At 34.8% G+C, this 72,089-nt stretch overlaps 6 protein-coding genes and 1 long non-coding RNA gene across 7 annotated transcripts; 5 read left to right on the forward strand and 2 right to left on the reverse strand.

Annotated features, from left to right (window-relative positions):
• Window positions 1-14,621: 14,621 nt before the first annotated feature.
• On the forward strand, window positions 14,622-16,851 carry LOC115714378 (small nuclear ribonucleoprotein SmD1a). Its single transcript, XM_030643061.2, has 5 exons — window positions 14,622-14,894; window positions 14,987-15,020; window positions 15,112-15,188; window positions 16,202-16,393; window positions 16,528-16,851. The coding sequence occupies exons 2-5, from the start codon at window positions 15,007-15,009 to the stop codon at window positions 16,587-16,589; spliced, it is 345 nt and encodes a 114-aa protein (XP_030498921.1). The 5' UTR covers window positions 14,622-14,894; window positions 14,987-15,006; the 3' UTR covers window positions 16,590-16,851.
• Window positions 16,852-20,623: 3,772 nt separating this feature from the next.
• LOC133037060 (secreted RxLR effector protein 161-like) lies at window positions 20,624-23,735 on the forward strand. The gene is made up of 4 exons (XM_061113869.1): window positions 20,624-20,658; window positions 21,031-21,157; window positions 22,067-22,576; window positions 23,730-23,735. Exons 1-4 carry the CDS (start codon window positions 20,624-20,626, stop codon window positions 23,733-23,735), a joined length of 678 nt encoding a protein of 225 aa, XP_060969852.1.
• Window positions 23,736-25,748: 2,013 nt separating this feature from the next.
• On the forward strand, window positions 25,749-28,792 carry LOC115715083 (UDP-N-acetylglucosamine transporter ROCK1). Its single transcript, XM_030643881.2, has 7 exons — window positions 25,749-26,089; window positions 26,659-26,707; window positions 26,800-27,026; window positions 27,373-27,571; window positions 27,653-27,796; window positions 27,939-28,013; window positions 28,387-28,792. Exons 1-7 carry the CDS (start codon window positions 25,962-25,964, stop codon window positions 28,546-28,548), a joined length of 984 nt encoding a protein of 327 aa, XP_030499741.2. The 5' UTR covers window positions 25,749-25,961; the 3' UTR covers window positions 28,549-28,792.
• Window positions 28,793-31,107: 2,315 nt separating this feature from the next.
• On the forward strand, window positions 31,108-32,017 carry LOC115714597 (uncharacterized). Its single transcript, XM_030643340.2, has one exon. It carries the CDS (start codon window positions 31,288-31,290, stop codon window positions 31,843-31,845), a length of 558 nt encoding a protein of 185 aa, XP_030499200.2. The 5' UTR covers window positions 31,108-31,287; the 3' UTR covers window positions 31,846-32,017.
• A 774-nt stretch (window positions 32,018-32,791) lies between these two features.
• On the reverse strand, window positions 32,792-37,119 carry LOC115715161 (BTB/POZ domain-containing protein DOT3). The gene is made up of 6 exons (XM_030643982.2): window positions 36,559-37,119; window positions 36,389-36,458; window positions 34,946-35,850; window positions 34,545-34,812; window positions 34,304-34,432; window positions 32,792-33,368 (listed from the first exon to the last, which is right to left on the reverse strand). The coding sequence occupies exons 1-6, from the start codon at window positions 36,699-36,701 to the stop codon at window positions 32,988-32,990; spliced, it is 1,896 nt and encodes a 631-aa protein (XP_030499842.2). The 5' UTR covers window positions 36,702-37,119; the 3' UTR covers window positions 32,792-32,987.
• On the forward strand, window positions 35,846-36,802 carry LOC133037292 (uncharacterized). The gene is made up of 2 exons (XR_009687416.1): window positions 35,846-36,511; window positions 36,550-36,802. It is a non-coding gene; the product is annotated as an uncharacterized LOC133037292 (long non-coding RNA).
• A 24,106-nt stretch (window positions 37,120-61,225) lies between the features above and the next one.
• LOC133037293 (uncharacterized) lies at window positions 61,226-63,488 on the reverse strand. The gene is made up of 4 exons (XM_061114279.1): window positions 63,204-63,488; window positions 62,126-63,127; window positions 61,513-62,030; window positions 61,226-61,424 (listed from the first exon to the last, which is right to left on the reverse strand). The coding sequence occupies exons 1-4, from the start codon at window positions 63,465-63,467 to the stop codon at window positions 61,286-61,288; spliced, it is 1,923 nt and encodes a 640-aa protein (XP_060970262.1). The 5' UTR covers window positions 63,468-63,488; the 3' UTR covers window positions 61,226-61,285.
• Window positions 63,489-72,089: the final 8,601 nt, after the last annotated feature.

Here is a 72,089-nt window from a genome sequence, read left to right on the forward strand (position 1 = left end):
ATTGCTAACAATTCTTAACCCAAATGTTTCCTCTTATTTTTTACTCAGAGTTTTCTTACAAATACAATTTTTAATTTCTTCGTGGGTTTTACTAGGTTTGGTTCCTTTTCTCCAACTGTTTAAAAATTCTTAAAATTACCCTAAAAAAATTTGTCAAGGTATTTTCAATAATATAGAAATTTGTTCCTAAACAACTTATAGAAAATCCATCAGTCATAACTCTCTCACTATTTTAAAGAGGTAGATGATGGTTGATATTGTAGAGAATAGGAAATCCAAACATGTGTTAAGTCTAAAAATAAAGTTGTGCGATGAAGGGGTGTATAAATCGATTCAATCTAATGGTAACCGACCGTCAAACATTGGATATTCAATTGTGATCGGATCGGATTTGATGTTATTTTTTAATATTCAATTGGATCAGATCGAATGTTGGATGGGGTGTCCAAAAATCTAATACATCCAACATCTAATCGAATTAATTAGTATTTTCATTTAGTTTGGATAAGTAATTAGATTTTATATTGTTATACGTAAAATATATATGTATATATAAAAATTAACATTAAATTTTTACTCTTCCAATCCAATTCAATACATACTAGACCTAAAAATAATAGGTCTAAAATATTCAATAAACTTAAATTAAACCGATATATCTATTCTATATAAAGTGTACCTATATAACAGAATTCTTGGTTTATGAGAAATTCATGGGTGACTTTTTATTTATATTAAAAATAAAATAGTTTATTATTAAAAATAAAATAATTTATGAGAAATTCATGAGTCACTTTTTATTTATATATAATAAAATAAATCTCATTAAATCTAAAAAAAATAGGGTTCCAGATTTTCTTTAATTACCGTATTTCTAACCCTATTTTATTATTTATGCCTCTTTTATAAACCCTATTTGATTAAAGTTAAAATTATAAAATTAATTCAAATTATTGTTCATATATTGATTAATCCCATTAATCAATATATGAACAATAATTTGAATTAATCTTATATTCTTAACTTTTTAATTCAATTAATAATTATTTGTCACGTAATTATTAAGTCTTTTCTCTTTAATTTTCTTTTTGTTGATGATGCTAATTTATTCATATTTTGATTTCTACAATTTTTGTGTGACCATTAAGGTAGTGTTCTACTAGGGATCTAACGAGTTTCGTCCCTTCGCTAATCGCGCCTAAGAGTTCAAATTCCAGTATTGTATAAATCTTCAATTTGTTCTATTTCTTCTATTAACTGAAATTTTGCTACTTTTTTTTTTAATTTACAACTTTATTCTTTATATCTTATTAGGGACATTCATGGAAATTTGGGTTTCTTTGAAATATACAATTAATGAGCATTACTTTTTGATCATAGTGTGTTTTTCATGGCTGAAAACCTCAATAATCTCTATCATTTGATATCAAATAAAATAAAATTATCATGATGTATACATTATGGTCATTTAATGAGTAATTAGTGTGTTGAAATTGTCAAGCTGATATTTAGAATTGTTTATAATTGAATTGTTTCTTTTTCAAAATTAATATTAAGTATATTTATATGTTTATAGGTTTATCTATTTTCTCTAAGATCAATCATGCTCATATAGCAAAAAAATCATACTCATATAGACATGGTATTTTCATTTTGTAATTTAGATCTTCTTAGTCATTATTTAGTTCACTTAAATTTTTTCCGATTATGGTAACTGAAGTTTTGTTTCTTGTAGGTACTCTATTACAAAGATCTGTATTACATGTATTATTTATTTTTGACTATGAGGAGGTGGATTTCTTTATTGGGAAACATATAGCGTGACAAATTATTGTTTATATATTGAATAATTATTTTTGATTAATGAGATTCATATAAATAACTGTGTATATTAAATTCTGTATTCAAATAATTATTTTTTATTTTTACGTAATTATTTATTGTTCATATATCTAGAACCCTATTTGATTAAAGTTAAGATTATAAGATTAATTAATTTGTGATTTCATCCTATACACATAATAATAATCTCACCTAATAACTAATAATATTTTTTCTTTAATTTTTAATTGTACCACTTTCAAATAACATAGAAAAAAACTAGCATAAAATTTAATATACGTGCCTCGCACGTAGTTTTTTGCTAGTATATATATTGTAACACTCTAACTAACATAGGCGTATTACGTGATTTTTAAACATGCTGTGCAGCTCGTTGCTAATCAACGAGGTTTATGGAAAACGTGATTAATTAAAATTTTTGCTTTTTAATTAAACTTGTAAAATATTTATACAAAAGACTCGGGATCCCGATTACAAAATCATTTACAAAAGTTAACTGTTTATACAAAATAATTATCGCCTAGCGACTAGTTACAAAAATAGCCTTGCTGTCCCGAGGATCGTACGCTCCAGGCCTAACCGCCCCGACATGTACAATCTTCATAGGCTCGTTCACGGTCCATCAGCTCTAGCCTTGCCTTTACCTACACATAAACATAGCACTGTGAGTCGACAAACTCAGTAAGAAAAGCATAATAATACTCATACATAAATCCCGGTCATGATCAGACGCCCATACCCCTGATCATAACCCTAACTGCCGTGTCCAACACGATACTGAGTCCCCCTAACTGCCGTGTCCAACACGGCATTGAGTTCTGAACGTTCATAGGGACGGTACTATTGACAAGTAACAGCCTGATCGGTCGAACCGGTCATACTCCGGCTGCTGGTCATACTCCAGCCTGTACCAACGTGTTACAGTATCAGCCTGATCGATCGAACCGGTCATACTCCGGCTGCTGGTCATACTCCAGCCTGTACCGACGTGATACGTCAAATAGTACGGAACCACCAACCTAAGTGTCAGCCTGATCGGTCGAACCGGTCATACTCCGGCTGCTGGTCATACTCCAGCCTGTACCGACGTGACACAGTTGGATGGTTCGAAGCCAACATACATAACTAATGTAATCTAACAGGCTTCCTACATGCACGCTAAACATGTAATCTACATATGCATACTGTTATACTAATCTTACCTGGATTCCGAATTCAGGTGTGCCGGTCAACCTGACTGGAACTATCTGCGCGGCGGATTACAGGCTCCTAAACCATAAAAATCACAACACTATAAGTGATACGCTAAATCACTTCCTGGGGACTTAAACTAGGAACTAAAAGTTTCCTTATCGATAAAAAGCATGGCAATACCTCAAAAAACATAAAAATGAGGAAAACTAGGGTTTCAGAAAATTCCCCAACCGGTAGACCGGTTCTGCAACCGGAATTCCAGTTCTGAGAATTCCTGGACCCTCATCCGGAATTCCGGTTGCACAACCAGAATTCCGGTTCCTCGCAGGAATTTTTCAAAAATTCACTACTCAAACAAATCCAACCTAAATCACCTCAAACCTTCCAGACCTACTCCATATAACCCAAATAACATTTCTAAAGCATTGAATTCACCCAGAATACACAGAAATGAAAAACACCATTAAAGCCCAAGCTTTGAGTTTCAAAACTCAAACTTGGTTAGAATCAACTAACATGCAATCAAACTAGATTAAACCTACATAATCATGCATAATTAAACCCCTGAAAATGAAAGTAACTAACTACAACAAGCAATTAACAGATTTAACACATTTCTTTAAAAATTCATGTTCTTGAGCTAAAAACTTCAAAGCTTGAATCCAAGCAACCATCATGCATTCACTAACTCTAAACTACTTAAAATAACAAGATTAATCCTTTGACAACAACAATAAAACACAGCAGCAAGTATCACAACAATTCACATGCAACAATCATCTTTTAAACATTTTCTTCATAAAATACAAAAGGAAGAGGTTAGGAACCTTACCAAAGCTTGAGGAATACTTAGATTGAAAGGGAAAGGGCTTGAAAATCAAAGGAAAATTCCAGATTCTTGCTGCTTCAAAGAGGCCGAACAAGAGAGAGAGGTTGAGAGGAAAAAGCTTGTTTTTCTTTTAAATTTTCTAACTTTCTAATTTTTGACACTTTGAAAAATAAAAGAAAGGAAATCAATATATTCATTTCAGCCAACAATTAATATCAAATAACACTTAATTCAATTAAATAAAGCCCACTAAAGGACAAAATATCATTGGGGCAAAAAGACCATTTTGCCCCTCCACACTAAAATAACATAAATAACACTAAAGGGGTATTTTTGGGAAATTCTAAATTCCCGGCCATTCCTGACATTCCCAATGTCTAATAAACCGTCCCAAACTACTAACATACTAAGTTGTGATTTTTACTGAGCCAAACACCGAGTTCCAAAATACCGGGCACCGGAAATGCAAAATTATGAAAACTACTACATGACATAAAAATGCATCTCTGAATTCAATAATAACAGTATAAATAATTATTTAAATAGCTATAAATAATTTCATAATTAAACGTGATTAACTGCTAATTTCCAAATTAAACTAAGCGGTCTTTACAACTATTCCCCCCTTAAAAGGATTTCGTCCCCGAAATCTAACCTGAATAACTCCGGATATTGAGCTCTCATATCTGACTCTAGCTCCCAGGTGGCTTCCTCCACCTTGCTGTTTCTCCAGAGAACCTTGACCAATGCTATGGTCTTATTCCGAAGGACTTTATCCTTTCTATCCAGGATCTGCACTGGCTGTTCTTCGTATGTCATATCTGGCTGCAGTTCTAGGCTCTCATAACTGAGAATATGAGAGGGATTTGAAACGTATTTTCTCAACATCGAGACATGGAATACGTTGTGAACCGCTGATAAAGCTGGAGGCAACGCTAACCGGTATGCCACTTGACCTATCTTCTCGACAATCTCAAAAGGTCCTGTAAATCTAGGGCATAACTTGCCTCTTTTCCCGAAACGTTTGATCCCCTTCATCGGAGATACTCGTAAAAACACATGGTCCCCTACTTGGAACTCAACATCTCTGCGTTTCAGATCTGCGTAACTCTTCTGTCTACTCTGTGAGGCAAGCATTCTAGCTTTTAATTATGAAAACACCTTGTTCCAAAATACTGAGCCAAACACCGAGTTCCAAAATACCGGGCACCAGAAATGCAAAATTATGAAAACTACTACATGACATAAAAATGCATCTCTGAATTCAATAATAACAGTATAAATAATTATTTAAATAGCTATAAATAATTTCATAATTAAACGTGATTAACTGCTAATTTCCAAATTAAACTAAGCGGTCTTTACAACTATTCCCCCCTTAAAAGGATTTCGTCCCCGAAATCTAACCTGAATAACTCCGGATATTGAGCTCTCATATCTGACTCTAGCTCCCAGGTGGCTTCCTCCACCTTGCTGTTTCTCCAGAGAACCTTGACCAATGCTATGGTCTTATTCCGAAGGACTTTATCCTTTCTATCCAGGATCTGCACTGGCTGTTCTTCCTATGTCATATCTGGCTGCAATTCTAGGCTCTCATAACTGAGAATATGAGAGGGATTTGAAACGTATTTTCTCAACATCGAGACATGGAATACGTTGTGAACCGCTGATAAAGCTGGAGGCAACGCTAACCGGTATGCCACTTGACCTATCTTCTCGACAATCTCAAAAGGTCCTGTAAATCTAGGGCATAACTTGCCTCTTTTCCCGAAACGTTTGATCCCCTTCATCGGAGATACTCGTAAAAACACATGGTCCCCTACTTGGAACTCAACATCTCTGCGTTTCAGATCTGCGTAACTCTTCTGTCTACTCTGTGAGGCAAGCATTCTAGCTTTTATCTTCTCTATTGCCTCATTGGTCCGCTGCACTGACTCTAGACCTAGGTATTTTCTCTCCCCTGTCTCATCCCAGTGGATGGGAGATCTACATTTCCTATTGTATAACAGTTCATAGGGAGCCATTCCTATCGTACTCTGATAACTGTTGTTGTAAGAAAATTCTATCAACGGTAGATATTTATTCCATGAGCCTTCAAAATCCATAACACAGGCTCGCAACATGTCCTCCAATATCTGAATTGTCCTTTCGGACTGACCATCTGTCTAAGGATGGAATGCTGTACTGAATTTCAGCTTTGTACCCATTGCTCGTTGCAAACTCTGCCAAAATTTGGAGGTGAACTTCGGATCCCTGTCCGAAACTATAGACTTCGGTACCCCGTGAAGTCTTACTATCTCTCTGACATACAACTCTGCCAACTGATCCACTGTAAATGTTGTTCTAACCGGCAGAAAATGAGCAGATTTCGTAAATCGATCCACCACTACCCAGATGGAATCAAATAAACCCGTGGTCCTAGGTAACCCGACCACAAAATCCATCGTGATATCTTCCCACTTCTATTCTGGTAGGGTTAGAGGCTGCAACAACCCTGCTGGTCTCTGATGTTCAGCCTTAATCTGCTGACAAGTGAGGCATCTCGATACGAATTCTACCAAATTCTTCTTCATACCGCTCCACCAGAAGTACGGTTTAAGATCTTGGTACATCTTAGTGGTGCCGGGATGCAGAGAATACGGGGTAGAATGAGCCTCCTCAAAGATCTCATTCCTGAGTTCCACACTATTCGGAACACAAACCCTAGCTTTATACAGAAGCATCCCGTTATCTGACACTGAACAGTCCCTAGCTTGACCAGCCAAAACCTCATCTCTGATCTTCACTAACTCTGGATCAGTCATCTGAGCGACTTTAATTCTTTCCAACAGTTCCGATTGCAGCGTTAAGTTGTGAAGCTGACCTACCACAAACTCAATGCTGGATCTAACCATATCCTCTGCTAGCTGAGGTGAGATCTGAACCATACTAGCTACTTGCCCGGGACCCTTTCTGCTCAGGGCATCGGCCACTACATTAGCCTTCCCAGGGTGATAGAGAATCTCACAGTCGTAATCTTTCACTAACTCCAACCAACGTCTCTGTCTCATGTTCAAATCTTTCTGAGTAAAGAAATACTTGAGACTTTTATGGTCGGTATAGATTTCACACCTTTCTCCGTAAAGGTAATGCCGCCAAATCTTCAATGCGAAAACCACTGCGGCCAACTCTAGATCATGAGTCGGGTATCGCTGTTCATAATCCTTTAACTGACAGGAGGCATAAGCGATAACTCGATTGGGTTGCATCAACACACACCCCAAACCCTGTTTGGATGCGTCACAGTAAACTACGAACTTCTCATTGTCTGAAGGCAAAGCTAGCACTGGAGCGGTAATCAACCTCTGCTTCAGCTCCTGAAAACTAGCTTCGCACTTGTCTGACCAGATAAATCGCTGATTCTTCTTTGTAAGTTCGGTTAGGGGCATTGAAATTTTAGAGAACCCTTCCACGAACCTACGGTAGTACCCAGCTAAACCCAAGAAGCTTCTGATCTCTGTCCCTGTCTTCGGTCTCGGCCAGTCCCTGACGGATTCGATCTTTCCGGGATCTACCTTGATCCCATATTTGCTCACAATGTGCCCTAGGAAGGACACTTGAGATAGCCAGAATTCACATTTCTTGAACTTGGCATAAAGCTTGTGTTCCCGAAGCCGTTGCAGTACCATTTGAAGATGTATTTCATGCTCCTCTTCCGATTGAGAGTACACGAGGATGTCGTCGATAAACACAATCACGCAGATATCGAGGAAATCCTTGAATACTCTATTCATCAAATCCATGAATGCTGCAGGAGCATTGGTTAGTCCGAACGACATAACCAAGAATTCATAATGTCCATACCTAGTGCGGAAAGCTGTCTTCGGAATGTCCTCCTCTCGGATTCTCAGCTGATGATAACCCGAACGGAGATCAATCTTAGAAAAGACCGTCTTTCCCCGAAGCTGATCGAACAAATCATCGATCCTAGGTAATGGATATTTATTCTTCACCGTCAGCTTGTTCAATTCTCTGTAGTCGACGCACATCCTCATAGTTCCATCTTTCTTCTTAACGAACAAAAACTGGAGCTCCCCAAGGTGACACACTAGGCCGAATAAACCCTATGTCAAGCAACCCTTGGAGCTGAATCTTTAACTCCTTAAGTTCAGCTGGAGCCATTCTATATGGAGCTTTGGAAACCGGTTCCACCCCTAGTGCCAAATCTATCACGAAGTCAATCTCCCGCTGAGGTGGTAACCCTGGAAGTTCTTCGGGAAAAACATCTAAAAATTCCCGAACCACCTTGATGTCCTCTGGCCGAATGGTATCTGGCCGAGTGGTGTCCACCACCACGGCCAAAAACCCTAAGCATCCACCATGCAATAATTCTCTAGCTGACATGGCTGAAATCACCGGGATACGAGATCCCTGAACTGAACCAACAAACACAAATGGTTCTTCACTTTCCGGTTGGTAGATCACCATCTTCCTTTTGCAATCAATACTCGTCGAATATTTAGATAGGAAATCCATTCCTAAAATAATATCGAACTCTACTAAACTCATCTCTATCAAGTCAGCACTTAACTCTCTACCATCTATCCTGATCGGCATAGACCTAATCCACCTGTTGGAGATAACCAACTCTCCGCCAGGTAATAGGGTTCCAAACCCTGATTCATATCTATCGTACGGTCTATCCAATTTACTAAAGACTCTGGCTGCCACATAAGAATGTGTAGCCCCAGAATCAAACAGCACTGAGTAAAGCGAGTTATTAACAGAAAGCTGACCTGTGACAACTGATGGGCTGGCATCTGCATCAGCCTGAGTGATGGCGAACACCCTGGCTGGAGTGGGTATCGCCGGAGCTCTCGGTGCCTCTGAGCGGAGCTGGGGACAGTCCCTCTTGAAGTGTCCGGGCATGCCACAGTGAAAGCATCCCTGACCTTTGCACTCACCCCGATGGTGCCTTTTGCAGCTAGGGCACTCGGGATAGGAGAATCGGGCTCAGTACCACTGGAACGACTACCTCTATTATGGTTCCCCCGGAACCTCCTGTTTTGACTCGAGCCACCGGATGCAGTGGATGCTCTCTTCCTCTGATCCATGGCCGAACCACTACTCCCCCTGCTAAAGCCTGATGCAGGAGGGGTAAGAGCCCCGCCACTCGCCGGAGTACTAGCTGACTCCGACATACACCCAACTGCGCCCTTAGCTCGCAGTGCCTTCTCCACCATCTCAGCATAGGTGGTTTTGTCGTCGGTGGTGATCATCAAATCATGTTTAATCTTTGCATTTAACCCATCTAGGTACTTCTCTTTCTTGCTGAAGTCGGTTGGCACAACTCCCGAGGCTAACCTCGCCAACCGGTCGAACTGAGTAGTATACTCGGTCACGCTCATGTTCTCACGCTGGGTCAGGTGAGCGAACTCTTTCCTCTTGGCGCTTTTGACCGCCTCATTATAGTATTTGGCGTTGAAGAGTTCCTGGAACCTTTCCCAGGTCATAGTGGTGACGTCATGAATTTGAGACACCATGTCCCACCAGACCAGAGCGTCCTCCTGGAACTGGAAAGTGGCACACACCACTCTGTCATTACCGGTGACACCCATGAAGTTCAGGATTTTGGTAATCACCGTCAGCCACTGTTCGGCCTTCATCACGTCTGGACCTCCCAGAAAGACCGGAGGTGCCTGCTTCCGGAACCGTTCATACAAAGGTTCCAATCTGTTGGCCGCCACAACTAATTCGGCCTGAGCAGCAGGGGCAGGTGCCACTGGAACTACTGGCACAGCAACTGCAGGAGCACCCTGCTGTCTCAACCTCTGAATCTCGAGGTCTTGCTCTTCTATTCTGGCTTGCATTTCCGCAAACCTAACCTCCCAGTTCTGGGCTCCCTGATCGGCTGGGGGAGCCTGGGCAGCCTGTGGCGGGTTCTCATCACCCCGACCACGAGCCCTGCCCCGGGGACCTCTACCTCGGCCCCTAACTGGCGGGGGAAACTGAGCTCCCTGTCCTTGATTCGACCCCACTGAATTGCCCTGGCTCCCGGTAGTCCGCCCGGCGTCCATCTAGTCGAACCGCTGCGAAACCAAGAGTTGGCATATCAGGTCGTATTCAAGGAGAGCTTACTAATGCCGCTTAATTTGGAAATTAAAAACGAAACATGCGCCTATTCTACTATCAGGCTACTAACATGCTTCCTATCAGGCTTTTCTTATTCATAAATAAATAAATAAACTACTAAAGCAATAAAGGCTTGCTGAACCGTGGAACGAGCTAGGCGGCGATGATGATTGTACATGTCGTGACGATCTTCGGAAGACAACCTGGCGGCTCTGATACCAAATTGTAACACCCTAACTAACATACGCGTATTACGTGATTTTTAAACATGCTGTGCAGCTCGTTGCTAATCAACGAGGTTTATGGAAAACGTGATTAATTAAAATTTTTACTTTTTAATTAAACTTGTAAAATATTTATACAAAAGACTCGAGATCCCGATTACAAAATCATTTACAAAAGTTAACTGTTTATACAAAATAATTGTCGCCTAGCGACTAGTTACAAAAATAGCCTTGCTGTCCCGAGGATCGTACGCTCCAAGCCTAACCGCCCCGACATGTACAATCTTCATAGGCTCGTTCACGGTCCATCAGCTCCAGCCTTGCCTTTACCTACACATAAACATAGCACTGTGAGTCGACAGACTCAGTAAGAAAAGCATAATAATACTCATACATAAATCTCGGTCATGATCAGACGCCCATACCCCTGATCATTACCCTAACTGCCGTGTCCAACACGATACTGAGTCCCCCTAACTGCCGTGTCCAACACGGTACTGAGTTCTTAACGTTCATAGGGACGGTACTATTGACAAGTAACAGCCTGATCGGTCGAACCGGTCATACTCCGGCTGCTGGTCATACTCCAGCCTGTACCGACGTGTTACAGTATCAGCCTGATTGATCGAACCGGTCATACTCCGGCTGCTGGTCATACTCCAGTCTGTACCGACGTGATACGTCAAATATTACGGAACCACCAACCTAAGTGTCAGCCTGATCGGTCGAATCGGTCATACTCCGGCTGCTGGTCATACTCCAGCCTGTACCGACGTGACACAGTTGGATGGTTCGAAGCCAACATACATAACTAATGTAATCTAACAGGCTTCCTACATGCACGCTAAACATGTAATCTACATACGCATACTGTTATACTAATCTTACCTGGATTCCGAATTCAGGTGTGCCGGTCAACCTGACTGGAACTATCTGCGCGGCGGATTACAGGCTCCTAAACCATAAAAATCACAACACTATAAGTGATACGCTAAATCACTTCCCGGGGACTTAAACTAGGAACTAAAAGTTTCCCTATCGATAAAAAGCATGGCAATACCCCAAAAAACATAAAAACGAGGAAAACTAGGGTTTTAGAAAATTCCCCAACCAGGTAGGCAGGTTACGCAGCCGAATTCGGTTCGAGAATTCTGGACCCTCATCCGAATTCGGTTGCACGGGAATTCCGGTTCCTCGCAGGAATTTTTCAAAAATTCACTACTCAAACAAATCCAACCCAAATCACCTCAAACCTTCCAGACCTACTCCATATAACCCAAATAACATTTCTAAAGCATTAAATTCACCCAGAATACACAGAAATGAAAAACACCATTAAAGCCCAAGCTTTGAGTTTCAAAACTCAAACTTGGTTAGAATCAACTAACATGCAATCAAACTAGATTAAACCTACATAATCATGCATAATTAAACCTCTGAAAATGAAAGTAACTAACTACAGCAAGCAATTAACAGATTTAACACATTTCTTTAAAAATTCATGTTCTTGAGCTAAAAACTTCAAAGCTTGAATCCAAGCATCCATCATGCATTCACTAACTCTAAACTACTTAAAATAACAAGATTAATCCTTTGAAAACAACAATAAAACACAGCAGCAAGTATCACAACAATTCACATGCAACAATCATCTTTTAAACATTTTCTTCATAAAATACAAAAGGAAGAGGTTAGGAACCTTAGCAAAGCTTGATGAATACTTAGACTGAAAGGGAAAGGGCTTGAAAATCAAAGGAAAATTCCAGATTCTTGCTGCTTCGAAGAGGCCGAACAAGAGAGAGAGGTTGAGAGGAAAAAGCTTGTTTTTCTTTTAAATTTTCTAACTTTCTAATTTTTGACACTTTGAAAAATAAAAGAAAGGAAATCAATATATTCATTTCAGCCAACAATTAATATCAAATAACACTTAATTCAATTAAATAAAGCCCACTAAAGGACAAAATATCATTGGGGCAAAAAGACCATTTTGCCCCTCCACACTAAAATAACATAAATAACACTAAAGGGGTATTTTTGGGAAATTCTAAATTCCCGGCCATTCCCGACATTCCCAATGTCTAATAAACCGTCCCAAACTACTAACATACTAAGTTGTAATTTTTACTGAGCCAAACACCGAGTTCCAAAATATCGGGCACCGGAAATGCAAAATTATGAAAACTACTACATGACATAAAAATGCATCTCTGAATTCAATAATAACAGTATAAATAATTATTTAAATATCTATAAATAATTTCATAATTAAACGTGATTAACTACTAATTTCCAAATTAAACTAAGCGGTCTTTACATATATATATATATATATGAAATCTAACGGATAGAAGCGATCCAATCCAACATCTATTATTGATTGGTTGACGAAAATTAATTGGATCGGATGGTAAAATCTAATATTTAATATATAATTAGATCGGATCTGGATAGGCTAAAAAACATTGGATGTGGTCCAATAAATACCCCTATGATGATGAAGATTTTAAAGGAAAGAAAGTTAACAAGGTATGGTTTCTCATTTATTTTTGTTGTCAAGTATTTTATAGTTTATTTGTGAATTTTCTAGTTCTATTTTAGGGGTTTACATTTTTTTGTGGACTTTTGGTATTGGTTAGTTATGATGTGCTTTGTTAGGTTGAACTTGTTTAAATTTAGGTTTTTTTCGTGATATTGTTCTTGTTCTTTTTTTGTTTGTATAGATTTATTATTTAATGAATTTATTTGTGTAGTTTTATTTTTATTTATAAGTTGTTTTAAAATTGATTTGATTTATGTAATGTTGTTTTTAGGTTTTACAAAGTTGTTGTTTTAATGTTCATTAATGGATCTCTACTTTTTGGGTTTTTTTTGGTTGTTTATTATTTTGTTCACTACTTAGGGTTATTTTTATATTATTTTAAAAGTAAGCATAGAAATTATGTTTTATGTTTATTGTAATGTTATTTTGGGGATTTTTTTGTATTTTTTGTCAGGTGTATTATTGTTTATATTATTATTTGTTGTTGTTGTTGTTGAAAATCCCTTAAGAGCTTATTATTTTGTTCACTACTTAGGGTTACTTTTGTATTTTTATTTCAAAGTAAGCATAGAAATTATGTTTTATATTTGTTGTAATGTTATTTTGGGATTTTTTGTGTTTTTTGTCAAGTGTACTGTTGTTTATATTACTATTTGTTGTTGTTGTTGTGTTTTTAAAAATTTCTTAAGCGCTTATTATTTTGTTCACTACACAGGGTTATTTTTATATTGTTTTCAAAGTAAGCATAGAAATTATATTTTATATTTGTTGTAATGCTATTTTGGAGTTTTTTTGTTTTTTTTTCAAGTGTATTGTTGTCTATATTACTATTTATTGTTGTTGTGATACGATCTTGGATCATTCATTCCTCTTCAGGTGGATAGCCACCTTGGGTATAAATACCCTTGAGAGATACCATATAACACTTATCTCACAATTTCAGATTTTCAGTTGTTTGAATTCAAATTTTCCCGAGAACAAACACACAAAGAGGAGTTTTAGTGGTGAAATGAACCCAGTCTTCGACGTCCTACTCCAAATTGCCTTTTGCCTGAGAAATTATTATTTTCCAAATCATCCACCCCCAGTGATCAATCGTTTCTAGAGGAGTGAATTGGCAAACATCGATTTTAACTCTAAAATGGACTCCTTGATTGCCCTAGCCAACCGTCTTCGTGTCCAGTGTGCTTGCTTGCCTCTACCAGAACCATCAAAGATCAGTTTGGTACCGTTGATTCCACCATAAGGTATGTATTCATTTACCTCCATGCCTTTTAAACTCAGATCCAACAAATATTGAGAATAAATGAGCTTCAACAAATTGTAATTGAACCCTAAAAAATAGGGATATTTATATATTGTCACTCCTTTTACGGAGCCAAATGTAACAATTTTTTCCTTATAAATAGTGAATGAATTCACAAGGGGAAGGACAAAAAAGAAGAAGAGATAAGAAAGAAAAAGAAAGAAGAAGAAAAAGTAAAAAAAAAAATTAATTTTTTAAAATTAAAAAATGTAAAAAAGAAAAAAAAAATCTGATTTTTTAATTATTTTAAATATTTATAATTATTTTTTAAAACTAATATTACGTGGACTTAAGTGTGATTTTTGGACGGAGGTGTGCAGAGCAAAACGGAACCAAAATTTAGGTAGTTTAGCCACCAAAAATTCAATTTTTGTGGTTAAGTGTTACAAACCGTAAAGTTCAAGTGGTTTAATCGCTAATATCGCTAATAATAATATAAAATTATAAATATATATTATAAAAAAATTATATATTTTATTAATTAAAGTAATTTACAGCATAAATATTTAAGTTTAATTTCTTCATAAATTAAATTTAAGTATTATACCCTAAATTACTATATTATTTATTTATTTTAGTAAGGGTGGTTTTGTTATATTATTTTGCCCTAGAATATGGTGTTCTCTTCTAAAATCAGTGAACTAGTGAAGCCCAAATGCATAACTCGGGTTTGCATTTCAAAACCCCTATCTATATAAACCCTTTCTCTTTCCCCGCTCCTCGTTTCTCCTCCATTTCCATCTCCGCCGTCTGAGACTCCGCTCATCGTTCTCGCCGCTAGTCCTGGTTTCACTTCTCCCTACTATTGTGTTTTAGGGTTTTATTTCTTCATTTTCCTGCTTTCCGAAGGTAACTACAGCAGATCTCGTACTTAATCGCTCATTTTTTTTTTCTTGAGAATTGTTGGGATTATACTGATTGATTTGGTTGTGGTTGTTCAGTTCTATCCCTAGCTTTAAAGATGAAGCTCGTCAGGTAAGTGATTTTATGTATTTCTCCCTGAAATAATACTATCGTCTTTGTACTGTGCTAATTTGTATTTGACATTAATTTTACAAATGAACAGATTCTTGATGAAGTTGAACAACGAGACTGTGTCTATTGAACTCAAAAACGGCACCGTTGTTCATGGCACCATCACAGGTTTCTTTCTGCTCCACCTAATTTATTATTGTTTTTCCACGGTTAGGTTGAATCGCCTTTTATATGAACGATAATTGACTATTTCTCTGGTGCACTGTCATGGGAAACCTATACTGGGAGTACTCATTTTGTCTTCCAAATTGTTGTGTAGAAAAAGGAAGCTAAGCTTTGAGAAATGGGTATTCGCTATATGCATATGTGAGTGTCATTTGTGTTTTGTTTGTATTTTTATACTAATATATTCCATAGACAGTGTCTGACAAGGTTTTTATGGTATATTTGTATGATTTGCAATTTCGGAGAGGGTTTGTCTTCCTTAGGGTTTTAGATGTTTTTCCCCCTTTCTAAGAAAATCTTCAGGGATGTGTGATCTGTATGTTTGTTTTAACGATGCTATAGTGAACTTTATCATATTGAGTTAAAAATTTACATGGTACCCTGCAAAGTGAAGCTAGTGAAATTCGGCAACTCTGCAAAGTTGTTGAGGTTGAGTTCTTACTCTTGCTTTAGCCCTTTATGTCAATTTTGAAAAACTTTTTTTTTTCATGTTGTCTGGATCAATAACTCTTTTAGACGTATTGAAGTAATTCAATATGGGTTGAAGGTAAGTGAAGAGTTAACGGGTTCACATCGTAGTGTAGCTCCTGTAATGTCATAGAATATACAACAACCCTCTCCTCGAGGTATAGCTGTCATATTTGTCCTGAGAAATCACATTTCTCTTTTTGACATTTTGAAGTTCCGGCATGTATTCTTTAGTTATGAGTGTTGCTATGATTAAATTACCACATATGCAATTTCCATAGGTTGAATTTTCACACAATAGATGTTTATTGTTGTTTCATGTTTCTGTTTTCATGTAGAATGTTCATGTGATAGTGGCCTAATTTATACGCCAAGGGTAAAGTAAATTACTGTATACTTTTACATGGAACTTACTGACTTTACTGGAGTCTTAAGTTGGATTCGCATGTTTCCTTTTTTCTAATTGTTTGAATTATGGCTGGTCACAGGTGTGGATATCAGTATGAATACACATTTGAAGACAGTGAAACTTACTTTGAAGGGAAAGAATCCAGTTACCCTTGATCATCTTAGCGTGAGGGGCAACAATATTAGATATTATATTCTTCCTGACAGCTTGAATCTTGAGACTCTTCTGGTAGAAGAGACACCCAGGGTCAAGCCCAAGAAGCCAACTGCTGGTATTAAGAACTACTTTGTAGCATGTTTCCTTTTGACCCTGTCTTTCTACTTTTCTATGCTTTATATTTTGCATGTACTATAGTACTATACTATGCTACTATTACTTACAATTCAAATGGTTTTATAAATTCAGGGAGGGCTGTGGGACGGGGACGTGGTCGTGGCCGTGGAAGGGGTCGTGCACGTGGCCGTTAGATACATTACACTAATTTCAATTCTCAAGGCACATGGTTATGTAAAAACACCTATGTTGTAATGAAGAACTTATTGCAGATCTTTTAAGGTACCAGAGGAGTGACAATGTTGGTTACTCCATTTAGTTGTCTATCGTGGGTGATTTTGACACTAACATTTCTTGCTTGTAGTGTTAAATTTTGGATGTTGATTCAACGAGAATTAGTACTCCCAATATTTTGGCTGGCAGAGGTTCATTGATCAACCTGCCCCATTACCAAAATCATCCATTGATGGAATTTTTAGTGATTTATCCCATACAGCCATATCAAAAGTTATCGCAATGACCATCCCAAGACTACTCCAACTTTGGTAATTGGCTTAATATTTGTTTGAATGAAATGTAGATCGTGTCTGCTTGTTAGATCATAGTTTTATTTTTCATTTTTCAACTTCCTTTTGTGTGAAACAAAGCCAAGCCTAAATTTTTGAAGTTGACAATTATGAAGCTGCATTTATAATAGCTAGTTACTTACCAATAGCAGTAGATATGTTACACAATCTTTTTATAACTCACAGTGAATTTGCTTTTTAACATTAAATCAGGAGTTGATTACTTAGCGATCAGAGAGTATAGAGGGAACTGAAAGAAAGAAAACTCTTCTATAGTTAAGAAAAATAATGTAAAAAAATTAGAGAAAAATATTTTGCTGATGAGGGCATTTACTTTTAATTATAATATAAGATTACCAAAGAAGCTTGGTGTGCTAGGGGTTGTTGTGCTGTTGGAATGTTAATGATTTAAAGCTTGTTATCTGCAACCCGTGTCTGCAAATAATTAGTAATTTTCGACTAATTTTATCTTTAAAATATATGGGTTGTTAAAAAATTTCCTTCAGCTATTACACTAATACACTTACATATTTTTATAAATTAGCCTTTTTGCTCTTTAAGCTTTAACAACTATTAAATCCTAACTCTTAAAATAAAAATAAGAAAGATTCAATATTTTTTTTAATAAATTTTAAAAAATTAGTTTATGTTATAAATAGTATTAATTATGTGGATGTCTAAATCTTTTATTTGTTACCATTAATGTAATCAACATTCCCTTTTTCGTTTCTCTTTCTCTTAGTTTCTTAATATTTGACTCTTGTATGTGTATAAATAGGAGATCACCTATTGGAATAAAACACTCAGAAAATTCTCATCTCTTCTCCATTTTCTTTCTCTAAATTATAATATTACATAATACTAATATTTTATAATACGTTATCAGCACGAGCCTCTAACCAAGGTATGACAATGTTTTTGTTATGTGATCTCGAATTGCGTCAAAGTCATGATACACTAAATATATATATGTATATATATATATACTCATCTGATTGAAACACATTCGAGTTAGCCATTTTTTTTATGAATTAATATTTATACAATATATGTCTATGCTTATATATATCTATATAGATGCTTATATATTATATATGTGTGTTGATTTGTTTATCATATTATATTGTTTAATCTTATTATCTTATTCTATATTGTACTATATTATGTTGTATTTTTTTTTCCAAAATTTATGTATATGTCTAATAATTTACACTTTATATTGATATAGTTTTCTCCATGACAAATCTTGCAAAACTTAATTTTGTGGCACTTGATATTTCTGGAAAAAAACTATTTGTCATGGATTCTTGATGCTGAAATCCATTTAGATGCTATGGGTCTTGGAGACACCATCAAAGATCAAAATACTGAAACAAAACAAAATAAGGCCAAGGCTATGATTTTCCTTCGCCATCATCTCCATGAGGGGTTAAAATCTGAATATTTAACCGTAAAAGATCCTCTTGTGCTTTGGCAAAATTTGAAAGAAAGATATGACCATCAAAAAACTGTCATATTGCCAAAGGCTAAGAATGATTGGTTGCACCTGAGGTTGCAAGATTTTAAATCAGTAAGTGATTATAACTCTGCAATGTTTAATATCACTTCTAAAGTAATGTTGCGTGGAGAAAAAGTTACTGACTATGAAATGTTAGAAAAAACATATACTACTTTTCATGCCTCTAATGTGCTCCTGCAGCAGCAATATAGAGAGCGAAATTTTAAAAAATATTCAGAATTGATTTCATGTCTTCTAGTAGCTGAGCAGAATAATGAACTTTTGATGAAAAATCATGAATCTCGCCCAACTGGGTCTGCTCCATTCCCTGAAGTGAATGCTACAATTGCTGACAATCATAATCATAGTCGTAGTCGTGATCAAAATCGAAGTAATAGACGTGGTCGTGACCATAGTCAAAGTCGCGGTCGTGGTCGCGATCGCGGTCAGTAATGTTTGGCATCGTAATGGTCAAAATAAAAATTCATATACTCCAATGAAAAGCACAACTACTGAGAACAAGGGAAAAGGTCCTCAAAATAATAATCATAGAAATTCTGAAAATTTATGTTCCAGATGTGGAATAAAAGGACACTGGACACGTGCCTGTCGTACGGAAAAACACCTTGCTGATCTTTATGTGAAAGGAAATGAGAAAATAGAAGCAAATTTTGCCTATCAAGATGATAGTTTTCTCAAAGAGCCTTTGGATATTACGCACTTAGATGTTGCAGATTTTTTTAATGAAGATCTCATTAATAACATCATGAATATCGATAATGGAGATGTGAATGTCCACAATTAGTCACTTTTCTTTGTTATGTTTTTTTATTATCATCATTTATTTACTTTAAGGTGTTTATTTTATTTGGCATGTTTATGTAATGAACTTTTATTATTTAAGCATTTATATTTTGAACTTATTATGTTTTTTTTGTTAATGAAGTAATGGACATTTGTCATTCTATACATGATTCTACAAATAATGGTGATGATATGTGTTTGGTGGATAGCGCAACCACTCATACAATACTTAGAAGTGATAAATATTTTTCAAATTTATCAAGAATGAAGGCAAATGTTAATACAATATCAGGCACTGCAAATTTAATTGAAGGCTCCGGAAGAGCCATTATATAGATGCCTAGAGGAACAAAAATTATTATAGATGATGCCTTATTATCCACCAAATCAAAAAGAAATCTGTTGAGTTTCAAAGATATACGTCGTAATGGATATCATATTGAGACAATAGATGAAAATAATTTTGAATATCTTTGCATTACATCTATTGTTTCAAGAAAAAAGTGCATATTAGAAAAATTACCTGGTTTGTCTTCAGGTTTGTACGTTACACGTATAAGTACAATAGAAACTCATGTTATTGTGAACGAGAAGTTCACAAACCAGAAAAATTTATTTGTTATTTGGCATGACCGGTTAGGCCATCCCGGTTCAATTATGATGTGTAGAATAATAGAGAACTCACATGGTCATCCATTGAAGAACCAAAAGATTCTTTTATCCAGTGAGTTCTCATGTGCTGCTTGTTCTCAAGGAAAGTTAATCATTAAGCCCTCACCGGTAAATGTTGGAATTGAATCCCCTGGATTTCTTGAACGAATTCAGGGCGACATATGTGGGCCTATTTGCCCACCATGTGGACCATTCAGATATTTTATGGTATTGATAGATGCATCAACTAGATGGTCACATGTTTGCTTATTATCTACTCGTAATGTAGCATTTGCAAGATTGCTTGCTCAAATAATCCGATTACGAGCACAATTCCCAGACTATGCAATCAAGACAATCCACCTTGATAATGCTGGTGAATTTACATCACAGGCTTTTAATGATTATTGTATGTCAATAGGGATAAATGTTGAACATCCTATTGCTCATGTACATACACAAAATGGTCTAGCGAAATCATTTATTAAGCGCCTCCAATTAATCGCAAGACCATTACTTATGAGAACAAAACTCCCAATTTTGGGGACATGCTATTTTACATGCTGCGGCACTTGTACGCATTAGGCCAACATCATACCACAAATTCTCCCCACTACAATTGGCTTTTGGTCAGGAGCCAAATATTTCTCATCTAAGAATCTTTGGTTGTACAGTATATGTTCTGATTGCTCCACCACAACGAACAAAGATGGGTCCTCAAAGGAGGCTGGGAATATATGTTGGGTATGAATCTCCATCTATCATTAAATATCTCAAACCCACAACTGGAGATGTATTTACAGCACGTTTTGTTGATTGTCATTTTGATGAGACAAGTTTCCCAGCTTTAGGAGGAGGGGAAAAGAAACAGCTGGAAAAAGAAATTATATGGAATGCACAATCATTATCTCAATTTGATCCTCGTACAAATCAATGTGAACTTGAAGTTCAAAGAATAATTCATTTGCAAAATATTGCAAATCAATTACCAAATGCATTCACTGACCCAAAGAAAATTACAAAATCACATATTCCAGCTGAAAATGCTCCAATTCAAATTGAAGTCCCAGAAGGACAATTAATTAATGATTCTAAAGCACGTTTGAAACGTGGTAGACCAGTCGGTTCCAAAGATAAAAATCCTCGAAAAATAAAGGGAGCAAATAATCAAGATGGCCCTAATGAAGAGGCTGAAAATTTCGAGGAAGATGTTGACATAAACAAATCTCTTGAAGAGATTCAGGTACCTGAAAATATTAGCAATAATGAGATCTCAATAAATTATGTCAATACAGGAAAAGAATGGAACCGACTCGAAGTAATTGTCGACAATATTTTTGCTTATAATGTAGCGCTAGAAATTATGAATGAAAACGAGGATCTTGAACCTAAATCTATCAAAGAATGTCAAAATAGAAAAGATTGGCCAAAATGGAAAGAAGCAATTCAAGCAGAATTGAATTCACTTGCTAAACGCAAAGTATTTGGACCTATAGTCCAAACACCTGAAGGTGTGAAACCCGTTGGATACAAATGGGTATGTTTACGTAAAAGAAATGAGAAAAATGAAGTTGTGAGATACAAAGCAAGACTTGTAGCTCAAGGTTTTTCTCAAAGGCCAGGTATTGATTATGAGGAGACATATTCTCCTGTGGTGGATGCAATAACATTAAGATATTTGGTTAGCCTGACTGTGAGTGAAAAACTCGATATGCGATTAATGGATGTAGTCACAGCTTATTTATATGGATCACTAGATAGTGATATTTACATGAAGATCCCTGAAGGATTTAAGTTGCCTGATGCATATAATTCAAGCAATCAAGAAATGTGCTCAATTAAATTACAAAGATCATTGTATGGATTAAAACAATCAGGACGCATGTGGTACAATCGACTTAGTGAATATTTATTAAAAGAAGGATATAAAAATGATCCTATTTGCCCATGTGTTTTTATAAAAAGTTCAAGTCCTGAGTTTGTTATCATTGCTGTATATGTTGATGATTTGAATATTATTGGAACTCTTGAAAAACTTTCAGAAGATGTGGAATATCTAAAGAAAGAGTTCGAAATAAAAGATTTAGGAAAAACAAAATTTTGTCTTGGTCTACAAATTGAGCATTTAAAATGTGGAATTTTCATTCATCAGTCAACTTATACTGAAAAAATTTTGAGACAGTTTTATATGGATAAATCACACCCATTGAGTAGCCCAATGGTAGTCAGGTCACTTGATGTAGAAAAAGATCATTTTCGACCTAAAGAAGAACATGAAGAGCTCCTTGGTCCAGAAGTACCATATCTTAGTGCAATAGGAGCATTGATGTATCTTACTAATTGTACAAGACCTGATATAGCTTTCTCTGTCAATTTATTAGCAAGATTTAGTTCTGCTCCAACATATAGACATTGGAAAGGGATTAAGCACATACTCCGCTATCTCCAGGGTACTATTGATAAAGGATTATTCTGTTCTAATAATTATGGGTCACAACTTATTGGCTACGCAGATGCAGGATATTTATCTGATCCACATAAAGCAAGATCTCAAACTGGCTATTTGTTCACTTGCGGTGACACTGCTATATCCTGGCGATCAACAAAGCAAACTCTGGTGGCTACTTCCTCAAATCATGCTGAGATACTTGCAATTCACGAGGCAAGTCGAGAATGTGTTTGGTTAAGATCAATGACACAACATATTCGAGGAACATGTGGATTAACATCTAATAAAGAAGTACCAACAATTCTCTATGAAGATAATGCTGCTTGCATCGCTCAACTTAAAGGAGGGTACATTAAAGGAGACAGAACTAAACATATTTCACCAAAATTCTTCTTTACACACAATCTTCAAGAAAATGGTGATATCGATGTTCAACAAATTCGATCAAGCGATAATCTTGCAGACTTATTCACGAAGTCATTACCAACATCAACTTTTGAGAAGATGGTTCACAAGATTGGAATGCGTCGATTAAAGGATCTCCACGAATGCCAAAATGAGGGGGAGTAATTTCATACTGCACTCTTTTTTCCTTGACAGAGTTTTGTCCCACTGGGTTTTCTCGGCGAGGTTTTTAATGAGGCAGTTATTATGGACATCCAAGGGGGAGTGTTCTAAATAGTATTAATTATGTGGATGTCCAAATCTTTTATTTATTACCATTAATGTAATCAACATTTCCTTTTTCTTAGTTTCCCTTTCTCTTAGTTTCTTAATATTTGACTCTTGTATGTGTATAAATAGGAGATCACCTATTGGAATAAAACACTCAGAAAATTCTCATCTCTTCTCCATTTTCTTTCTCTAAATTATAATATTACATAATACTAATATTTTATAATAGTTTAGATTTTAAAAAAATTATTTTTAATAATTAAGAAAATTAAAAGAAATTATAATTTTAATACTAATTAAGTGATTTAAAAATAAATTTAGTTTTTTATTAAAAAAATTCATTTAGATATAAAAAAAAATATATACAAATTTAATTTTTTAAATTTAAATTTCACCAGAACTAGTTTGAGTCTATTTTTTTTCTCTAAAAATCTAGATTTATTCAAGTAAACATAACATTTTTTTAGTTTAATTCTAATTTTTTTTTTCAAAATATTTTTATATTTTTATTAAATTTTTAATTACTTTTCTTTATTTTTTAAGATATGAGTTTATAAATATAAATAAATTTGATTTTTTCTTCAAAAATCGTATTTTGTTTAAATTATATATTGTACTTTTAATAATTTTAGTTTGATTTTTTAATATACATGTTTATAAATAAAACAAAGTTTAAAAATATTTTTTGTAGGAATAATGTAGTTTTTTAAGAAAACTTAATATTGTTTTATTAATTCACTATTTTTATCAGATTTCTTAATAATTTTTATTAATTTTTTTTAGAATTAATAGAATATTATAATTTTTATTTTTTATTTTAATGAAATTGGTAAAATTTTGTATTGGTCAAAGCTCAAAGGTAAAAATACTAATTTTGAACGGTAAAAAAAACTAACCTAACAGAAGGGCATAAAACTGTACATTTAGGGTGCAAGATTAGGTAGTATCAAAAATTTAGGAGACAAAAATGTTAATTTTAATGTACAATGTGTTTTGTGAATGAACGAAACATTGATTAAAAGCTTGGGGTTAACATCGTGATTATCACTAGGACTGTACTTAAATTTTCGTAAATCGCCCAACCCGAACAATCCATCCAAACTAAATCGAGATAACCCAAAAAAAAATGCAAACCGAAACCCTGACGAAAAATATAATCCTCCCAATCTTTATATTGGGCGGAAAATAATATCAACCTGCCCAATCAACCCGAACTAACCCGACCAACCCGATTAAGAGTATTTTTATATATATATATATGTTTTTATTATATATAATCTATATATTATATAATTTATATACATATTTATATAAAAAAAAATAGAAAGTTTAAACTACTATATTTTTTTATGACAGATGATTTGAACTTTAAATTTAATCTTTATAATTATCTCATTATCACAATAACAAAAATATAACAATTGAATGTGAAAAAAAAGTATATTAGTGCTCGGTTTGTACGGGTTAACCCGACTATATTGACGAATTCATTGGGCGGATAGAAACTTTTTTTTTTCTTAATTGGGCGGGTTGCACTTAGATTTTTGTAACCCAATCTTTACATTGGGTTAAATAAAAATGTAACGTGAACCGACCAAACCGACTGACGTACCCCTAATTATCACACAATAGAATTGGAGTTTTTTTTTACTCATAATACCCTACCAATTTTTGTCAAAAGAGAAGCTAATTAGCTGTACTCGAACTCCATAGTGAAATTAGCCAACACACTTTGCTTTCATTTGTCTTATCTTATATAGGTTTTGTTTTAGATTTTAAGATGAGTAATTTGCGGCATAAATACTTAAGTTTTATGTTTTATGTCGAGTAGCAAATAAGTACCTAAATCGTATTTTTGGTGGTAAAAATATATTTCGTCACTAGTGTGGAACTTCTGTAAGTACCTGACCGTCAAGTGCCAGGTCAGTATCTACGTGTCCCTTATTTATTGGTGCATGTCATTAATTTTATTTATTATATAAATAGTTATTTAAATGTTTAAAAATTATAAAAAAATTAATATAATTTTATTTTATTTTTTTAACCTTTATTTCTTTTCCATTGTTTTTTCTTTGAATTAAATAACAAACTTAAACTGAGAAATTGAAACTAGCTAAACAAGGGATAAGTTGAAAAATACCTCTATTTTTTGTATCTATTAATAAAAAATACCCTCATATTATTTTTTTATTAAAATATACCTAATTTTTTGGGTGGGTTGCCAAATATACCCTCACTCTCTACTTAAGTCTAACATATAATTTTGTTTTGTTTCGTTGTTTGTTCTTCGATGACTCGCATCAAATCATTGTTAGTAGTTGGGAATAACAAATTCTTTGCGATTAAAGGGGTTGTTAGTAATGTAGTTATGTACCTTACACAATAATTGAATGCTCAAACTACGAGGTTGAATGAGTCTGCTGCAACAATTTTTAGTGTTGTGCCTTTTGAGTAGTAGATGCAATAAAATATAAGTATTCTTAATGTTAATTGTGATGCTGAATCTTTTTCATTTAATTTCATTTAAATATTTTTGTCAAACGATCTGTAAATTAGGCAGCTGATTATTTAATTGGTTTTTTAAATTTTAAATCCAATTATGTTTTTGACGGAGAATGTGTGATGATTAGATTGGAATATATTATTTTTAGCTAATTTAATAAATTTTCATAATTTATTAAAAAAAAAAGTTCTTTGTTGGCTATGATGGTCTCCAAAAAATCCTTGACATCTTTATGTTGTAATGATATCAAAGAACGAATAATTTATAAGTGTTTTACCCATTATTCCCTTTCAATTCAATATTTTTTTTTCTCTACTTTTTTTTTGATAAAATAAACAATAAGAAACAACCCAATATGATGTCGTTTTCTGAAAACTAAGAAGCTAAACAAAAGAAAACCTCTCCTCCCGCCGATCAAAAATGCCGGCGACGAAGCCCAAAGCGCGGTCACCGGGCTCGGAAAGTATGGGCACAAGGGTTTGGCTCTACTCAATCTTGCTCACTTTGCAGTACGGCGCTCAACCGATTATCTCCAAGAGTTGTATAAGGTACTTCGACGCCTTTCTCAATTTTTTTGACAATTTTAATCACTTCGTTATTTAACATTACGTTGTTCCTGTTTTCAATTTTCGTGTTTTTGTTATTTCGGATTGTTTGAATTAATTATACCTAGATTCTGATATTCGGCCACTCAATTGGGATCCAAGTTGAGCTGGGTTTTCAGTTTTATGTATGTCTTTCCAAAAAAATTGCTTCTGATTTCGGATTGAAATGAGAGATTGCAAACCTTACGCGGTGCAAAAATTAGAATTAGATTTTAGAATCTTGTTAGTATTCTTAGCTGGGTAGATTGTTTTAAGAGTCCAGCTAATTGGAGATTTTGTTTGTGTGTTTGTATATATTCGTCTATATAAGAATGTGAATGTTGTTAGAAACCCATTTGAATAAGTGAACAGAAGAATGTTGTAGTAAGTTTTATTGTTCTTCATATTCATAACATTTATGATCATGCCAAGATATTTGCAGTCTTTGTCCGTTTATTTTTAAGTAGAATACACTCATGGTTTATATGATACTGTATATGCAAATCATTAAATAGCTATATACTTCATTGCAGACGAGATGTTATTGTGACTTCATCTGTTCTAACATGTGAGATTGCAAAGGTAATTCTTCTAGTGAGCAGTAATTTTGAATGGATTTGTGTTCTAGACATAATTGATTATGTTATAAGTTTCATGTTCGAATTCTTTATTAGGTTATTAGTGCCTTGTTTGTCATGGCAAAAGACGACACTTTGAAGAAAGTATACAAGGAATGGACTTTGGTTGGTGCACTGACTGCATCAGGACTTCCTGCTGCTATATATGCATTGCAAAACAGTTTACTGCAGATTTCTTACCGAAATCTCGATTCTCTTACGTTCTCAATGTTGAACCAGACGAAAATATTCTTTACTGCCCTCTTCACATTTTTCTTATTGAGGTATGTTGCGAATTCTATCACCGTTAACTATCATAATGTCTTTGGCATATTGAACCTTACATTAACTGTTACCTATAGAAGCTATAAAATTTACTTATTCATTCTGATTTTGCTGTCATGTTTAACTTATGAAATTGCTGTCATATCTGATCGAAAGCTTATTTTGCTAATTGCGAGCAATTTATTATTATTATTATTTTTTTTTTGTGGCTGATAGCCTCTATGAGCTTGTGTTATATTATATTCGAAAATATGCCTACGAATATGTACATTTTGCTCTTAATTTTTTCATTATATTTGACGCGTTCAAATGTTAATGTGCCATATTCTTGCTGATCAAATGTAGGCAGAAACAATCAATTCAACAGATAGGGGCTTTATTCTTGCTGATCATTGCAGCTGTTCTTCTGAGCATTGGTGAAGGCTCCAACAAAGGTTCTACTGGTGTCAATGCTGATCAAGTTTTATTTTATGGCATCATTCCTGTCTTGGTTGCCTCTGTGCTCTCAGGTCTTGCATCCGCCTTGTGCCAATGGGCTTCTCAGGTTGCCTAGAAATTTACTCTCTTTAATAAAGAATTATTTTTAACATTTCCTCTGATCTTTTGCTGTGTGTTTGTATTATAGGTAAACAAACGTTCCTCATACTTGATGACTGTAGAAATGTCCATTGTTGGAAGTTTGTGCATGTTGGCTAGTACTTTCAAGTCCCCAGACGGTGAAGCTATCAAGCAACATGGATTCTTTTACGGTTGGACTCCATTAACTGTGGTAATAATTTTGAATATGGTATCTTTCACCAAAAGGGAAATACAGATGGATTGCTTCTTTATTATTTTCTCTGTACAAATGTAGTTACAATGGCCTTTCATTAATTATTTCTGAAAAAAAAAAATTGTTTTCCTCTTTCCAGATCCCAGTTTTGTTCAACGCTTTCGGGGGAATTCTCGTTGGCCTTGTAACTAGTCATGCTGGTGGTGTAAGAAAGGCAAGTTTGACTAATTTCTATAATATATATAACTAATTCATCTGAATGATCTCAAACTAAGCTTCTTTATAATATATTTACTATCATATTGACCAGTAAAATCAAAAGAAAGTATGAAGTTGCATCTGTAGCATTGAAGTTAGCACCTGTAATTCTGTAACTAATCACCCTAGCCTTCATATTTCCTTAAAAATGTATTTGATCAAACAAACACGTAATGGTTTGTAAATCGATGAATATACTTATTTGCTGGCAGGTTAGCTTTTTATTAAGCACTCTGATAGAAATGACTGGGAGGATTACTCTATTGTTTTAGTACTAATCTCAATAGTCATTAACACATCATAAGCTGTTTTCTTTATCATATTTGCAGGGGTTTGTCATTGTTTCTGCACTTCTTGTTACAGCATTGCTGCAATTCATTTTTGAAGGGAAACCGCCTTCAATGTATTGTCTTGTGTCTCTTCCTCTCGTGGTCAGCAGCATTTCCATATACCAGAAATATCCATACCCAATTAAAAAGAAGGAACACTAAAATTTAATGCTTAATTATGCAAAGTGTTCATATTAATCAGCCTTTATTAGTTACCATTTCAATTGGAGTATTTTTCTGCACTTTACATAGATGTTAGTTAGAGTTTCTTTTAGTAGCTTACTAGCTTCTATGTTTGCTGTGATCAAATCCATAAACTAGATGGATGATAAATTGTTAAGACACAAAAGAGTTAGACCATCTCCAATAGAGATGTGAATGCAAAATATAGCTCACTTTGTTAAAAGTTTACTCCAATAGTGTGTTAAATTATGATGCAAAAATCTCATGACAATAAATGCTATGTTCATTAAATTATTTTTAATATTTTATTATTAAATTTTATCTACGGGTCCCGGGTCTGAATCCCGGTCTCGGGTCATGGTCCGGGTCCAGGTTCAGGTCCCGGTCCGGGTTCGGATCCCGGGTCTAGGTCCGGGTCCGGGTTCGGGTCTGAGTCATGAGTCTGGGTCCGGGTGCGGGTCCGGGTTCGTTTGGGTCCGGGTCTAGGTCTTGGTTCGGGTCCCAGGTCTCGGGTCCGAGTCCCGAGTTCGGGTCCCGGGTCCGGGTTCGAGTCCCGAGTTCGGGTCTGGGTCTGGGTCTCAGGTCCTGAGTCTCGGATCTCGGTCCGAGTCCCGGGTCCAGGTTCTGGGTCTCGTTTCTCGGTCCGGGTGCAGGTTCGGGTCCGGGTTCGAGTTCGGGTCCGGGTCTCGGGTCCTGGTCTGGGTCTGGGTCCGAGTCTAGGTCCGAATCTGAGTCTAGGTCCCAAGAGATTCGAGTCTTGAATTAAGTTTTTTTTTTTTAAATAAATTGTAATCGGGTCGGATCATATTCGATCTAGAAAAAAAATTAGGCGAGGCGGAGCGGATCTGATCTGATCCAAGATCCAATAAGTATCCGAATGTTTCGGGTCGGAGCTCCAACCCGCTCCAACTAAATGGATCTTTTTGACATGCCTAGGCACCAGTGGTGTCTAGCACCTTCTCGACATGTCACGTTGCGATTGGCTAGCGATACTTTTTAAAAACTATTATATTAAATTATGTGGGACCCGATACTTAGTTGGACCAATAGCGATACTAACACATAGGAGGGTGCTAGACACCACTGGTACCCTTTAACATTTCTCTTAAAGATACTAATAAAATAATAAAAATGACATAAATATAAATGAAAAAGTAATGCATCTATTGTGGTGTAAATTTTATATCATAGCAAATGTTGTGCTAAATTTGGCACAAAATTTGTTATGTACCAAATTTACATCACTTTTTGGCACACCATTGGAGTAGACTTTTTGTTAAATGAGCTATATTTTAGCTTTTCACCACTTATTTACACTTCCATTGGATATTCTCTTATACCTATCAAAGTAAAAGATGTTAACTATTAGGCAAAGGTTTACAAATTTACTATCACATGAGATTTTTTACAAAAATATTATCTTTTTATTAAACAACATAAAATAACAAAACTGAATAATTAAAACAATAGTGAAATAACTAAAAATAACCGTGGAATAACATTAAAAACTTAACACAGTATAAAACTTTCATAGTATTTTTGAATTTTTTTTGCCTTATAGTAAAAAAGTTGAAAATTTTAGTTTGTCGTGTAAAAATCTTCAGTAAAAATGTAGATATTTACTAACACAGTCCTGTAATTTGATGCTATTTACGATAATTTGCCATGAAATTTTTTGAGAAAATTACATTGTATACCCATTTTATTTTACTTGCTTTAGTTCTTACCTCTATTTTCAATTTTTTTAAGATATACCCACTTTTATATATGATATCTCCATTAGACCCCGTTAATATAAATTATATGCTAGACTTAAGTAGAGACTGATAGTATATTAGACAATCTATTTAAAAAAATGGGTATATTTTAATAAAATATAATATGAAAGTATTTTTAATTAATAGATAAAAAACGAGGTATTTTTCAAATTGAGAAAATTACAGTCTATACTCTTTTTATGTTGTCCTCTTTTATTTTTACCCTCTTTTTTAAAGTCTATTATTTTTACCTCTTTTTTTAAACGTTGTATCAATTTTGCCCCTGTCACTTCAAGATACTCTCCATGTGACTCTCTTATGTTAGGGTATTTTGGGTACAATACATATAAAAAGAGGTATGTTTCATTTAAATATAAGATTAGAGGTAAATTTGATCAATTGATTAATAAAAGTGGTATATTTCAACTTATCCCTTTTCAATTTGAATAATTACATAAGGCACTATTTTTTGTAAAATCATTACATTTTTACGTTCAAAGAATATTTTTTTTTTTTTTATATTTTTACGGTTTTCCAAAAAATAACACGAAAACAACATAAAAAAATCAACAAGAAAATTACATAAAAGTAACATCAAAATAACAACAAAAAATAACATACAGATAACCAAAAATTAACAAGATTACAACATAAAAAGACTTTATTTTCTGTAAATAAAATCAAAACAATCGTAAAAATATTTAAAATTCCATGAAACTGTATTTTTGTAATTTTTTTTTTTTGTTGTTATTTGTATGTTTTTGTGAAATAATCCCTTTTCAATTTATCCATAAATTTTCCCAATTCTAACGAAGGTGGGCTTTATTTAGGATCGTCCGGGCCATTCGATTTCCATTTCATTAGGGAAAAAATGCTTGTTTCTGTCTTCCTTTACATTCCCGCAGTGAGTGAAGCTCAGCTCAGCTCAGAGAACGAAGACGAAGGCGAAGAGAAGTAAACAATGGGAAGCAGACTCGGTAGAAGAGTAGTTCACTTCGCTAACCTACCCATCAAACTTCTCATGCCCACTACTTTCAACAACATCACAGAAATCGCTCTCAAGACCATTCCTTCCGCTTCCAAGATCGAAATCAAGCGCGTTCTCGAATCCCTCTACGGATTCGAGGTCGAGAAAGTCCAAACACTAAACATGGAAGGAAAAAAGAAGAAGCGCGGTGGCATTTTGATCGCCAAGCCCGACTACAAGAAGGCCTACGTTACTCTCAAGAACCCTCTCTCTATCTCGCCGGACCTTTATCCCATTCGGATTATCGAGGAGGAGAAGCGGCAGATGAGTAAGCAGTCGAAATCCAGTGTGGTCGAGGAAGGAGAGACCAAGAGACATTGGCTTGATGGGAAGAAGGAGGATCAAACTCACACACAGACTCAGAGATATAGGCCTGGCAGGTTTAGGCCCGAGAGGGTTAGGCCCGAAAGGACTTCTTCCGTCAGTCGCGGTGAGAGCGAGGCTAAGTTCCCATGGAGCAGCATGAGGTCTTCTGGTGCTGGAGCTAGGTAGTTCTTTTTCTTTCATTTTTATGGAAATGGGTCTTATAGTTTTCAGATGTTCTGAAAGCGGTTTATGTTATCTGAGTTGAGATAATGAATTATTGCTATGTAATAACCTTCCTTTGATGAATTTTTGTTTTGTAAGGACACAGATAATGAGTAATAGTTTTTCTTGATTGAAATTATGCAAATTTGTTTTTACTCATAAAACTTTATGCATAATACTTTAAACTTGTAATGTTGGATAAGTTGGGAGTGGAAGGAAGTTGCACGATGATAATTGTATTTGTTGCAAAAGATTACAAAAAGGTAGAGAAAAGACATATAGTATTATAGTGTGCTTTTTTAAGTAATGTAATTTCCGGTGCTGGGGAAGGGATCCTTTTTTATTGAGATTTTGTAGTTGTTATTGTATTCAGTTTGTGGGTGATGGACTACATTACTTTTGTGTGTGTTGTGAAGAGGGGCCACTAGTGAATACTTTCCAGACTTGTGACAAGAGTGAAGAAATATAGGCAAATGATGTGTTGGAATCCGGGTAGAGAGATTTTGAGAGTTTATTGATAGTTTTTGTTTTTCATCTTAAGAACAAGTAAATGCTTGAACTTGTTGTTTAGCTACTGTTTGGTAAAATGACTTTATATGAAACATTTTGTTCTATTTAATTTATTTTATTTGATTTGAACAATGACAAATAGGAAATTGATCGAATATGAAATGTTCAAGTAATAAACCACTTTATTGATTCCTTCAAAGTTCAAACACTCTCAAAAATAGTTTCTAAAAGAAGTCTCAAAGAGGCTTTTTTTTTTCCTTCTAGTTAATGTTGTAAGCTATTAGTGATTAATCTCTCCTCAATTATTTCCACTCACTTAATAGTATCTTTATGCTGGTAAATTCTTAGTCTTGTTTCTACTGAACCTAGGAGTTGTGCTTCTTTGAGTAATTGTAATATGTTGATATCATATATTGTGCTTCCATTGAAATACTATATTCAGTCAAGGCGAATTACAGATCAGCTTGCTCTCAAACAACAAATAAGAAAATGGAAAAATTTATGCAATCAAACTAACTAAATAAGGAAACATAATATATAAATGATTATCTTGAAGACTGGCCTTTTTACTGCAAGATATATGATGTCCAGATAATTTATGCAATGGATGATCTGCGTTTAGAGCTGATTTTGTAGCGCACTGAATTAGGTCTTTGTTTACCTTCTTCTGGTTCTTCTCCACTCCCATCACCTTCCATTTTTGTATGAAAAGAAGTCTTGATCTTTCGCCAACCTAAGCTCCAGCGAGGTGCATGTATTTGCTTGTGGCCTACCTTATCATACTCTTGTTGCAGCTCAGAGTAGTCACTCTGCAGCTCTGACATCTTCCTCTTTATGTTCTCAAGCTCTACTTTAAGGGTCTTGATTTCCATCTCGGTTGTGGGCTGGTTTCCCTCTTGTTCAGAAATATTGTCACTTGGCGATGGATCTTTTTCTTGTATTGTTGTCCTCATTTTTACTTGTTCAGAGAATAGAACCTGCACATATTTCTTCCTGCGGTTAGAAATGCAATTAAATGGATAAAAGACGGTTATCACCAGGAAAACGACTTTGTTTCTGGTGTTTTTACATCTTTTGGGAATTAACGTACTTAGCGAACTCTGCAAGTTTTATTTTATTTAGGATGGGTCTGCCTATTTGACAAGTTTTCTTTACCATATGTTTTTTGTGATATCTTTAAGGACTGGCTTACAATGCTGTGTATGCAGTTTATGAGAATTTTCTGAGGGAACTGCTTTTTCCCTGTTCATTATTATTATCTTTTTATTTTATTTTATGTCATTGTGATTTCATCATAGTTTCTGGTGATTCATTTATTACTTATTTTAGTTATATTGGTTATTTTAATTCATTATCAATTTCACCCCGAATGTTTTATACAATGTTTATTGTGCTCTGATTTTTGTCACAAGGAGGGAAACCAACTGGCTCTGAGTATGTATTTAAAGAAGAAGGTAGTGTTATATTTCATTTTGTAGTAGGTCATGAACATTAATATTTCAATTTCCAGGAATAATATGTAGTAGGTATCATTTGATAGTTTATAGTTATTGGATTGTGGCACTGATTATTTGCTATCAATAACATGAAAATTTCTTGTTTTACCTGTGCTCTTTTAATTGATCTATATGAAAATGGCTTCTTGCTGGACTCTCTATTCTATTAGGCAGGTAGCTGGTTCCTGAATCTTAAGCTCTATGCAAGTAAATATAAGAGAATTTTTTTTTGGGGGGGCGAAAAATAAAGAGTAATATAAGAGAGACTAGGTCCTATTGTCATGTGTTTTTACTTTCATATGCTTCAAAATAGTTGGCACCGAGCTTCGTTAAAACTATGGTAGAACTCTCAAGGGGCACAGACGTTGACATAATTGAGAAGGTGAAAATTATATTTACTTGTTGGAAAAGCTTACCTGGACAACGGTCCTGAGAGGCAGGCGGTCATTTTGTGCCGCATGGGTGCATGCGTCGAGTGATAGTTTGTTGCAGTTCATTATTTTGCATAGCCTTCTTCTGTCATGCTCAGGTAGTGAAGGATGAGTCTGGAAAGAATATTATACTTTGTTAAGTTTAATAAGTGTTTTGTGAAAGTTATCTTTGCCCAAACTTCCCAGGAAAAAACAGAAGCTGTGATAATGAGAAGGTAGAAGTAACCTTGAGGTAGATGTCAATGGCTCTATAAAGGCCATCATGACATGCTCGTGCGTTTTCTGGAAGTAGCTCGGCTAGAACTTGAAACTTGGTTATTGAGAGATTTGGATCTCGGGCAATCTCTGCTAGGTAGTTGTCCAACAGCTTACTTACACTGATATTCTCTGTTCTCTGTAGATGTAGGTGTAACTGTTGCTGTTCTTGCATCAAGAAATATTCCACGATCCGTCGTACCAAATCAGTGTCATACATGGTGTGATCTTCAGAGGAACTGTTTTAATTAACATTAATTATTAACAAGAGGTGCAAAGTGGTGAGTTGATCATTATCATGCAACCTTCAGAACTTTTCTAATTTTGGAGTATTAAGTCAACACAAGTCAATTAGAGAAGGTAAATACGTACTTCACTAGTGATGTCTGATCTGCATTTTTGTATCTAGGAATAAGAAGATCGTTTGCATTAGCGTCTTCCAACAGCATCCCCACTCTTTTTTCTAGCTCAGAAATTAAGGCTGGTGTTACAGAGTACACATTGGCTATCTTTAACATTTGCAGCAAGAACTTACAGGAAACAGCTTCATGTTGAGGAGGAAGTAAGCTAACTAGGTTTTCGATTATCATTTTTTGCCTCTTGCCATGTGCAATACCCTCTTCCCCTTCCTCTTCTCTCCGGCTCAAAATACTGAACTGCAGATCACTCTTTCCATGCCCATATCCTCTTATTCCTTCTAACTCCTCATCCATTCCTGTCAACCATCGACGTGCATAGTGCATGATACACTTGCCTATGATCTCAGGGCTTGAACCTTTTGCTTTGATTGTCGTCATAATCCTCATAAAATGATCAATTCTCAGGATAGCAATCTCATCAAACCACCAGCCTTCTGTGTTACTTGAATTTGCTGGTGTGTTTTCTCTTGATGCCTTCCAAGCAATTGAATCACAGCATCTTCTAACAATTTGTAGATTCTCAACCCATGGAGATAGATCTTCACAAGATTTGATTACAGTAATGGTATCTTTCCATGAAGAAAGGACTACAAATGTTAGGAATGCTTCAGTCTTGGTAACTAGATTTCCATCATCAAGTTCCTCAGTCATGTCTAGGTACTCTGCAGCACATCTTAGTGGAGCTATGTTCTTCGAGCTAAAATCAATCGGGAAACCATAACAGAACTTCAGAATTGTTTCAAAGGTCTCCGATCCACCTGGAAAATTTTCGAGTTTGATGTCGCAGTTAAAACTTGAGTTTGGTTGCTGCTGAATATCAACCCGACTGAAGTAGCCACATTTTGCTACCAATGGATACTGTTACACGTGAAGACTCGTATTAGGTATCTGTTTTTCATAAAACTTAAGACAATATGTGGAAGACCTATGTGCATTTTAGTCAGCCCATGTACGATATGGCTGTTTTAATAAGTTGTTTTGAAATAAATGGAAACCATACTATTTATGAAAATTAATCATATAAAGACATGCCGCTAGATCCACCCTATGTCATCACTAAGTCATTAGTCATTAGTATGCAACTTGTGGAAAGCATCAATTTGAAAACTTTTGTGATCAGGGCTCTGTGGTATCTGCAGCATAACAGGTTTGTAATGCAGAGTCTTAGTTATTTATTTTATATTTTTTATTTTATTAATTCTAAGTGCAAAATGTGGACTCAATTAGACAGCCTCTTAGACTATATGAAAATATAAATGTTGACTAAATCTTTTGCGATCGTTCTTGTTTATTTCTTGTTTTTCACTGTTTACAATCATTATGGCTTTGCTGCTGCTATAATTTTGTGTAACATGCAGTGCTACAAAGAAAGCATGTATTGCCTTGTTCTAGTTACCTTATGAGCATTAAAGGTGGTTTCTTCAACTTGAATGGAGAAGTCTGTTGGAATCTGAGAAGTGATAAACCTGAAAGGGAACACAATAGTGATGAGGTGCAGTAAAGAACACAAGAATTACAGGTAAATTCTGCACTATAAGAAATGAAACACAATCTTAGGCTGTGTACCAGGAGGGTTCCTTTCTTTCCAAACCATCACTGATATTGGTGATGAACTTGGAGGGCAGGACTATTCTCTGCTCGCGAACTTGATCATTCTCATCGAAATCATTCCCCGAGCTTGGTGGATGAGTCATAGTCTTCTTCATCATGATTGGTCTCTTGCTGGAGGCATGTTTTGTTATGTCCTTTTTAAACTATTGACTAAATAATTCAGGTGCAGATGGTAAGATACTCCAAACTCTTTTATTGTCATGTGGTCTTAGATTTGTGTTGTCTTACGTAGTCAAGATAGATGACTACCTACGTTCTGGGGTGATAATATAAATGGTTGGTCTTCTAAACTTAAATAATCTTTGTTTAAAGGAAAAACTAGTAATTATAATGCTACAAAAGGTGTGACCACCTCATTTTGTTTTAGCAAACTCCATTAGGATAAAGATTAATTTAGGGGGCATATAGTATAGAGGGTCTAAATAAATGTGTGAGAAGTGAGTGTGTGGTTAATATGGAAAAATATTCAAGAGAGGTTTGGTGAGAGTGCTCATTTAATTTCATTCTTCTCTGATAAATCTAACTGTTGCATGATTGAAATGTCACACAGAGAATAACCAGATGAAATTATAGGTAGGGAACACCTTAATTAATGTGCATTATCAGCCACGTATATAAGAATTGTACCATTGAATTGCGTGGCCATAAATGTAGATCTATATTCATATACCTTTTTATGAAGTTGCACATCAATTTCTGGTAAAGGGTGAACAATCATAGGGGTTGGTTTTTAACAAAGTTTGATTTTAGGCCCTCCATGGATTGAGCCATGTTCTGTAAAGTTGTTATTTTGTTAGGGTTAGATGAGTCGTTGACTGGCAATTTGTGAGTGTTTTGAGAATTTGATTTTGAACACTACATGATTAATGAACATATTAAATAATTATATTTTGTACACCAGTTTGGGTCCATGTACTTAGTTAAATATTACGATAGATCTTCTATTTTGAAAAATTGTACATTTTTCGACAGAATCTGAATTTGACCAACATATTTTTAACATAATCCTATAAAGATCCGTATCTGTTGGACATTCATGTATTTTCAAAGTTGATGAACTCATAAATAAAATCTTGAAAGATTATTGGGATATATATATATATATATACTAGGTGATTGTTACGTGCCAAGCCACGTAGTGTTAGTTTTATTTAATATTTTAGTTTTTTATTTTAATTAATAATTAAAATAGTATAATTATTTGAACAATTTGTTTTATGAAAATAAAATATGTGTTAGTATATTTAGTAAGTAAAACATAGTTGTGTTATAATAATGTATGTTATTAATAGTAAAATGTACATTAATCTTCTAATTGAAAAAAGTTATATTATCTCATTTCATATCTAATAATAGCTACACAACTATATATTTATAGACTTTCACATTCTTTGCAAATTACTAATAAGCACCAATAATATTTTCATATTCTAATATTTTTCAACCTTCTCCTCTTGGTGGTAAACTTAAAAATAAAACTAAAAATAAGCACAAACATATAAGGTAAATACTAATTATTAAATTTCATTTCATCTTTTTTTTTTAATTATTTTTTTAAGCCCAAGCCCAAAAATCTCTAAGCCAACACAATCAATCTTCTTTTATATTATCTTTTTTAGATATTTTATCTATATTTTTCTTTTTTAAAAAATAAATAAAAATATTATTAATATTCTCCCAAGATAGGTTTGTTAGAGAGATATGTGGCTAAGATGATTTTTTTAATTTAAAAAGAGATTATTAATATTTAAAAGATTGTTTATTTAAAAGATTGTTTAATTTTTTGGTTTAATTATTGGGTTTATTTTTTAACGGGAGATCAAACCTAATCGTTAAATTTAACAGAATATTCTTTTATTTTTAAGTATATTCTGTTAAACCAAGAATGTTAAACCAAGAAATGCCGTTAGATAGACACTTTTAATATATAAAGATATATATATTTATATACATATATTTACTATTTGATAATACAAAAGGTCTAACTATAGATTTTTTAAGCAAAGGTTTCGTTTGGCAAAGCTTAAAATAAGCTAATTTTTCAAAGAAAAAGAAGAAGCTAATTTTAACTTATTTTTTGACAAATAAAATAATTTTTTTTCTAGAATTGAATAATGATGTGCACACACAAACTTGACATGCTTATGTGGCAAGTACTAAGTGATATCAAATAATCATATTTATTTATAGTGGGCTTTTTTTTTTAAAAAAAAAAATAATAAATTTGTGTGTAATTTATGTATACACATATTATTACTTAATACTGTTTAAACTTAGTTGCACATATTATTTTTGGTTTAATTTAAAATTCATTTATTTATTATAGAATAAGAGGGATTAAATACTTTAATGTTTTTACTTTTATATGTTTTTATATGTTCATTTCTGTGTTTTTTTCAAATAGTTTAAGTGGATGACTCGTCACAACATTAGAACGCAAGACAAGAACCACATATATTAGTTGGGCGCTTAGGTGGATTCTGGAACCCTAATTCCTTCGATTTGAGTTCAGTCTTCAACAAGGCATGACTACATAGACGCAACATAGTATACAAAAGGTAAGCCACACTCCAATCTCGAGCAACGAAACACTCAACGAGTGGGTAGAACACCTGGTGGCACCCAGGTGACACCTAGTGCCTAGGTGAGCATCTTGCTCCCTAGGCGGCACCACGACTAAGGTTTGAGTTTGGGGTCCGAAGTACACTTCAGTTCTCACAAAACAGCCAAGGAACAACATGTATAACTAAGTCACTACAATTTTTTTTTTTCGCTTAAAAAACCAAACTTCATTAAAACAAAAACAAGCTGATACTTACAAAGGGAAGCATCTCCCTAAACCACATTGGATTGCAAAGATAACATTGAACACATGAAGATTCACCTCCCAAAAGTTAACAAAACCCGAACAATCATTACATAATCCCCACTTGGCTAGAGCGTGTGCTACTACATTCGCTGTTCTCGGGGTCCATTGTAAGAAAAATTTGGTTCCTTCAATTGCCTGCAGCAGCTTTGCAAAAGATGAGGCAGTCGACCAATTCGGAGCTTTACTACTTTCCACAGCTTTTGTTAGCACTTGGTGATCCGAGAGAATTCTTCCTCTGTCCAACCCTAGAAACTTCAGCACCTCTATGCCCTTCATAACAGCCAACAGTTCCCCTTGGATCACTGAAGAAGCTGCTACTTTACAGGCATGAAAAGCCTGCAGTTGATTAGTGGAGTCCCTAACAATGACACCAGCTTCTGCAGTATTGTTCGAGAAGGCAACATCCACCAGCACCTTGAAACTACCAGCCACATCACTTCTAGAGAGGTCATTAACAATGGTTTTATTTTTGGCCAAACTCCTGTTGGAGTTCCCTTTTGTGAGAAAGGAGAATTCGCCTAAGACATACTTCGCCATGATATCAAATGGGAGCAAACTTTTTTGATGAAAAGCTTGATTCTTGAAAAACCATATCATGTAATACAAACAGGCAGCAAAATATTTGAAATCATTTACATGTTGGGCATCAAGATGGGATAAGAACGAGGCTTCTATAATCCACTTCACTATATCATGACCTATGTGGAGATGGAAGGAGTCAATTCGGATATTCCATTTCGACATGAACCAAAGATTTTCACAATTTTACAACCTCTAAAAAGATGCGAAGTGGTATTACCTGTCGGATGATTACTCAAAACACAATGTCCTGGTTCATTGCCAAAAATAACAATGAGTGTAGACCCCATTGACAGCGCATCATAGTACAATTTACAAAGGAATAACTTAAGACGAGGGTGGAGGGAGCACTTCTAGAAATGTTTAAAGAAGCCATCATTAACAACAAATGACTAAGTTCAATAAGCTGATTTAAGAGAGAAGTTACCTTGGGCAGTAAGGGTCCATACAAGCGAATCTTCATGTTTCAGATCCCTCAGAGCCACTGACAAAAGACGCGAGGCAGCTGTGGGGGAGAAGGCTTGAATAAGATTTCCATTCCAATTTAATCCCTCAGCATCCAACAAGTCTTTAACCAAGATTTCCCTTATTTTCCTGGGGTTTATATCGCTAACTTTAATGCCAATGTCATCATATAGAACCTAATTACTTGTCCACAAGTTTTTATCAGATAACAGACTAACACGCCAAGCCGTGTTTGAAGCAATCATGTGTTTTGCTGTCCATATACCACGAGCTACAACATACGCTTTACCATTCAACTCAGGTGAGCACTTTGTCACTAAATGGGTGGCCAGCTGAACCCTAACTAGGGTAGGGTGTTCATAAAATAGTCAATTCAATCCAATCCGCACGATCCAATCTGCAAAGTGCAAATATCCGCGCTTGTGCGGATTGAATATTGATTGACATGTAAAAGTAACTGATCCAATCCAATCCGCACATGTTTATGTAAAATTTTAAAAAAGTTATACAGTAGAACCTCTATTTAAAAATACTTTATTCAAGAATAATCTCTAATTTGTTATAAAAAATAATGTCTCAATTTGGGTCAATTATAAATAAGAATAACCTCTAAATTGTAATTAGTTATACATTTTTTAAGTCCCGTATAAACAAAGTATACCTCTATATAAGAATAACTACATCTTAATAAAATATGTACATATATTTCATAAATTTATTTAAGTAGAATAAATAATTTTATTTCAAATTTTAATACATATATAAATATTACATTTATTCAAAAATAATTCTATTATGAGATAGTATTAAGAATTATTTAATGTTATTGTTGTTGCATTGATATTTTTTGGTGTTTTGAATTTTTTTTCCTAGTGTAACTCTATTTAGTTATAACCTCTCAATTAGAATATAATTTGCCTAGTCCCAAATGTATTCTTGGATAGAGGTTCTACTGTATATACAATTAACATTTTAATGTAAAAAAATAGTAATTTAAAAATTTAATACATACAATATAAATATATTTCATAACTTAATAAATTAAACATATATTATATTTTTATATATAATTTTTTTTACATACAATTTAAAATAATATTAAACATTTCTTTTTACGTGTAATTTTTTTCTTCCTTTGAATTTGTTATTTGTTATTTTATTTACTTTAATTTGTTGTTGGACACAAAACAACAATAAATTATTTTAATTTGGTGTTATGTGAATTTTTTTTAATAAATTTTAAATAATTTAATATTAAAAAGTAACAAATTTAAAATTACTGATTCAATCCACACTTTTGTTGATTGGATTGAGTTGGATTTGAGCTATTGTGTGGATTAGATTGGATCCAAAATATGAAATTCACACTTAATACAGATCAGATACACTGTGAGCAAAATAATACGAATTAAATTGAATGAACAACCCTAGGCTAGGGTTTCGCAGTGTTTCACTCAATTTCCTTCAAACTAGAGTAAATAAAAGTGTTTAAACATCGATTGGGATATCAAATGTATTCATCCAGCTCCCAGGTAGCTCATGCCTTGAGCAACCAACACCTAGGCACCTAGTGAACACCTGGGCTCATACGCTTTATTTCTCGACGCATATGTGCAAGGCAATGATAAAATCCAATTCTAACTTAAGATGGGATTGCGGATACTCAAAATACCACATGAAGCTATTGTACCCACCTAGTGCCCAAGCAATGGGTGCTCAGGTGAGCAGTCACTTGGAGCATGTGGTCCCGTGCATCGATTGTTTCACTAGCATCAATGACAACCTAGAGAAGCTATGGCAAGTGAATCAACATCAGGCCCTAAGTGATCCCAGTGCGTCACTTGGTGCATGCAGAGCGTTTCTCCACTAGAACAGGTGAACATCTTCGGTTGATCCTTAGAATTGTCACGAAACTTAGCCAATTCATTATCTTATGAGAATTGGAGAGGTCTGGCATTGAATCAACCTCAGAATGCAACATCCATCACCTGGTGTCTAGGTTGTGTTGGCATCCATCACCAATCGGGTGTTCAATATCCTTATTCTCTAAAAGATGATACACAACACATGTATTTAAATTAGTGATGCACCAATATCACATTGGCCATTTAAAGTATGCCAGAATTAGTATTTTGGATGACCCCTCGTCCAGGTGAGCAAAACTACTTACCTTATCGATTGCTCCAGATTGCTCAGGAGGCAATTGTACACCTTGCTGTGTTTTGGGCATATATCACTATAAAAACTTCTGATTGACACTATTTTGGTTGCATTGAAAAGTGCTTTCAATTCTCTTTCTATTGATGTTTCATGATGAAATTCGAATTCGAATTTCTTCTAATTAAAATTCAGGTTACAATGGGAGGGTACTAATTTGGATATTAGAGCTTCAAATCTCGATCAATGGACCTCATTTGATCTCAAAATCATCCATCATAATTCCAACCGAGATGAGTGAATCTTAACCATTATTAAGAGACAAGATCAATAGACGAGATCAAGTCTCAAAGATCTACAATTAAGACTAAAATACTACATCTAGTTTCAAGTGTCCGAATTTGCCTAGAAGGAATACTCCTAGAATATACTTTTTATTTGATTTATTTATTATTATTTTAATTGTAAATATGTAATCACCCATTCTTATAAATAAGAGGTTTATTCGATTCATTTTGCACATTTTTAGTTTTTTGAAAAACAAAGGACTTTTTTTGACTTCACACCAAATGCTTTAAGTCAACAAATCGTAAGTATTTTTGCAATCATGACTTAGACATAGTGTTCTAAGTGTTGAACAACCAATTACTATTAAATATCATTAATCATTTATTTGTTCGCTCTATTTAACAACTATTTCTTATGAGACGACATTGTCATTGACACTTTTCAGATCATAAATGTTTACCGAGTTTTTCAAAAATTAAATTAAAAGAAGATTAAGCTAAAGAAAGTGTATTTAATAATTAAATGAGATGAGACTTTTATATAGTTGGGTCGTTAGTAAGTTTTAGGCCACGAGTTAATATTACTGAGCTCTTTAGATGTGTGCCACCGTTGACAGCAGCTAGGCTACATTGTCGATCGTGAATAGTGGATGTTAGAGTAGTGGGCATTGGACAAAAGGTAGTTTGCTTTTTTATTGTTTGTCTTTTTTAGGTTTGGCAAATAGGATAAATTCGTGATCTCTCAGAATTCGGTGTAAGAGTTGTGTCACGTAGGATTGCTCTCGGAACCCCGCCTATTCCCGGATGTCCCTTTGACTACTCTCACTGGATGACTCCTGAGGGCATCCAATTATATTCCTTTGAGTATTTATTTATTTATTTGAACAAGTATCATTTTTCTGGATCCTAGAGGTCTGACTTTGTGATGATAGAGTGATAGTTAAAATTGAAGTTATAGTCTAATTGTGCTCATAGGTTGGGTTACTGGCTTGCTTAGGCCGTCTTAATTAATTTGAAACACTTGAATGAGCATACATTATCTATCCGAAAACATGAACAACAATAATTATTCTCAATTTGAGGAGTGCTAATTACAACTTTTTAGTCAACCTTTATGTTCGAAATCACATGCCGGAATATTTTTTTTCATAGTGATATTCGTTATAGTTACAATATCCTCTCTGTAAATTTTTGAAAAATTCTGAATAGTTTACAGTACCGAAAACAGAGTTCCTGATATTCCAATTTACCACACTCGTTCAAAATACTTCAAATATATTTTCGGCATTGTAAATTATTTGAAATTTTTCAAAAATTTACAGGAATGATGTTGTAAGCATAACGAACACCACCGTGAAAAAAAAAATTGAAAAAATATTTCGACATATGTTTTTGAGCGTAGAGATTAACTAAAAGGTTGTAATAAGAGGTTGACGGTATCACTCCTATTTCACTAAAAATGGTAAAAATATGTAGAATAATATTAATATATTAAGAGCATTAATTAATTATTTTTAGCAGCCATTTACTATTTATAATATTTTGAATAATACATATGCATTAATCTGATTTTGACATAAAACTAAAGGCACTATAAATTGATTTATGTCATTGTATCATTTTTAAGACGTACATTATCTTGTCTTATAAAAGTCAAACAAACCCTAATAATGTTTACCACTCGATAAGTGGTGGACTCCAGAACTTTTTTCATCAATCGATCATGATCATACAACAATCGTAATATCATTGTGCGCATCTCACATACTAATATAATATATATATACATAGAAGAAGTTTCAATGGTTACATTTTTATTGTAACCATCATGGTTATATTTTTTTAAGCCATTGGATTACTATTTAATGGTTGTGATTAATTTGGAAATTAAATAAAAATAAATAAAAAATAACTTGTAACCTGAAAGTAACCTAATCATTTATTTTCTTATAAAACTTTAATTAAGATTAATTATATTTTAAAATTAAATTAATTATAATTATTAATTAATTTCTTACAATTTATTACTATAGAAGGATCTTTTAACAATTTATTTTTTTATACTTAAATTATTTAAAATTTTATAGCAAAGTTTTTTATAATTTAAAATTATACACATAATTTCATAATTTAAATTTTATTATACTTGTAATCTTAATTTTAAATTATTACACATAATTATTTAATTTTTTTATTTAAATATTTAAAAAGTAAAAAATGAAATAAGTTGAAGGATTTTTTTTTAAAAAAATAACTGCACTTGTTATCGATTGATTAGCTTGAGACCTCATACTTAGTTCATATAATTGTAACAAAATAATTAAATATCATTTAAAAATAATTAATTATTTGAAAATTTATTATAAGAAGAGAATTTTAATTTGTGTCAAAAGAAGTTTAATTTTTGTAAAAAAAATAAATTTTTTTTTGTAAATATTATAATTAAATGGCTTAATTATTAAAATAATTAAAGTAAGGATTTAAATATAAATATTAATTACTAAAAGAGGTCTTGTTAAATATTTAATTAATTATTTTAAGAAAATAGTTAATTATAATTAAATAATTCTAAAAAAGGAATGTCTATTTAATTAATTATTTTAAGAAAATAGTTAATTATAATTAATTAAATCTAAAAAAGAAAAGTCTACCTATTAGTAACCTGCTATTACAGGTTAAATAAAAATGTAACCATATGGTTACAATAAAAATGTAACCATTGAATAGTCACCCATATATTTATATATATATAACAATACATTAAGCAAATTACTTGGTAACAATAAAATATATTTATGTATACATTTGAATAAGTGGATGAAGATTTCATTAAACCAAGTCATTTAACAATACATTAAGCAAATTACTTGGTAGTTGGTACCGTAGCATTCAAATAATTATAACTAACATTTAATTATGAAGTTCGAGCTAATTGATAAATAACACGATTAATAAATCCTTTAACAAAACATAAACAAATATTATGCAAACTAGAAATAAGCTGCCTACAATTTGAAATACAGAAACCGAACTTAGCAACTCTAATGAGTTTCGAATGGCTTAAACTGTGACCAAACTATCTGTCTCGATCATTACATCTTGGCGCTTCGAGGTCTTGATCCAACTCAAGACTTCTTTGACACCAATAGCCTCGGCAAGAGCTGGAGCAACAACCCCCACTTGACTTGCAAATTGAGCCACAATCACAGTTCCAGCAGCATCACAAGCCACCCAACCATACCCAAATTTGTTTAGATTGTCGAATGTGGTGAATCCTCACCCTCAAAACAGGTTGTTACAACAGTAACAATGTCCAAGAAATACAATTCAAAACTAAAACCAATCACAAAACTAAAAACTTAAACTTAATTGAAAATAGACAAAGAAAACTTAACTTGATAATGAATGAATGATGGTTCTTTATTGAATAGGAATAGTTAGTAGTACACAATAGAATGAGCCCAAGATTACAACTCAACACAGTAGAGTATTATAAAGAAATGTCTCACATTGAGGGAAATCACTTCAAGAGTAATACTTTCTTTACATCCCTCCACACACACTCAATATGATCTTGAACTCTCTCTCTAAACTAAATTTAAAGTATGAGCTTTGGAGATTAGAGATCAGAACTCTCAACTCAAAACTCCTTTGTGAATAGAGGAACACCTATTTATAGTTGTTGGTGGGGTCCCCTATAAGTTGGTATTAAAGCCAACTGTTATAACTAGCAACAACTTTCTTCAGATTCATTTGATGAGCAAATAGATGGACATACTGAGTTGACAGGTTAAGTGAGTTTAATCCCAACAATTCCACCTGATTAGACTCACTTAAACACTGATCCAAAAGAAATGAGTGAGGACATTAAATGTCCTGAATGCTCAACAAGTTTAGACAGTGCCTAAGCTTATCTCTAGTTACACTTTTAGATAAAATATCTGCAGGGTTATCATGTGTGCTTATCTTTTTCACTTGCACCTTCTTGGATGACACAATATCCCTTATGAAGTGTAACTTGTTATCAATGTGCTTTGACCTCTCATGAAACATTGGATTTTTCATGAGATGTAAAGCACTTTGATTGTCATAATAAACCATGATATTCTCAGATTTAAAACCTAACTCCTTTGTTAACCCCTTAAGCCATATAACCTCTTTGATGGCTTCTGTAGCAGCCATGTATTCAGATTCTGTAGATGACAAGGCTACTACTTTCTGTAGGTTAGATTTCCAGTTGATGCAGCCCCCAAGAGCAGTGAACTCAAACCCTCTTAGGCTCCTTCTTGTGTCTAGGTTTGCTGCAAAATCTGAGTCCACAAAACCAGTGATTTCTTCCTTGAACTGGTTCTCCTTACTGAACACAATACCAGTGTCCAGAGTACCTTTCAGGTACCTCATTATCCATTTCAGTGCTTCCCAATGTTTAGGGCTTGGGTCTGAAATGTACCTGCTGACCACACTCATCACATGAGCTAAGTTAGGTCTAGAACACACCATGGAGTACATGAGACTCCCAACACAACTTGCATAGGGAACATTGCTCATCTTGGCTCTTTCTGCATCTATTTTTGGTGACTGAGATGCAGACAACTTGAAGTATTGAGCATGTGGTGTTGCAACTGGTTTGCACTTGACCAGGCCAAACTTATTCAATACTTTTTGTAGGTAGGAAGCTTGAGAAAGTATTACCAAGCCAGGCTTTGGTCTTTTTATGTCTATCTCAAGAATTCTCTTTGCTTTGCTCAAATCTTTCATCTCAAACTCATCACTGCATTTCCTTTTCAGCTTGTCAATCTCTAACTTTGCTTTGCTAAAGATCAACATATCATCAACATAGAGTAGCAAAAAGGTTTGCTTATTGAAATACACACATGAGTCATACTTGCTTTTAGTGTATCCAATATTCTGCATATAAGTGTCAACCTCAAGTTCCATTGCCTAGGTGCCTGCTTGAGGCCATAAAGAGACTTTTTGAGTAAGCATACCTCATCTGGATTCCCATTGTCAAAGCCCTCAGGATGTTGCATATAGATTTCCTCTTCTAATTCACCATGCAAGAAAGTTTTTCTTACATCCATCTGTTCAATTTCTAGGTCCATGCTTGCTGCCTTTGCCATCATGGCTCTGATTGAAGCTTGCTTAACCATTGGAGAGAAAATCTCATTATAATCGATGCCTTCTTTCTAAGTGAACCCCTTGTAGGACATTGTTTGGAGCTTAGCTTGAAATGGCCTACAAGTGGAGAACTAACTGCTTTAGCTTTTCTCATGTTAAATCTTTCAAGAACTTTTTCAACATAAGCTTCTTGAGATAACCAAAGTTTTCCATTCTTCCTGTCACGGGAAATCCTCATTCCAAGTATCTGTTTCGCCGATCCTAAGTCTTTCATAGCAAAAGACTTTCTCAACTCTTCCTTTAGCTTTTCAATATTTCTGACATCATGGCCAATAATTAACATATCATCAACATACAGTAGAAGAATAATAAAATCATCATTAGAAAACTTCCTTTGTAAACACGCAATGATCAGAAGTAGTTCTGGTATATCCATGGCTCGACATGAAGGAATCAAACTTCTTGTACCACTATCTAGGTGTATGTTTGAGTCCATATAAGCTTTTTCTAAGCTTGCACACAAGATTCTCTTTTCCCTTGACTTTGAAACCCTCGGGCTGCTCCATGTAAATTTCTTCTTCCAAGTCACCATGAAGAAATACAGTTTTCACATCAAGTTGTTCTACTTCCAAATTCAAGCAAACAGCTAAACCAAGAACAACTCTAATAGAGGACATTTTCACAGCAGGAGAAAATATTTCTTCAAAGTCAATACCTTTATTCTAACCGAACCCTTTCACAAACAATCGTGCCTTGTACCATTGTGAGCCATTGCTTTCAGTTTTATGCCTGTAAACCCATTTGTTCTTGAGAGCTTTCTTCCCTTTAGGAAACTTCACCAAGTCATATGTGTGATTCTCATGCAGGGATCCCATCTCTTCTTGCATGGCTCCATCCCACTCATTCTTATGCTCATGTAAAATTGCTTCTTGGTAAGTTTCTGGCTCACCCCCATCAATGAGCATTACATACTCATGAGGATTGTATCTTGAAGTTGGTTTACGCTCTCTTGTGGATCTCCTAACTAGAGTCTCAACTAGTGGTGGTGGAAGTGCTTCTTGATCCTATTCAGTTGGCTCACCATCATCATCATTTGTAGGAACATCATAATCAATATTCTCACCATGATCTTTTTATTCATCTGCTTCTTCATTGACATGCTCTTCATGGTTTTCTTGTTCATCTCCCCCATGATCGTCATGCACTATGGGTGAAAGAACTGAGCTAGGACTCGCAAGAACATTAACAGAAGACTTTTACTTCTGAACTTTGTCACTGTCTTCAAACATTTCATCTTCAAGAAACTGTTGGAAATATTTTACCAGGATCTAGATTTACTACCATGTATGTTTCATTAACATCCTAATATGAATTCTAAAACAATGAAATAAACACATATAAAGTTTAGGAAACCTTACATTGGGTGCAACAGAATATAATGACTCCTTCCGTTCAGATATCTAGCCCTTGATTCCTTTCTGTAGCAGAACATAATCAAGATCTGAACCCGGATCTCTTTCTCTCCTTCCTTGATGCTGATTCTCCTTCTTATTGATTGGATTCTACACAATCTTCCACACTATGATTGAGATACCACTTGATGTGTGTGGGCACTACTCTATCACTAGGGTATTTCAAAATTGAAGAGAAGAAAAGAGAAGAGAGAGGGGCGGCTATGAATCAGGTTTTTCTCTGAAAAAGAATAAGATCATTGTCTTAGTTTCCTGAAGCCATCACTTTGTATTTATAGAAAGCCATCTAGGTTTAGGTTAGAATTGTATGGCATTAAAATAATGAAAAATATAAATGGTAAAATGCTTGCATAATGGCCGGCCATGATATGGATAATGGGCCTCACTTTGCAATTTTGCCATTTTGTCATTTTTCAATCCCATTTTCTCAAAAATGCCAATTCTCCAATTTAACCATTTAAATATCAATTCCAATTATTTAATAACTAAAAATTAATTATTAAATAATATTGTCATTTAATATATTTTTAATTTAGACATATAAAGTCTCTTAATTAATAAATAAACCTAGAATCTCTTTTCTTTACAATTTCGCCCTTGCTTAGTGAAAATTCATAAACTAGACATAGTCTAACTTTAGAATTATAATTGATTAATCAAAATCAATTAACTGAGTCTAACAAGCAGTATGGTCTCAACTAGTATGGGGACCATGGGCCTATATAACTGAGCTTCCAATAAGTCGAACCGAATTTACCAAGTAAATTCCCTAACTTATTAATTCCTTATTGAATCCACACTTAGAACTTGGAATTGCACTCTCACTCATATAGAACGCTCTATATGTTCCACGATATAGATAAGCTATTAATTATCCATTGTTATAATCCTAATTTGATCAATGACCCTCTAATAGATGATCTACATTGAATAGGAACTAAATTACCGTTACACCTTCAATGTATTTTATCCTTAAAACACTTAGCTCCGTATAAATGATATTTCAGCGAAGTGAAATGAGATCTCAACCATTTATCTCTGTTTAGCCAAGCTTGAAGGATATCATCGTTTCACTTCTAAGTTCCTATAGAAGTTATAGACTCCATATTTATGTTAGCGCTCCCACTCAATTATACTATCATGTTCCCAAAATGTACGTATTACCCTGACTGTTCAAAAGTAGGCTTAACTAACAAATCAAAGAACATGTATAATACTCTTGAGATCGAACCTAACCATATCAGGATTAAGATCATTTGATCTAGGATCAACAGGTGATATTGAATTGAATAGATATTACGGTAAATTTTAATATATCTAATCAAAGTTCAATATTGGTCCCTTCCGATGTATACTCCATACATCCGATGCTGGTAAACTTTGCCAATGCCCTGGAAAGGATATAACACTTATTCAAGGTGTAAGAATACCTATCGTTGATTATATCATGCCAGTCTAAATCCAGTGTACTGACAAATCAGGGAATAAACTTTCGAACATATAATTAAGATTATATTCCACTGTGTTGACTGTTGGAATTTATTTTACCAGGATCTTAGATCTACTCACAAGTATGTTGTTTAACACCCTAAATATGAACTTTCTAAAACGATAAAATAAACACATATAAAGTTAAGAAAACCTTACATTGATGCAGCGGAATTAATGTCTCCTTCCACTCAGATCTCTAATACTTGTATCCTTCCTGTCGCAGAGTATTATCAAGATCTAAGCCCGAATGTCCTTCTCTTTGAGTTTGATCCTTCACAGTCTTCCAATCTATGATTGAGTTACCACTTGTTGTGTGTGGGCACTTACTCTATCACTAAGGTTCGAAATATATGAAGAGGAAAAGAGAGAGAGAGGTTCAGCCAAGGAATAGAAAAGGAAGGCTCAGTTTTTCTGAAAAGTAGTGTGTTAATGACTGAGCAATCACTTTCTATTTATAGGCAACTACTAGGTTTAGGTTAGGAATTATTTGGCATTAAAATAATGAAAATATCAATTTGAAAAACCTAAATAAGTGGCCGGCCATGGTGTGTAGAATGGGCCCCACTTGGTTTTGCAGTTTTCACAAATTTTATTTCTATTTTCTCAAAAACGCCAATTTTTCAATTCTAACCATTTAAATGCCAAAACTAATTATTTAATAACTAAAATAGATTATTAAATAATATTGTCATTTAATTTAATTATTAATTAGACATATAAAGTCTATTAATAAATAAATAAACCTAGAATCTCTTTTCTTTACAATTTTGCCCCTGCTTAGTGAAAATTCACAAATTAGACATAGTCTAACTTTAGAATTATAATTGATTAATCACGAATCAATTATTGAGTCTTACAAGCAGTATATTCTCAACTAGAATGGAGACCATGGATCTATATTGTGACAGTCAGTAGTCCCGTGATCCGTAAGGGGAAATACCGTTTAAGTTGTGCAATCCCACATCGCCTGGGGAAGGTCAAGTGGGATGATTCTGAGACTGTGTAGGTATGGGACTACACAGTTGAAGAGGGCTTAAATGGATTGATTGGTACTACCTATATCAACAAGGTGCATCTTGTTTTTCGGTAGCCCATCTCGAAAAAACTCCACAGTTAAGCGTGCTTGGCTTGGAGCAATTTCAAGGATGGGTGACCTCCTGGGAAGTTTTCCCAGGAAGCGTGTGAGTGAGGACAAAGCACGCTGGAAACACTCGTGTTGGTCTGTAGGGTCAGTCATCAATCCAGGAAGCAGCCAAAGTGACGTACTCGTGTATAAGAGCCATTCATTCCGTGGGCGTAAGGACCCAATGGAGGCTTAAAACGGGGACGTTACATATATGCTGAGCTTCCAATAAGTGAACCGAGTTTACTAAGTAAATTCTTACTTATTAATTCTTCGTTGAATCCACTCTTAGAACTTAGAATTGCACTCTCAGACTTATATAGAGCATATTATATGTTCCACGATATAGATATGCTATCTCATTTAACCATTGTTATAATCTTATTGTGATCAAAGATTCTCTATATAGATGATGTACATCGAGATGGGATAATTTTACCGTTCTCACCCCTCAATGTATTTTGCCCCTTAAAACACTTAGCTACCTGTAAATGATGTTTAGTGATCTAAGAATTAGTCACTTAAACAAGAGCTCATCCATTTACTTCTATTTGCTAAGCTCGAAGGGAATCATCACTTGACTTCTATACACTAGTAGAAGCTATAGATTCCATATTTATGTTCAGCACTCCCACTCAATCATACTATCATGTTCCCAAAATATACGTATCACCCTGACCCAAAAGTAGGCTTAACTAATAAATCAAAGAACATGAATAGTACTCCTGAGTTGAGCCTAAGCATATCAGGATTTAGATTCTTTTAATCTTAAGATCAACTACTGATATTGACTTGGAAAGATATAACGGTAAGTTTGTAATATCTTAACTAAGTTGCAATATCGGTCCAGTCCAATGTATACTCCATACATTCGAAACTAGTATACTTTACTAATGTCCTGGAAAGAACATAACACTTACTCCAAGTGTAAGTACACATCATCGCTGATTATCACATTAGTGTAAATCCAAAACACTGATGAAACAGGGACTAAGTCTTTTGATTCATATGATCACAATCACATTCCACTGTGTTGACGATACTGTAATTGTGAATGAACATATGATCTGGATTTAACTGATTTTGTGTGTAAATGTAATAAACATATTAAACCATTAGCATGTAAAATTCATGCAAACATAGATCACTCTAAATTTCTTATATTGATAACTAATCAGATTGTAAAGAGTTTTATTTAGGGCATAAAACCCAACACTGACAACACTATAATCATTAACAAATTCATATGTTCTGGACTTAAATAAAATTCATACATTATATGCATATAATCATGAAATAAATCATGTCAACTATGCAACATAAAATGTTATTTCTGATCTTTATTAATAAGTAAATCTGATTATATTGAAATGAGTTTTATTTAGGGAAAAAACCCAACAAAAACACCACATCCCTGCTTCTAATAATCTTCTTGTTCACTAGATCCCATAATCTGTACCCAAACTCTTCATGAATGTACCCCAAGGAAATACATGGTTTTGCCTTATCATTAAGCTTGGATCTCTCATCTTTAGGAATATGAACAAATGCTCTGCACCCAAAGACTCTCAGATGACCATATGAGACATCTGTCCCTCTCCATACTCTTTTAGGCACATCACTATTCAAAGGAACTGAAGGAGAAAGGTTAATCAAATCAACTACAGTTCTCATAGCCTCCCCCCCAAAAGGACTTAGGTAGCTTGGCACGGGAAAGCATACACCTAATCCTTTCTTCAATTGTTCTGTTGATTCTTTCTGCCACACCATTATGTTGAGGAGTTTTTTAGAACTGACTTCTCAAGCTTGATTCCATGGAGTCTACAGTAGTATTCAAATGGACCCCTATACTCACCACCATTATCTGCTCAAACACACTTCAAATTTCTTCCAGTCTCTCTTTCAATTTTGGCATGAAGTTTTTCGAAAGCATCGAGCACCTGGTCTTTAAATTTCAAAGCAAAAACCCAAACTTTTCGAGAATGGTCATCAATAAACGTAACAAAATAAAGTGCACCTCCAAGAGTTCTACTTTGCATAGTACATACATCAGTGTGAATTAAATCAATAACATTAGATCTTCTAGATGGTGGACGTGTATGAAAAGAAACTCTATGTGTTTTTCCAGCTAAGCAATAATCACAAATTTTAAGAGGCGTACCTTGCAAATTTTGTAAGAATTGCTTTCTAGCAAGAGTTTGAAGTCCTTTCTCGCTGATATGACCGAGCCTCTGGTGCCAAAGATCAATGTTTACATCTTTTTGAACTGCATTAATATATCCTTTGTGTAGCTTAGCTTCCATGACATAAAGAGTATTCACTTTCTTTCCTCTCGCCACTACAAGAGAACCATTGGTGAGCTTCCATTTACTTTCACCAAACCAATTTATGAACCTCTCATCATCAAGTCTTCCAGTAGATATCAAGTTAAGGAAAATGTCTGGAACATGCCTAACATCTTTGAGAATCAATTGGCTACCAATATTTGTTTCCAAGCAAATATCTCCAATACCCACAATCTTTGATGCACCACTGTTTCCCATTCTGACATTGGCAAAATCACTCGTAGTGTAAGAAGTGAATAAATCACTACGAGCAGTAACATGGAATGAAGCGCCAGAATCACACCCAACTCGAGTCTTGGGTTGCAAGACTAACACACCCATCATCACATACAATGACAACATCACCTTCAGTGGAAACTGTATTAGTCTTTTTCTCATTTTTCTTCCCTTGATTCTGCTCTCTTTTCAATATTCTGGAATCTCTTATTAAGTGACCTGACTGGTTACAATGATAACACTTGATATCTTTTCAAGACTTGGATCTTCTTCCAGAGTCATCCTAATTTCTAGTCTAACTTCGTCCCCGCCTTTCATGCTTTTCAGTAACAAGAGCCCCAGAAGAAGAAGAAGATTCACCTTGTGTTTTCCTTCTGGCATCTTCATTAAGCAAACTATCTTTGACCAAATTCATAGTCAAAGTCCCTTCTGGCGTGGAATTAGAAACTGTTATCACCAACGTTTCCCAACTATCAGGTAAATAACTGAGGAGTAATCTTCATGGCAACTAACTGGTTAGCAAGACTCTGAAATTGACTCGTATGCTCAACCATACTACTACCATCCTTGTACTTCAAATTTACAAGTCTTCTAAGTAGAGAAATTTTATTACCAATCGTTCTTTTGGCAAAGAGATTTTCTAGCTTTTTCCAAACAACATTAGCTCTGGTTTCATTAGAGACATGCTCATGAAGATTTATATCCATACATTGTCTAATATAGGCTGGCTTTTCTATGTTGAACTTCCCATTCCTTATCATCTAACTTAGACGGCTTCTCACTACCTTTAATAGGTTTGTACAAATCTTTACATTAAAGCAAATCTTCCATCAATTACTTCCAAGAGGAATAGTTTAATAAGTTCAATTTCACTATTCTATCTGACTTATCAATTTTCAACACACAAAAATCCAACACCAATCAACCTTGGCTCTGATACCACTTGTTGGAAAAACCTATTGTAATTAATCAAAATATTTTCCTTCTTTGTATGTCAAAAATGGGATACTTATTAAACACCACAATAAGTAATATCAACCAAAGCACCACAAACAATATAAATACACAAATCAAGCATAAAAGTGAGACACCAAGATTTTTATGTAGAAACCCAATGCGTGAAAAAATCACGGGACCGTAGTCCGCTTAAATCATCCACTATCACCAAAGTTCAATAATGAGATTACAAAGTTCTTCTCTAGTAAAACTAGAGGCTCACAACAACATCAAGATTAAACAATCTTGGATCACTAATACAATCATCATCATCGTCATCTCAAAAAGATGGATACACAAAGAAAAAGTTTGGGTCTCACCAAGTGGATATTGTAGAAGAGCACCTTAGAGAGGACAATCGCCAAATCGGAACAGTAGGTTTGAAGAGCATCTTGCAAAGATTCACCACCAAAAATTTGAGCTAAAATGGATGAGAATCAACCACTTAATCTTCAATACAAAGTGGCAAAACATCTTTCTCTCTCTAGTTTTCTTTCTCTTCTTTCCTTTTTATTTCTTTCTTGTTCTTTATGCTCATGATACCACCAACTGCTTTCCTTTTTTTTTTTTTCTTTCTTTTAATTGTTTCAATTAAAATAGGCTTTAGCTCTAATTAGTCCAAGTCTAACAAATAAGGGACGGACCCAATATGAAATTTATTAAAAGTAATTATAATTTTTATTTAATATAGGCATAAATAATATTATAACAATTAAGCCCCTACAAAATAAAAATTTTAAGTCTATCATTATTGGTGAAGCAACACAACTGTGTTTACATAGAGTAATAATTCATCCAATTAATATGCAAACTTAATTTTTATATAATAAATGAAATCTCAAATTTTGTAATAAAATTAACAGATTATAATATATAAACACTAACTATTTCCCCCAATTATTCTAAGTAAAGATTTTAAGGAGAAGTATATATATATTTTATAATTCCTTAATAACTAATAAGATAATTCAATCTTTATTCAAAAAAAAAAAAAATCAATCTATTTAAATAAAATAAATTACTATATTCTATAAAAAAAAAAAATAATTTGCGGCGTAAATATTTAAATTTAACTCTTAGTTGCAGATAAATACTTAAGTTTAATTTTTGACAGCAATAATACCTAAATTATATTTCTGAAATATCTGTAGGTACCTTACTACTATGAAGTATTCAGTCATTATACATGTATTATTTTTTATTAGTATATTTTAATTAATTGTTAAATAAAAAATAAAAATTTAATGACCTGTCCAAATCAATCAGGAACTACCACATGACCATTAACTTGATACGTAATGGTTTGGTACTTATGTAAGTTTTAAAAATATAATTTAGATATATTTATCGTAAAAAATTAAATTTTATTATTTATCTACAACTAAAAGTTAAACTTAAATATTTATACTACAAATTACTTAAATAATAATAATTGTTATAACATTACCAAAATATAGATATATTTCGTAAGATGTTGCCAACGTTGCACATGCATATTTAGTTTCTATGTTTTTGGTAGTATTAAGATATGAAATTTGAATTTCCATGCTTAAATAACCCATAAATTATTCCCCTAAACTAATACTATACATAATTAATTTTATATGACATTTTTTGTATTTTTCCCATAATACCCTCCCCACCTACATCTACCCACTCCAACCTTTTTCTCATCAATTCAACAAACAAAATCCCCACCCGAAAGCTTCCATAACCACCAAATTTTTTTTCTTCTCTTCACTCATCACTAAAAGCTACAACCTTCAACACTACAAGCTACCACACTAATCCACCACATTAGAAGCAAGAACACATACAAGCTCCATCAATGGGTAAGTAATTAATTTTTTTTTTCTAAATCTTGTTTGTTGTTGTCATATTTAATTAAGAATGTTGTGTTTGATGATTGATCTGTGGATTGTTGCTGTTATTTTGCTATTTTTTCCGTTATAATTTTTGCTGCATGTGAAAACTGGGATTTTGCTGTTTTTCTGCATTTTTTTTCGTCGGGTCCGATGGTCCATCACTGGGTCCGATGGTCGGACCCTCCTCGGGTCCGATGTTTTTTTCTTAATTTTTTTTTATTTTTTTTATTTTTTGGAACACGGGTCTGATGGTCCCCATAGGGGTCCGATGGTCGGACCATCGGACCCATCAGACCCAATTTTTTTTTGAATTTTTTTTATTTTTTTTTAAATTTTTTAATATATGGTCCGATCCTTGTGGGGTCCGATTGTCGGACCAATCGGACCCTACGGGATTTTTTTTTTTATTTTTTTAATCTATTATTATTTTTTATTTATTATTATTAATTTATTTAATATTGATTTATTATTTGTGTTATTAGTTATTTTTTATTAATCATTATTAGTTATTAATTATTATTTTAGTTAATGTTTTAAGAATTATTTTTTTTTAGTTATTTTATTAACTATAAATTATGAATTATTATTAATTATTGTTTATTTTTTATGGTTTGAGTAATAATTATTAATTATATTTTATTATCAATTAATAATTATTTTTTAATTATTAATTTTTTTTATTATGAATTATTAATTATTGTTTTATTATGAATTATGAATTATTATGAATTATTATTTTATTATCAATTAATTATTATTTTTTGTTATTAATGATTAATTAAGATTTTTTTTCGGTGAGATTTTTGTTGTAAATTATAACTGTGTTTTTTTAAATATATGTGACAGGTTCAACTGTTAATGCGTGTGTTATGTATAATGGTGTTTGGGAGTTTGATGGTAGAGATTGGGTTTATAAATGGGGCGACAATTTGACATTTGACATTGATCCAAACCTAAGCTACTCAGGTTTGGTTGATGTTTTGTACGAAGAACTGGATGTCGACAAAGTGGAGTATGACTTGAAATTGGAAGTACATTACAAGTACAAGAAAGGCTTTGAGTATCGCCCTGAAGTTATTGGAAATGATAAGCGTGCAAGGTACTTTTTATCTACACTTGCGAAGAAGCCAGATGAATTTACTCCTTTATTTGTGACTTTGTTAAAGAAGAATGTTTGCGTCGATCCTAGTCCCACACCAAGTTTTGTTAAGGATAATCGTAGCGAGGTTGGGAGTTTTGTTGGTCCAGAAACAAATCCAGAGGTGTTGGTTGCAGATGTATTACCTGAATTAAACAATATGATGCCGAGTGCTGATATTGTAGCACAAATGCCGTTCATCGATGGTTTTTTTAATGGTCCAGACCCTGAATGTTATGTTGAGGGTAATGATGGCGTAAGAGACGACCAAGGTACAGAGGCCCCTGCTGCTGTACCTTTGAACTTGACTCCACTATCGTACCAAATACCACCGAGGCCACCGACACGGAAAAGAATTCCCCGTAGAGAAAATTGCCAAGCACCTGGTACTAGTAGTAGTCGTCCAGGAGAAACCAGTCATGCTAGAGGAACTACTGACAATACAGGTCCTAATAATGGTAAAGAGACCAATGATATTAGTGGTCCTACTGATGCTCGAGGTACCAATGTGACTGGATGGAGCGATCCATTTTCTTCTTCGACAAGTTACGGTAAATTCAAGGAGAAAATGTATACAAGAGAAGACATCGAGGATCATAGTCATTATATATCTACGGGTGGCACACCAGGCGGGGAGTTACATGTGGGAAAGTTTTTTAGAGACAAAGAGCATTTAAAGATGGTTGTTGGCCTGTATGCAATGAAGAAAGGGTTTGACTACTACGTTAGGAAGTCCGGTACTGATATTTGGTACGTCACATGTAAGGATACAGATTGTGGGTGGAGATTAAGAGCGAAGAAGAACGTACTTTCTAACATGTTTGAGGTGAGTACATTTCATAATGTACATACATGTTCCCTTGATCTTCGAGGAAAAGATAACCGTCAAGCATCACCTGTAATAGTTGCCCATCTAATTAAGGATAAGTTCACAACTGACGGCTCGGATCAGTTGCCCTCTGATATAAGAAAAAGTATGCACAAGGATTACGGGATCCAAATGAGTTACGAAAAGGCATGGAGGTGCAGAGAGAAGGCAATACACCTGTCTTGGGGTACACCTGAAGATTCGTACTCTTTATTACCTAGTTACTTGCACATGCTACAGTTGCGGAATCCAGGTACCATCACGGATTTTGTGGTAGAAGATGGTCGCTTCAAGTATTGTTTCTTCTCTCTGGGTCCTTCTATTCGGGGGTTTAAGTTTTGTCGACCTGTTATATGCGTTGATGGGTCTTTCTTGAAGACTAGGTATGGTGGGCAAATGTTGTGTGCAGTGGCTTTGGATGCAGGGAGTCATATCTTTCCGATAGCTTTTGCTATAGTTGACAGTGAAAACCACAATTCCTGGACCTATTTTATGAGAAAATTGAAAGAAACGATTGGTGATGTTGAGAACTTAGCTTTTGTTTCGGATAGGCATCAAAGCATTGTTCGTGCTTTGGATATCGTGTTCCCTGATGCACACCACGGTGCATGCTACCACCACATTATTATGAACGTCAACCACAAGTTCAAGACTGACGTCTTCACGAATCACATTTACACGTGTGCGTACACGTATTCAAGATCAGAGTTTCACAGAGAATTTGAGAACATTCGGGCCATGAATCCAGCGGTTGCAAAATATCTTGAGGAAATTGGATTTGAAAAATGGGTCCGGTCGTACTTTCCAGGGGTACGTTACAATGTAATGACGAGCAACTGGGCTGAGAGCTTCAACAACACAACTAAGGATGCAAGAGGCTTCCCGATCACTGCTGCTGTAGCATTCCTGAGGTCCAAAGTCCAGAAGTGGTTTGCTTCACGAAAAGAAAAAGCTGACAAGTGGACGAAACCCCTAGCACCAGAAATGGAGGAGGACTTGACATTGCATTTTGAAAAAGGTCGGTATTTGAACGTTGACTCATGCGGGCCTTACACGTTGCAGGTTCACCCTGGAGGAACAGTTATGACCGGTGGCGTAGTGGACTTGCAGGAACATACTTGCACTTGCGGCTTGTTCCAGTGCATGAAGTTTCCTTGTCCTCATGCATGTGCTGCATCTCAGGAGCGAAGTATTAGCGCGTACACACTATGCTCGCCATATTACACAACTGAATATTGGAGGAGGACATATGAAGGAACAATTATGCCAGTTGGTGACGAGGATGATTGGGAATTGCCTGATGACATCAAGAACATGACAGTTGGAGTGCCTGTTGAGAAGCAACCAGTAGGGCGACCCAAGAAGCAAAAGGTTGGAAGAATTAAGAACAACCGAACTGCTTGTAACGGTGAAAGGATTATCAAATCGCGAAATTGTAGCATGTGCGGTGCCAAGGGGCACAACAGAAGCACTTGCAACTACCGAGGTTAAAAATGTTATTTTAGTTTATTTGTATCGTGATGGGTTGGACTATTATGTATTGTTATTGAATTAATGTTGGACTATTTTAAACATTAGAATTTGTGATATTTTATGTTTACATAATTATTATAATTTGTTGTACGAAAGAAAGGCGTAAAATTTGTATGAACTCTTGAAAAAACATAAACATACCAATAAAAAAAACATTTGTTCATGCTAAATTCTGGTAAAACAAATCTACACACCACCGCTCTCTAAATTTCTTCATATTCTCATCGTGCACATTATCAAACGTAGTCTCCAGCATACTATGCTCGATGTGCTCTATCACGTACATCCTGCAGTTACCGCTGTATGAGACAATAAAAAGTAAATGAATAAAAGTATGCAAATTAAATTCAAGTTAAATAACAAAAAAATTAATTGTAATTAAGTTACCTTGTCTTTGTCTGTGGAACAACGGCCCGATCCATGACTTTTGAAGTGAAATTTCTGACCTGGCTCTCTGAGGCGGTAAGTTGAGGCAAGAGGATCATGCCATGACTCTCGAATAGGCCAGCCTGCAGCAGCAAATTTGGTAGTAATTTTTCCCACATTGCCAGGTGACGGTTCAATTCGTTCGGGGAAATCGATCCGAGGCTGGAGTCAAATATGTTCAACAACCAATGATCCAGATCTATCAATAATGCCACCCAATACTTTGCTCCATCGAAGTAGAGGGCCATATATATTCTCTCCTTGTTCTTCCAACTGGCCAAGAATTGACTTTCATCCCCTCGAATCAAATCTAATATGCTCTCGTCCCACTGATAGTTAGCCTGGTCATCACCCGCAGCTTCCCACCGAGCAATAACTCCTGCTGGGAAAATACACGGCATTATGACACATCTATTCGGGTAGGACTCGGGATAAAAGTGTTGTCGCCTCCTCATCAAATGGAATGCCGCATCCAAATGCTAAAACATGAAAATTAAATATGTCAGAGTTAAATAAAAAAGAGTTAGATAAAGTCTTTAAAAGCAAAAGCAGTAAAAAAGTCTTAAAAACTTACATCGTTCCCAAGCCAAAATTTCGGAGTATGCAGTTCGAGGAACCAAGACGAATGGTATCGACCGGTGAAGCACTCTCTCGGGTAATTATTCCCAATCTGGCCGAGTACCCAATTGTGAAAAGTCTTGAGCAGCTTCCGATCAACCACTCTAAGTGGGTCCGCATTCACGAGTGTCGAAGTAGCCCTAGCCTTCTTCTTCATTTCAGTGTACTCAGCGAACCACCTAGGCCGCCTTCTCTTCCTCCGGTTCTCCATGACTTCTGGAGCTGTCTCTAACACCTGCACCTCAGAATCCTGAGTATCCACGATGCTGGTGATATTCGTCTTCTCAGGTGTACAGAACATGTCATCATCATCCGGTTGGTAATCATTTGGGAGAATGAAGTCATCTTCCGGTGTCCGAGCCTCCTCTTCCGGTTGTGGCTGTGGCTGTGAATCTGCTGCCGGCCTTCCAGGATCTTGCAGGAGCATCATTATGGTCCTCAACTGATCCATAATCGCTGTTTGTCCTCTTAGCAGAGCGGCCTGCCCCCTCTCCACAGTCTCCAACCTTGCCAAAATGGCAAGGTATACTGGATCGCGAGCCTCCGAGGTGCTGGGAATGGAAGCTGACGGGGGAACAGGAGGACCCTGTGACGCTGCAAGTGGGTCAACACCAGACCCATCAGGAACTGAAGCTGCAGATGGGTCAACACCAGACCCATCAGGAACTGAAGCTGGAGATGGGTCAACACCAGACCCATCTGGAACTGCGGGCGGTGCACGTGGAGGAGACGGTGGAGGTGGTGTAGAGTCTTTAAATATTCGGGCTGCCTCCGCTCGTTCTTCCAATGTGGAGGCAAGCTTTTCGGCCTGGCTTCGCAAAGCATCCTGTGTTGGTTGCCCATCCTCACCCAACACAAGTTCCTCCAAGTCAACAAATAATGGAGGCTGACCCCCGGTTATGTAACTCACAAACTCAATCTCGTTCGGCCGAGGACATAACACGGAGTACACTGTCAACTGAAAAATATAACAAATATATTAATATAATATATGGAAATTAACATGAATTCAAAATAAAGCGTAACAAACTTACATTTTTAGCAAATAATCTGGTCACTTCATCCTTCCCGAGTGTAGTTTTCGGCTTACTCTCCCAGTTGACCATTCTCGGAAAGCCATGCGACCTCCTCACTGCATACTCGTTGCCCAGCTGTAATATGGCCTCGTATGCCCAATACTGCAACGCTGCAGCATAGCCGTAGGCTGAGTATTTTGCCTCCTTCTGAGTTACTCCCTTCTCAATCTTTTTCAACATCTTATTCTTCACATCCAAGTAATCCTTGTTACAACTTTCCATCAGCTTGGTGTAAGAAATCTTTCCCCAAGGATACCCGTTGAAGAATGGAAGGTTATCAACCATTCTTATCACAAAAGGAGGAACGGCAGTCTTCTCCTCCTTACCAGTGAGGACGCCCATAACAAACAAGGCCATCCCCAACTTGTAAACATCATCAGCTTCTGTGCAGCTCTCAAAAACTCTGCGCAGTTGGCCGAAGGTGATCGAAGCACTACCGTTGAAATATTCCTGAATCAACCGGTCAGAGCTTCCATTTTGTTTGATGTCTTCCTCAGTAGGGCCGGGCAACAAGTTTAACCCGGTGACCAAGCCGAACTCCACCCTCCCAAATCTACATCTCTTCCTTCCCACATAGAAATGCACCTCGCCCGGCTTGTCAGATTTTATTTTGTGAAGCATCAACTGATGAAAAAATGCTCCAGAAAATTGTATGGGCGCTCTCTCGAAATTTTTTTTGAAAGGGGATTCCCTCACCCTGTCCAATAGGTTAAATTCTTCAAATTTAGCCTTAATCTTGGGGTAGTAGTAACTACTCCCGCGCCATGTGACACGGCCAGTGTAATGGTCCGACACTGGAATTATAAGATGTGCACTTCCCTGAAAAAAAAAAAAAAAAGAACCAACAACGATAAATAATAATTAATAATACAAAATAAAACAATTATTAATAAAAAATAATTAATAAAACAATAACTAATAAATAATATAAAATAATTATTAATAAAAAAAATAGAACAATAATTAATAATAAATAATAAAATAATAATTAATTATTAATAATAAAAAATGTTATTAATAAAACAATTATAAATAATTAATATAAAACAATTCTTAATAAAAAAAATAGAACAATAATTAAAAATTAATAATAAAATAATAATTAGTAATTATAACTAAAGCAATAATTAATAATTCATATAAAATAATTATTAATATGAAATAATCAATAAAATAATAACTAATAAATAGTATAAAATAATTATTAATAGAAAAAAACACTAATTCATAATTAATAACAAAATAATAATTAATCATTAATAATAAAAAAATTATTAATAAAATAATTATCAATCATTAATATAAAACAATTATTAATAAAAAAATTATTAATATAACAATTATTAATAATTAATGTAAAACAATTATTAATAATTAATAATAAAAAATAATTAACAATTAATATAAAATAATTATTAATATAAAACAATACTTAGTAAATAATATAAAATAATTATTAATAAAAAACACAATAATTAATAATTAATAATAAAACAATAATTAATCATTAATAATAAAAAAATTATTAATAAAATAATTATCAATCATTAATATAAAACAATTATTAATAAAAAAGTTATTAATACAACAATTATTAATAGTTAATGTAAAACAATTATTAATAATTTAGTAATAAAAAATAATTAATAATCAATATAAAACAATTATTAATATAAAACAATACTTAGTAAATAATATAAAATTATTATTAATAAAAAAAACAATAATCAATAATTAATAATAAAACAATAATTAATACTAAAACAATATTTAATTAATTACTCAAATAACATAACTAATAATTAAAAAACAATAAAAATTAAACAATAACTAATTACCAATTAATAAAACAAAAAAATAAAAAAATCAACCATCGGGTCCGATGGCTACCAATCGGACCCACTGTGAGGTCCGATTGGTAGCCATCGGACCCATACAAATGGCACCATCGGACCCATACGAAATCGGACCATCAGACCTGAATAATCCCATCGGACCCCGTACAATCGGGCCCTGAACAACCCCATCGGACCCGTACAAATCGGACCCCTATGACCATCGGACCTTACAATCGGGCCAACCGAAATTGACCATCGGACCCTCCCAACAACGTCGGACCTTCATCTTCCCACCCCGAGAACACATCCTTCCCAAACCCTTTCACAGATCCGAAAAAACCCCACAAAATCGGACCCAAAAACTTTCTTAAATTTAACAACTAACAATTCCAAACAAAGTCACACACAATATAATTTGAATTTGTATGCTTAAAATACCATATTATTTTTCCCCTAAATGCAAACTTATTAAAATTGGTAATATATGACCAATTTACCAAATTTCCAAATCTAACCCTCTCATTTGAAACCATCAACCTCTCTCTCTTCCTCACTCTTCTCTCAGCCGCACTAAAAAACCCAAAACCCCAACTCAGCCACAGCCCTCGAACGACAACCCCGATCACTCCGGCGAGGAACCTGAACCCCAACGAACCCCGAGCAACTCGCAACCTAGTCCGAGCAACTCGCAACCCCGACCCCCACTCCGAAAATGTCAAAGGTAAGTGGTTTTTTTTCTTTTGTTTTTTTTTCTTAGAAATGGTTTATAGATTTATTTAGTTTGAGTTGTGAAATATTATTGGTAAGATTAAGAAATTTATTGTGAAAATGGGATTCGGATCCGTAAAAATTGGATTTTGACTGTAAAAAATGGTGAATATGGCGTTCGGATTTGGGGGAAGAAGGTGGCCCGATGGGGAAGAAGGTGGCCCGATGGTCCATTTGGTATGGGTCCGATGGTCCGATTAAATGGGCCCGATGGTCCGATTAAATGGGTCCGAGGGTCCGATTGGGGGTTCGGCTGTGCTCTGTATGGGCAGACCGATGGGTCTGATTGGCCCGATAGGGTACCAATCGGACCCAATTTTTTTTTTTCGTTTTTTTAAATATTAATGGGGCCGATGCTTAGTAATTATTTTGTATGGGTCCGATGGCTACCAATCGGACCTCATAGTGGGTCCGATTTGTAGCCATCGGACCCGTGGGTTGATTTTTTTTTTTTTTGGTTTTATTAATTAGTAATTATTATTTATTGAATATTGTTTTTTTTATTAATTATTGTTTTAGTATTAATTATTGTTTTAGTATTAATAATTGTTTTATTATTAATTATTGATTATTGTTTTTCTATTAATAATAATTTTATATTATTTACTAGGTATTGTTTTATATTAATAGTTGTTTTATATTAATTATTAATTATCTTTTATTATTAATTATTAATAATTGTTTTACATTAATTATGAATAATTGTTATATTAATAAATTGTTTATTAATAATTGTTTTATATTAATGATTGATAATTATTTTATTAATAATTTTTTTATTATTAATGATTAATTATTGTTTTGTTACTAATTATGAATTAGTGTTTTTTTTTCTATTAATAATTATTCTATTAATAATTTTTTTTATTATTAATGATTAATTATTTTTTGTTAATTATTAATTAATGTTTATTATTAATTATTAACTATTGTATTAATTTGTATTGTTTTATTAATTATTATTTTTTTACTAATTATTAATTATTAATTTGTATTATTTATTAATTATTGTTTTATTATTAATTATTAATTTTTGTATTAATTTTTATTGTCTTATTAATTTTTTATTATTTATTGATTATTGTTTTATTATTAATGATTAATTATTATATTATTTTTTATTATTTTATTATTTATTAATTTTTTACTAATTACTAATTATTAGTTATTAATTATTAATTTTTGTTAATTATTAATTAATGTTTATTATTAATTATTATTTTTTTACTAATTTTTAATTATTAATTTGTATTATTTATTAATTATTGTTTTATTATTAATTATTATTTTTTGTATTAATTTTTATTGTCTTATTAATTTTTTATTATTTATTGATTATTGTTTTATTATTAATGATTAATTGTTGTTTATTTATAGGTTTAGGGTGTAATATAATTTTTTTTTTCAGTCTTCCAAAGTTCCACGACTTTTACTGCCAGTGTCTGAACATTACACTGGTCGTGTTACTTGGCGGGGCGGTAGTTACTATTACCCCAAAGTAAAAGCCAAGTTTGTACAAATGCAGTTGTTGGAAAGGGTGAAGGAGGAATCCCCTTTCAACAATTTTTTTGAGAGAGAGCCATTAGCGTTTTCAGGTGCTCTTATCCATCAGCTCTTCATGCATAAGATAAAATCAGATAAAGATGATGAGGTGCATTTTTATATTGCAAAGAAGAGATGCCGATTCGGCCGAACTGAGTTTGCCTTGGTGACTGGGCTTAATTTGTTACGTGGACCGACTGAGGCTGAGGTTTCGAAGAGGGCGACGTCAGACCGTTTGATAGTAGAATATTTTAATGGGGATCCATCTATCAGCATTGGTCGTCTGCGCAGCGTCTTTGAGAGTTGCACTGAGAAGGATGATTGTTACAAGTTGGGTTTGGTGCTGTTCGTGATGGGTGTTCTGACTGGGAAAGAAGAGAAGACCCTGGTTCCCCCATTTATCATTAGAATGGTTGAGGACCTCCCTTTTTTCTACAATTACCCGTGGGGGAAAATTTCTTTCAACTTGTTGAAAGATACTTGGAGTAAGGACTTCGTACAAAAGAAAAAGCATATGGATGAGAAGATTGTGAAGGGAACGACTCAGAAGGAGTCAAAGTATTCGGCCTATGGATATGCTGTAGCATTGCTGTATTGGGCTTATGAGTCCATCCTCGAGCTTGCTGAGAAATTTGCAATCAGAAGATCGCATCGCTTTCCCCGAATGGTGAACTGGGAGAGTAAGGATGCCCCACTCGGGAAAGAGGAAGTCATCAGATTATTTGCAAAAAAAGTGAGTTTGTTAATTCATTGCATTTGCTTACGTTTATTTATTTATTTTATTTTAATTTAAGTCTAATAATCAATTTGTTATAATTTGCAGTTGACAGTGTACTCCGTTTTATGTCCGCGGAGTAATGAGGCAGAGTTTTTGAGCCACGTCACTGGAGGTGAGGCGCCTCTATTTGTGGATATGGAAGAATTGGTTATTGGCAATGATGGCCAGCCTACTCAGGATAGTTTACGCAGCCAAGCTTCAAAGCTTGCACTCACGCTAGAACAGCGAGCGGGGGAAGCTGGAATCTTCAGAGATGATACACCACCACATTCTCCACCATCAGGGGCCCGTTCTCAATGCCCGATTCTGCATCTATGCCGCAGTCAGCATCTATTCCCAGCACCTCACAACCTCAGGTGCCAATATCTTCTGCCATATTGGCAAGATTGGAGCGTGTTGAAAAGGAACAGCTTGCTTTGAAGCAATGCCAGACTGATATTTTGAAAGGGCAGAATGAGATAATGGGTTACTTGAAGACCCTATTGGCTCTTATGGGAGATCAGAGAAGGCCCATCGCAGAGGCAGAGCCACAGCCAGAAGCCGTGTCTCCAGGAGATGAGTTCATTCTTCCGAATGATTACAGACCTAATGATGTGGAAGATGTACTCCAGACACCTCAGAACATGTCGGTCACGTCCATTGGAGATACCCAAGATTCAGAGGTTCAGGTTTTAGAGACCGTTCCAACACCGGTGGAGAAGAGAACGAAGAAAAGGCCAAGGTGGTTTGACGAGTACACCGAAATGAAGAAGAAGATGAAGCCATCAACAACCAATGTGAATGTTGACCCACTACGGCCCGTTGATGAGAAGCTACTACATAGTTTTCGAAATTGGTTAGTGGGAACCATCGAAAACAAGTATCCGATGGACGTCTTCACCGGTCTGTGTGGCGTGGCTTGGTTCTCGACCCTAAATACAGACAAACTATGGCTTTCTGATGACGTAAGTTTATTAACTAAGTATTATATGTTGTTATTTACTGCTTTTTACCGTTGTTATTTGTTATTTTTTTTTAATGTTGTAATGTGGTTGTGCTGACTTATTTATATGTGCTGTGCAGCATTTGGATGCTGCTTTCCATATGATGAGGAGGAGGCAACACTTCTTCCCGGAGTTGTACCCACGTAAGTGTACTGTCATGCCATCTTGGTTTACCTCATCGTTGAGGGGTCGGTGGGATGCTTGGAAGAGCAATACTGACCATGATGGTTTTGTTTGGGATGAGTCCATCTTGGAACTCCTTCGTGGGGATCCAAACCAATTTTTTCCTTCTTGGAAGGGTATGGAGTGCATATACATGGCCCTGTTCTTGAACGGACCGAAACATTGGATCGCTATGGAGGTCAATCTTGAGTTGTGGAAGATATTCCTCTTCGATTCGAGTCTTGGATCTCTAACGAAAGACGAACTGAATTCGCTTATGGATGTGTGGTGCCCTTTACTAGCCAAATTGGTGGACCAAAGGTGGTGTATGTGACACTCATTACATGGTGATGGTCCCTCAAATGACAGCCTCCGAAAGTCAGGTCAGACCCTTCGACTGGGAAATGATGGACAATAAAGTTGTACCTCAGACAAAATCGAGGTAATTTAAATGCATTTTTTTTATAGTATGTTTATTAATTAACAAAAAAAATTTATAATATTCTCTATGGTTTATTAAATTTTGCGTTTACCTACTATTGCAGCGGCGATTATGGAATGTACGTCATAGAGCATATTGAGCATAAGTTATTGGATCTACCATTCGATGGAGTACATGATCAGCATATGTCGCTCTTTCGCCAGAGATGGGCAGTAGATTTATTCTACCAGAACTTGGCATGAACTTTAGATGTTTAATTTTTTATATTTGTTGAACAATGTTTACTTTTACACTTTTCAATTTGAACAAACTACTTTCACTAAAATTATTTTATTTTATCAGTAGAACTTGTTTTTGGCTCAGATGTTTAACAAAGTTTAGAAATAATTTTCTAAGAAATACGTAACAGTACAACACATGTTCATGCCACAAATTAAAAATATTTTACATCATAAATATAAATAACATAATAGTCCAGCGCATCACAATACTAATAAACTAAAAATTTATGTTAAACCTCGGTAGGTGCAAGTGCTTCTGTTGTGTCCCTTGGCACCGCACTTGCTACATTTTCGTGATTTGATAATCGTTTCACCATTACAAGCAGTTCGGTTGTTCTTAATTCTTCCAACCTTTTGCTTCTTGGGTCGCCCTACTGGTTGCTTCTCAACAGGCACTCCAACTGTCATGTTCTTTATGTCATCAGGTAATTCCCAATCATCCTCGTCACCAACTGGCATAATTGTTCCTTCGTATGTTCTCCTCCAATATTCTGTTGTGTAATATGGCGAGCATAGTGTGTACACGCTAATACTTCGCTCCTGAGATGCAGCACATGCATGAGGACAAGGAAACTTCATGCACTGGAACAAGCCGCAAGTGCAACTCTTTTCCTGCAAGTCCACTACGCCACCGGTGAGAATCGTTCTTCCGGTGGTGAACCCGCAACGTGTAAGGCCCGCATGAGTCAACGTTCAAAACCGACCTTTTTCAAAATGCAATGCCAAGTCCTCCTCCATTTCGGTGCTAGGGGTTTCGTCCACTTGTCGGCTTTTTCTTTTCGTGAAGCAAACCACTTCGGACTTTGGACCTCGGGAATGCTACAAAGGCGGTGATCGGGAAGCCTCTTGCATCCTTAGTTGTGTTGTTGAAGCTCTCAGCCCAGTTGCTCGTCATTACATTGTAACGTACCCCTGGAAAGTACGACCGGACCCATTTTTCAAATTCGATTTCCTCAAGATATTTTGCAACCGCTGGATTCATGGCCCGAATGTTCTCAAATTCTCTGTGAAACTCTGATCTTGAATACGTGTACGCACACGTGTAAATGTGATTCGTGAAGACGTCAGTCTTGAACTTGTGGTTGACGTTCATAATAATGTGGTGGTAGCATGCACCGTGGTGTGCATCAGGGAACACAATATCCAAAGCACGAACAATACTTTGATGCCTATCCGAAACAAAAGCTAAGTTCTCAACATCACCAATCGTTTCTTTCAATTTTCTCATAAAATAGGTCCAGGAATTGTGGTTTTCACTGTCAACTATAGCAAAAGCTATCGGAAAGATATGACTCCCTGCATCCAAAGCCACTGCACACAACATTTGCCCACCATACCTAGTCTTCAAGAAAGACCCATCAACGCATATAACAGTCGACAAAACTTAAACCCCGAATAGAAGGACCCAGAGAGAAGAAACAATACTTGAAGCGACCATCTTCTACCACAAAATCCGTGATGGTACCTGGATTCTGCAACTGTAGCATGTGCAAGTAACTAGGTAATAAAGAGTACGAATCTTCAGGTGTACCCCGAGTCAGGTGTATTGCCTTCTCTCTGCACCTCCATGCCTTTTCGTAACTCATTTGGATCCCGTAATCCTCGTGCATACTTTTTCTTATATCAGAGGGCAACTGATCCGAGCCGTCAGTTGTGAACTTATCCTTAATTAGATGGGCAACTATTACAGGTGATGCTTGACGGTTATCTTTTCCTCGAAGATCAAGGGAACATGTATGTACATTATGAAATGTACTCACCTCAAACATGTTAGAAAGTACGTTCTTCTTCGCTCTTAATCTCCACCCACAATCTGTATCCTTACATGTGACGTACCAAATATCAGTACCGGACTTCCTAACGTAGTAGTCAAACCCTTTCTTCATTGCATACAGGCCAACAACCATCTTTAAATGCTCTTTGTCTCTAAAAAAACTTTCCCACATGTAACTCCCCGCCTGGTGTGCCACCCGTAGATATATAATGACTATGATCCTCGATGTCTTCTCTTGTATACATTTTCTCCTTGAATTTACCGTAACTTGTCGAA

This window comes from Cannabis sativa, chromosome 4 (genome assembly GCF_029168945.1).
Source record: "Cannabis sativa cultivar Pink pepper isolate KNU-18-1 chromosome 4, ASM2916894v1, whole genome shotgun sequence".
NCBI lineage: Eukaryota > Viridiplantae > Streptophyta > Magnoliopsida > Rosales > Cannabaceae > Cannabis > Cannabis sativa.

Bases quoted from the DNA above. Each gene is read 5' to 3' on its own strand.
- LOC115715083 (XM_030643881.2), top strand. From the start codon at position 25,962: ATGCCGGCGACGAAGCCCAAAGCGCGGTCACCGGGCTCGGAAAGTATG. The intron at 26,708-26,799 runs GTAATTCTTCTA...ATTCTTTATTAG, and splicing joins TAACATGTGAGATTGCAAAG to GTTATTAGTGCCTTGTTTGT. The intron at 27,572-27,652 runs GTTGCCTAGAAA...TTTGTATTATAG, and splicing joins TGTGCCAATGGGCTTCTCAG to GTAAACAAACGTTCCTCATA.
- LOC115715161 (XM_030643982.2), bottom strand. From the start codon at position 36,701: ATGATGAAGAAGACTATGACTCATCCACCAAGCTCGGGGAATGATTTC. The intron at 34,433-34,544 runs GTTACTTCTACC...TATTCTTTCCAG, and splicing joins CCATTGACATCTACCTCAAG to ACTCATCCTTCACTACCTGA. The intron at 33,369-34,303 runs GTAAGCTTTTCC...AAATATGTGCAG, and splicing joins CTCTCAGGACCGTTGTCCAG to GTTCTATTCTCTGAACAAGT.
- LOC133037060 (XM_061113869.1), top strand. From the start codon at position 20,624: ATGGGTCCTCAAAGGAGGCTGGGAATATATGTTGG. The intron at 20,659-21,030 runs GTATGAATCTCC...GAAACGTGGTAG, and splicing joins AGGCTGGGAATATATGTTGG to ACCAGTCGGTTCCAAAGATA. The intron at 21,158-22,066 runs GTACCTGAAAAT...TTCATTCATCAG, and splicing joins AATCTCTTGAAGAGATTCAG to TCAACTTATACTGAAAAAAT.
- LOC133037293 (XM_061114279.1), bottom strand. From the start codon at position 63,467: ATGGAAAGTTGTAACAAGGATTACTTGGATGTGAAGAATAAGATGTTG. The intron at 63,128-63,203 runs GTAAGTTTGTTA...TATATTTTTCAG, and splicing joins CCAGATTATTTGCTAAAAAT to TTGACAGTGTACTCCGTGTT. The intron at 61,425-61,512 runs GTAACTTAATTA...TGTCTCATACAG, and splicing joins GTTCCACAGACAAAGACAAG to CGGTAACTGCAGGATGTACG.
- LOC115714597 (XM_030643340.2), top strand. From the start codon at position 31,288: ATGGGAAGCAGACTCGGTAGAAGAGTAGTTCACTTCGCTAACCTACCC.
- LOC115714378 (XM_030643061.2), top strand. The intron at 15,189-16,201 runs GTTTCTTTCTGC...GGCTGGTCACAG, and splicing joins TGTTCATGGCACCATCACAG to GTGTGGATATCAGTATGAAT. The intron at 16,394-16,527 runs GTATTAAGAACT...TTATAAATTCAG, and splicing joins GCCCAAGAAGCCAACTGCTG to GGAGGGCTGTGGGACGGGGA.